This window comes from Falco biarmicus, chromosome 1, assembly GCF_023638135.1.
Source record: "Falco biarmicus isolate bFalBia1 chromosome 1, bFalBia1.pri, whole genome shotgun sequence".
NCBI lineage: Eukaryota > Metazoa > Chordata > Aves > Falconiformes > Falconidae > Falco > Falco biarmicus.
Window position 1 is genome coordinate 38863148 of NC_079288.1, and position 65916 is coordinate 38929063.

At 58.8% G+C, this 65916-nt stretch overlaps 6 protein-coding genes, 1 pseudogene and 4 gene segments (V, D, J or C); all 11 read left to right on the plus strand.

Moving 5' to 3' along the window:
- The first annotated feature begins 4114 nt into the window (after positions 1–4114).
- Positions 4115–5502, plus strand: CHCHD10 (coiled-coil-helix-coiled-coil-helix domain containing 10). The gene is made up of 4 exons (XM_056326611.1): positions 4115–4260; positions 4341–4521; positions 4676–4826; positions 5255–5502. Exons 1-4 carry the CDS (start codon positions 4205–4207, stop codon positions 5272–5274), a joined length of 408 nt encoding a protein of 135 aa, XP_056182586.1. The 5' UTR covers positions 4115–4204; the 3' UTR covers positions 5275–5502.
- A 6698-nt stretch (positions 5503–12200) lies between these two features.
- On the plus strand, positions 12201–13327 carry VPREB3 (V-set pre-B cell surrogate light chain 3). The gene is made up of 2 exons (XM_056344158.1): positions 12201–12355; positions 12601–13327. The coding sequence occupies exons 1-2, from the start codon at positions 12307–12309 to the stop codon at positions 12927–12929; spliced, it is 378 nt and encodes a 125-aa protein (XP_056200133.1). The 5' UTR covers positions 12201–12306; the 3' UTR covers positions 12930–13327.
- A 664-nt stretch (positions 13328–13991) lies between these two features.
- LOC130143698 (vacuolar protein sorting-associated protein 29-like) lies at positions 13992–16315 on the plus strand. Its single transcript, XM_056326546.1, has 4 exons — positions 13992–14055; positions 14285–14473; positions 15035–15270; positions 15852–16315. The coding sequence occupies exons 1-4, from the start codon at positions 14053–14055 to the stop codon at positions 15967–15969; spliced, it is 546 nt and encodes a 181-aa protein (XP_056182521.1). The 5' UTR covers positions 13992–14052; the 3' UTR covers positions 15970–16315.
- Positions 16316–20608: 4293 nt separating this feature from the next.
- LOC130142801 (Ig lambda chain V-1 region-like) lies at positions 20609–21942 on the plus strand. The segment is given in 2 exon segments: positions 20609–20693; positions 21599–21942. Coding segments are annotated over 2 exon segments (390 nt in total).
- A 2072-nt stretch (positions 21943–24014) lies between these two features.
- Positions 24015–32828, plus strand: LOC130143696 (Ig lambda chain V-1 region-like). The segment is given in 2 exon segments: positions 24015–24077; positions 32094–32828. Coding segments are annotated over 2 exon segments (357 nt in total).
- A 2404-nt stretch (positions 32829–35232) lies between these two features.
- LOC130143697 (uncharacterized) lies at positions 35233–36883 on the plus strand. Of its 2 annotated transcripts, none has more exons than XM_056326544.1 (2): positions 35233–35346; positions 35481–36212. In XM_056326544.1, the coding sequence occupies exons 1-2, from the start codon at positions 35301–35303 to the stop codon at positions 36161–36163; spliced, it is 729 nt and encodes a 242-aa protein (XP_056182519.1). In that variant the 5' UTR covers positions 35233–35300; the 3' UTR covers positions 36164–36212. The 2 variants fall into 2 exon arrangements, with proteins under 2 accessions (XP_056182519.1, XP_056182520.1); XM_056326545.1 differs by lacking the exon at positions 35481–36212 and adding an exon at positions 36252–36883 and having other exon boundaries at positions 35284–35346.
- Positions 36884–37739: 856 nt separating this feature from the next.
- LOC130142803 (immunoglobulin lambda-1 light chain-like) lies at positions 37740–39979 on the plus strand. Its single transcript, XM_056325201.1, has 4 exons — positions 37740–38033; positions 38691–39003; positions 39451–39717; positions 39846–39979. The coding sequence occupies exons 1-4, from the start codon at positions 37740–37742 to the stop codon at positions 39977–39979; spliced, it is 1008 nt and encodes a 335-aa protein (XP_056181176.1).
- A 2032-nt stretch (positions 39980–42011) lies between these two features.
- Positions 42012–58174, plus strand: LOC130143700 (immunoglobulin lambda-1 light chain-like). Its single transcript, XM_056326547.1, has 5 exons — positions 42012–42072; positions 42207–42322; positions 47884–48052; positions 56116–56157; positions 57669–58174. Exons 1-5 carry the CDS (start codon positions 42027–42029, stop codon positions 57986–57988), a joined length of 693 nt encoding a protein of 230 aa, XP_056182522.1. The 5' UTR covers positions 42012–42026; the 3' UTR covers positions 57989–58174.
- Positions 43481–45245, plus strand: LOC130143694 (uncharacterized; annotated as a pseudogene).
- LOC130143699 (Ig lambda chain V-1 region-like) lies at positions 46796–47297 on the plus strand. The segment is given in 2 exon segments: positions 46796–46861; positions 46996–47297. Coding segments are annotated over 2 exon segments (348 nt in total).
- LOC130143693 (Ig lambda chain V-1 region-like) lies at positions 52337–53385 on the plus strand. The segment is given in 2 exon segments: positions 52337–52459; positions 52594–53385. Coding segments are annotated over 2 exon segments (657 nt in total).
- Positions 58175–65916: the final 7742 nt, after the last annotated feature.

Here is a 65916-nt window from a genome sequence, read left to right on the forward strand (position 1 = left end):
GCAGCTCCTCCAGTTAGACACCGCATTTTTTCTTCCTCCTTTTTCTCATCTCTGACTCTTGCAATAGTCACATCATTTCAGTCATTGTATTTTGGCTGAAAAGGGCAGACAGCAAGAGGTCTGTGCTCAAAGCCTGTGGCATCCAGCATGAGACAGGGCTGTGTGACATGCTGCTGTGGCGATGCCATCGAATATCACCTACCTGTGATGCTACCGCTTTGTTATCCCTTGGGGGAACAGCGGTGAGGCAGGACTGCAGGAAATAACACTCCTTTGCTCATGAAAAATCTGTGAATTCCATTTAGTGGTAGCAACTTGCCTGACTTTTTTTTTATTATTATTTGTCAGCTACATCTTCTGCTTGCAAAAAACTTTATAGGATAAAAAAAGTAGTGCTTGCATATTTACATCTGACCTGAAAGCTCTGTATAGACCTGGGAGACTGAAATCAGCCACCCGGCACAAACAAAATTAGGACTAACCAGAGCTCAAAGATGAAAATGAAAGTGGGACACAAGAAACCCACTGACTGCAATACATTCAGCCATAAATGATTCATGGAGTAATTTTGAGTAGCAAACAATTGGTAAGAACTGGAGGGGTTTTTTCTCTTCTGGGGGGGGATTGTCCACAAACAAAAATATTGGCTAATTCATCAGACGCTTTCTTCTGCTTTGAATAGTTTGCCCAGATCCCCAAGCAACCATCCCGTGCAATTTGCTGTTAACCTAAATAACTTAAATTCAGGTACACCCAGAGCACTGCCCAGATCTGCCCCTGCATGCAATAATTAGGGTTCTCCAAGCGCAAACCTGCAGCTCGGGAGGCAGGAGGCTCCATCAGCATCTGCAGATGGCTACCTGCTGGTGGTGGCCTGTGGCAGGGACTGGGCAGGGATGTGCTGCAGCATTGGCACAGCTGCGTGGAGAAGGTGTCTGTGGAAACATGCCACTTGTGGGTGGCACCATTGCCCTAAGCAAATGTCCTGTGAAACTGCAGCCTGATAGAAACAGACCCGTGCTCCATCGCCCCCGATGGAGGGCCAGAGACAGGTAGGAGACCCAGGGAGGCAAGGTATCGCATTCCTTACCTGTGAAATAACCCCTTGTGATCCAAATGCTTGGGGAATTCCTAGATCTCTTTGTAGCCACATTTCAGCTGTGACAGTGTGAGGATTTGAGGCAAACTGAAGGGGGAGATTATTATCTGCTTTTAGAGCAACGGGGAGAAAGCAGCTGGAAAAAACAACCTGCTTTTTACAGACCTTGTCTTACCTGATCCTGCTGCTAGCAGGAGGGAACGTAAAGGCTGGCCAGTGCGCTGAGTTGTTCAGAAATTACTGGTTTTGAGTAAATCTTTCCAGGACTGTTCAGAAATTAGTTACTGTCTTTCAGATTTATATGTCCCTTAATCCAGAGTTAACCTTCAAGTGTAGGCAAGTCCTAACACTTGAACTATGTAAGGAGGGATCTTCTGGAGCATGAGAAGAGAGAGAGGCAGAAACGAAGCTACTTGATTGAATCAAAGATCAAATTTAGACTGAAAAATATGGGAATTAGGAAGTTTGGCCAGGGAAGCAGTGAAAACTGTTGCAGGGATATTTAGGTGCAAACGGGGCCCTGCTGCACAAGCCCCCAGAGGAGGATGGCTCCTCTGCGGGGAGACCTAACACAGCACTCCCACCTCCGGGGCTGAGGGCTCTCCAGCTGGGAGCAGAGGGCTTGGAGTGGGTGGTGTGTGTGTGCGGGTGGAGTTGTGTACACTCAGCCTCTCAGACAGCCACAATAAATTATCTCATTAGTAAACCCAGGGTAGCTGTGCTCCTCAGCACATACCCGGCCTCCCACAGCACAGAAAAACTTCGTGTCTAATTAACCAAATCAAAGGGTCCCCCAGATGCAGCTTAAAGGGACGCTCTCAGCTTGAAACCCCGGCTCCTTCAGCAAGTTGCTCTGTGCATAGTGGAACTAATGAACCTCGATTTCTTATGGCTGGAGGTCTGGCATTCCCTGCGCCCCCTGAGAGTCTGTCCTCTCCTCCCCCCAGCACCTGCCCAGCTTCTCCCTGTGACCAGGGACAGCCAGGGAGGGAAGAGGAGCCGTCTGTGTGGCAGCGCCAGCCTCACACGCTGATGGGCTGCCCTGAGCTCACCTGCCATGGCAGAGAGCTGGGCTCTTGCCCCGGGGGGTTCCTCGCAGTGAGGTGCTCCCGACATCACCCTTTTCTTCCCTCCTGCCTTTTTTTCTCATGTCCTTACGACCGCTGTTTCTTCACAAGTGCTCCTGGCTCGGCAGGACAGGGCTGCACGGGGAAAGGCACCCCGCTCTCCCAGGATGCGTGGCTGGGAAAAGGGGAAAATGCAGGTGCTGCTGATGCAGGGGCTTTCCGGTTACATTCTTCTGGTTTTCCAGCTGCTTGGCCCCCCCCCTCCTGTTAGTGGGCAAAAGACAGGCAAACACCACGTGTAAAATGCTGCTATTTCAGCTAAAAGCAGAACTGCACAGCACAGCCCCTGGGGAAGGCAAGTTCCCTGGCACTGCGGGAGGAAGGGTTGGGGGTGTTACCCCTTAGGAGACCAAATTTGTGTGTGTTTGAGGCAGAATCACCTTTCTCAGAAGCGTAGAAACTGCAGCCATCCCTCTGCCCACCCAGCCCAAGCACCAAGGGGATGGCTTGCTTTACAAATGCTTTTCTCTTCCCCTCGTGCTGGAAATTTGATTCTACAAAAACACTTACACAGCAGCTAATTGCCAACTCTGCAGTGACTTAGCTCTCTAATTCCTGCCAGTCAATGAACCAGCCCAAAGAGCTGGTTTTCATAACTCGCTGAATGTATGAACACAGCCCTGGAGACATAACAGCTGGGATTTTTTTTAATTTTTCCTGGACAACGTCTGGATCCTTCTCAATTTTGGAAACTTCTTTCACTCCACAGGACATAAGGAACACCCAATGATGGAGCAGGCAACCAGGCCCATCCCAGGGAGACACTGAGCAGACACTGACCCAGAGGCTCCGGAGACCAACTGGGGTGCCAGGGAAGAGATGATTGTCAGGAGACTGGTTTGAAGGTAAAACTGGCGTCGTCCTGCCTGTCTGTTCGTGATTTGAGGGCTCATCATCATCATGCTCTCCATGGATTCCTACTTCCCAACAATGTCCACGCCTTGCAAAAGGTTCCTTGATCTGCTGGTTTGTATATCCAGAGGGCTGCTGCAAAAATTGTTGTGCTGGCCGATGGCTTAGACCACATAATTCCTCCCCACGCTCCTCCCTGGCACCTTCTTTTTTCTGCCCCAGTTGCGGACTGTTCACCTGCCATCTCCCAGCCCTTCATTATCCACCTCCTCCGCCCATCGGCTCCCGCGCCACAGAGGCCGCCTCCACCTCCGTCGCCCATTCCCAACGAGCCCCTTCACGCTCTGTCCCGCTCGGCGCCACACGCGGGAGAGGCGCCCCCTGAGCACCCGCAAAGCCACCGCGCCGCCCCCCCGCAGCTCACGGCATCTGCAGAGATCCTCACGGCCCCCGCGGGCTCCCGGCTCCCGCCGCTGCCCGGAGCCCCGGCCGGGCCGCTGGACTGCGCCAGCAGGACGCGGCCGTCACCTGGCGGTGGGAGCCGGGCCGGTGGCTGCGGGAACGCGCCGGTGCCGGTGCCGGGCCGGGCGCCGCCAGCCCTCGGGAGCGCGCGTTGCCCGGCCGGACCCGACGGCGACACCCGGGCGGTGGGAGCGGGCGGGGCCGGTGGGGCAGAGTCCCCCGCGCGTGCACATCACCGGCCCGGGGGCAGCGGGGCCGTCAGACACCGGCGGGGCTCGGCCCGGGCGGGCGGGGCCAGGCGGATCGGACCCCGCCGCCCCGCCCGGGGCACCTGGTCGGCGCCTCCACGAACCGGAGCAGAGCCCCCGCCCGCCGCGGGGGACTACCGCCTGCCGGGGCGGGTCCCGGCCCCGGGCCCCTTCCCTTCCCTCGCCCGGGGCACAGGCCGGGGCGTGCTGGCAGCCCCGTCCCCCAGAGCGGAGGCGGCGGGTGGGACCCCGGGGGGCGCGGGGCCGGGCCGGGGGCGCCCCCTGGCGGGGGCGGGCGGTGCAGGGCCGGGGCGGCCCCGCCGCTCTCTGCGCACGTGCCGGGGCGGGGCGTCACGTGGTGACGGCGGCGCCTCTTAAGGCGTCGCGCGGGGCGGGGCCGGGAGAGCGGCGGGGCAATGGCGCGCGGCAGCAGGAGCGTGGGGCGGCCCGCGGCGGCACCGGCACCGGCCAGGTACGGGGGGCGGCGGGCCCGGGGCCCGGGGAGGGGCTCTGCCCGCCCGCCGCCCCGCTCTGACTCGCTCCTCTCCGCAGCCCTGCCCCCGCGGCCCCGGTGCCGGCGGCGCAGCCGGCGCAGCCCGGGCTGATGGCGCAGATGGCGAGCACGGCGGCTGGTGTGGCCGTGGGCTCCGCCGTGGGACACGTCGTGGGCAGCGCGCTCACCGGCGCCTTCAGCGGCGGCGGCTCCGAGCCGGCCAAGGCGGCTCCGGCCCAGGTATGAGCGGGGCTGGGCCGGCGCCCTTGGCCTGCCCTTGCGGAGCCGGGCCCGGGGGCGGGGGGCAGCGGGGTAGGGCCGGCGCTGGGAGGCCCGGGGTGCCGGGGCCGACCCCGCCGAGGAGGCGCCTTCCCTAGCGGCGTCCTTCCCGCAGGAGCCGCGACAGCAGCCCGTGTACCAGCAGCCGGCCTACGGTCCCTGCCACTACGAGATGAAGCAGTTCCTGGAGTGCGCCACCAACCAGCGAGACCTGACCTTGTGCGAGGGCTTCAACGAGGCCCTGAAGCAGTGCAAGTACAGCAACGGTGAGCCCGTGCCCTGTCCTGCTGCCGGGGCCTACCCAGAGGGTTCAGAGGTTGCGGAAGCAGTCTGCGGAGGTTATAGTGCCCTTCAGGGCTTACAGTAGGAAACGGTTCTGCCGTTCCTGTGTCCTAGAACACGGAAGGGAACCGGAAAGGGCAGGAGAACAATCCTGACCGTGTCTCTGTGAAGGCAAGGGAGCTGTAGGCACCCTCTTAGAGGTTCCTCTCTTGCTGCTATAAGAAGCCTGCTGCTTTCTTTACTTCATTCTCTAACTTAACTCCTCCTGCTGCATCTGTTAAAAGCAGATGTCAGTAGCTAGTCTTAACCTGGCTGCCCTCGGTAAGAGCACCGTTACCAATTCCAACACCAATACCAATTACCAATACTGGAACATGTACCTAATGCTGAACTTGTACTTTCTCCCCTCTAGGTGTTTCTTCTCTCCTGTGAAGAATCTGTCCCCGTGTAGGGAAGAGGAGCCTGATGTAGAGCCCGGCTGCCCGCAGGGAGCAGAATGGTCAGGGGATGAGCTGGAGGGAACAGACTGACCCGATGGGAGTCTGCTAGTGGTAATCCACTTCTGGGCTGGTAGGGAAGGAGAGGAATGTTTGGACCTGTGGGAGCTTGGAATTCAGATAGTGCTGTATTATAGAGAAATAAAGGAGTCTGGATCCATCACTTGTGCATGTTCTTTCATTCTCAAACTAAAATTAAGCTACCAAGATGTTACGTGTCAGCTGCTTAAAGGGCAAGGCACGGCTGTGTATTTTCTGCAAACAGGAGGTGCAGCCTCACAGGGACTGTGCCTGCATGATTTGACAAAAGTAGATCCACAGCTGAGCAGAGACTTGGCTGCCCTCCAGGCAGAGAGGCTGGAGGGAGGTAATCTGAGACCTGTCCTACAGTATTCTCAGTAACAAATTATTTTTCCATTGATGCCCTCTTCCTGAAGAACTGTTCTGACCCTGGAGCTAAGAAAGTATGACCTGTCTGGTTGTGTGACTCGCATACAGTTGGCTGATCTTGCTTAAAAGCTTTAGCAGGTTATGCAATGTTCTCAAGGTCGCCAGGGTCAGGTTAAGTTACAAGCCACTCTCCTACAGTTGCCATAGCAGGACAGGCTCACGAGTGCTGCCTGCAGGCTGCCCTCCAGCAGGAGACCTCATGTTGGTGCAAAAGAGGATTCTGAGGCTTCAGCTGGAGTTCTGGTGACACAGCAGTGAAACCATGGTGCTTTCGGATGCTGAACCACTGAATTTTCATGGCAGAATTAAGCTGTTAACTGCTGAATACTGGGCAAGTTCTCAACCCCTTGCCTGGATCTGTGAGGAAATACAGGTCTGGATGGTGAAAGCTGGCAGCAGATACTGGAGGCTGGTATTGGAAGTCCTGTGCCTTCTAAATGTCAAGACCTAAATTCTTGGTGGTAGATGATGTCCTGAGCTGTGCCTGGCCTTTCCTGGGGTGCCATGTGATCTCCTGAGAGATGGGCAAGAGAAAGAGGTGCCAGAGAGTCAAAGCCCAAGTGCTGCGTGTGCTGAGCTGCCCCAGTGTTTGCAGGGAGGAACCGCTGCCATGCAGTTTTAACTTTTTCCAAGAAATAACTACTAGTCTGGTGTTGGTGTGTGCTGGTCAGAGTGCAGAAGCTGTTAAGAACCATCAGCAGCACCTGCAGCAGGTGTGTGCATTTCTTCTGACCCTCCTTGGCTAAGTGCTGGCAATGCTGCTTCTGGAGTTGGGGAGACTTGGGGTGTCTCGACCAGTTTTTCCTGGTGACTGCAGCAGACAGTCTCTAGAAGACCATAGCTGCCAGCATGGTGATGGGGTTAAGGCAGATTCATCTGGTGATACGAGTGTGTGTTCCTCTGGCTGCCAGTGCAGGTGGGCTGGTCAGAGGTGCAGTTCACTGTCACTTGGGAGTGCAGGCCACACCGTGGGGACACGAGTGACCCATTGAAGCAGGAGGCTGCTGCTTGTGCCTGGCTGTGTTTGCCTGGCTTGTCAGGGTGTGACTTTGGATATGGTAGCGTGAACCTCCACAGAGGAGCCAGGGGTGCAGGCGTGACTCCTCTCCCTGCCACAGCCCTTGTACACCACCCATGGGTGAGGTGGGTGCCTGGCCTTTACCTGCTGGGTCCAGGGTAGTGTCTCCCCAGGTTCTCTAGCAAGAATTCACAGCAGGTGGCTTCAGAGCTTTCTTCCTGCCAGCAGCATGGGAGAAATGGATTAATCTCTCTCCTGCCTGAAAACTCAAGACTTGTAACCAGGGCAGGTGGTTCTGCCCAGGAAAGGTTCTTCCCCCCACAGCAGCCACCTTGGACAAACAAGGTTCAGCTCCAGCTTTTCAGCTGAGCTGGTTTCTACCTCCTTGGAGTTACTGTGCTACAGGTTCAAGTGACTGCTGAATAGGGCCCCTCTCCAAAGCTGCATCTTTGTTTTCAGGAGGCGACGGTTTTCCTGGTGTAGGACAGTTACTGGAAATGATTAAACACCAGCCCACCAAAGCAGTCCCTTCTTGGCGCAGAGGCTGTGCTGTGCTGTCTCGCCAAGGAACTGAGTTGACCCTGACGACGTAGTGCTCGCTTTCCCGTAGTTACTGGTGAGTTCAAGTGCAGGATTTTCCGCTTTGCTGTGGTTCATGAGGGTGCCTGTTTCATCCAGAAGATCAATGCAGTCTGGAGGGAGAGAGGTGTGCAGGAAGCGCAACGTGCCCCTGTGTGGCCGGCATAAGCCTGTGGGGTTTAGAGGTATTTTTTTTGGCAAGTTGTGCTTTGGAGAGAATCTGTTGAGATCTAGAGGGAAGGTTTGCTGCCCCCTTCCCTGTGTTTTGGGATGATCCTGGGAGCTCCATTTGGGATTTCCATGTGAGCTGTTTGTTACCCTCTGCTGCTTCCCAGTGGGTGACTGCTGCTCAGGGGTGCTCGTACCTTCAGGCCTGTGCTGACGCTTCCTCTTCAGGTGAGCCGTGAGGTCAGGATGCAGCGCTGCAGGTTCACAGTCTCTTGGCTGCAGACAGGGAGCAAGACCTGAGATATGAGTGTGGTGACCTGAATGTGGGGGCCCCACAGACGTGGCAGGTGGCACAGCAGGTAGCTGAGGAGTGCCTGCTGTCAAGGCCAGCAAAGGTAGGATCCCCACGTGGCCATCAGCAGGGCTTTGAGCTGCCATATTACAGCCATGTCTGCTGGTGTTTGGCGCTGGGAATGCTACAGGTTAGGAGCAGGGATGAACATTTGTGACTTCAGGAAAATGGTTCTGATTCATCAAGTGTCTCTGTCCTTTGTTTCATCAAACAGGAGCAGGAAAAAGCAGCGAGCCCTGGCCTTTGCCAGTTCCCTTCCACAAACTTGTGCCTGTCACAAGGGGAAGGAGCTGGAGATCATGGCTCAGTCAGCTGGGGACATTTTGGTCATGAACTCTCACCAAGTTTGTTACGATTGAGAAATCCCCAGAGCTGACACACGTCAGTAGTCGTGGCTGGGGATCCAGTTCAAATAGTGGAGGGAGCAAAGGCTTAGGACCATGTGTGACTGGCGGCTTCAGCCACAAGTGTCTGGGGTCAGGCAAAGGCTCCCTGCCAACTGGGCAAGGTCAGGACAGGGTCTGCTCGTTCCCTCCCACCAGCTGCAAATACCTGCTCTGTGAAGCTGAGGGCCAGGATTTGAGCCAGGGAGCCTTTCCCACACAGCTGGCAGCAGAGGAGCTCTGCTGGCAGCTGTCACTTCTGCCCTGTGGCTCTCCTGGCTGTGTCTAGATAAGCAGAGCCCTGTCCAGTGATTCCCCAGAGCTGCAAGGCTGGGAACTCGCCCTTGCCTCTGGCCTCCCTCCCTGCAATTAACTTACCTGTACTGGGGTGGCTTTCCTCCACAATTCACTGTGTAAGGCTTAAAGATCTCCCGTCGCCTTTTTATTTTTATTTTTAGCAGATGAGGCAAAGGATGCTGATGTACCCTGGCAGATCTCTCCTGCCCTGTTCCCTAGCCGCTGGGCATTGCTGTGCACCAGGGTGCAATGTCCCTCCCCACCCCTCTTGCGGCCACCACCTGGTGGTGATGAAGGTGGTCCAGGTGACCAGCTGCCCCCCAGAGCTGAGGCAAAGCTGGTGCTTTCCCCATGTTACCTCCACATCTCACTGTAATGAACATGGTGCTTACCATGCCTCTTCCCAGAGCTGCTCTCCTCCAGCAGGGGCCCAGGCCTGCAGTGTGGGGGCTGCTCATACCGCGTGCCATCCTGCGGGCAGTGGGGATGACAAAATGCGTGATGATAACAGTGTTGGCTGCTGGAGAGCGTGGGGGAGAGGCTGCGTTTCCAGCTGATGCTGTTGGGATTTCAGTAGCCAGGCTCCCCAGCAATGGGGAATGGCTGCACAGATTGCCAAGCCTCCTGCAGCTGGGGAGTGGGAGAGGCAGGGTGGAGCAGGGGCTGGGCTAAACAACAGCCTGTTGGGAAGGCTACCTGCTCTGTGTCATCCCAGCTGCTCTGAATTTCAGAATTTTTGCAGTCTTGCGGTGTTTCAGGCCCTACCTTTGCCCTGCAGCTTGTCTGGGCTGTGATGGTGCCAGATCTGATCACCCTGCTTCTAGCTGAGCCCAGTGCTGCTGCAGGGTCAGCCATGGCCTCCTGCAAGATGGTTGGATGCCACTGGAAAAATCTTCCTCAGGATCCTGCCTGCTCCAGTCTTGCTCTGCAGCATGAGGTAGTGGGGTTTTGCAGCCTGGGAGGAGCTGTGGGCAGTTGTCAGGACAGCAGCTGTACCTGTGCTGCAGAGCAGGAGGAAGCCCCAGGGCTTAGCAGCAAATGTGGGGTGATGCAGCAGTAAGTCTTGGTCCATGTTTTGCCCTGTCCTGCCAAGGGTAGCTGTGCTTGGTCAGTCACGTGTCAATCCAGGATAAAACCTGCTTCTTTTGGGGGAGTTCCTTCTGTTTGCTGAGCGCCTCTCATACCCCATGCAGGAGGGAATAAAGTTGGCAGAACAGGGGGAGCATGGGGCTGGGCTCGTACCTGCTTTTGCACTTTGCACAGCCAGGTACTTTCCTGCACCCCTGGGCTGTCAGAGCAATATATGTGGCTTATGCCACATATCAGCTGCATCTTCCATTTGGTGTCCAAGAGCTGCTGTACAAGTGAACTTACTGCAGGGCTTAGGGGGCCCGGTAGCATCATCCCCTTTTCCTGCAGAGATGCAGAGACATACGAATGAAATTGTGTCTCTGGGATGGTCGGCAGATGTGGAGGACCTGAATGGTGGAATCCAGCAACGATGCTGATGTACTGCATATCCAGGGCTCGCTGCTTTGTGGACAAATCCCCTTTCTCTAAAATACCACTCCATGCCTGAGGAGGTGATTTCCTTTTGCCTTGGTTCTTTGTTTCACAGTCTGTCTAATCCATGGACTTGGGTCTTGCTGACAGGGGGTATGTATGACTCTCCTCAGGACACATGTACAGGGTGATTCACGTTCACCTTGCCACCACCCTGCAGAGTTTGGGGGAGTGCTGGTGGGCAACAGCTGGAGCTGTGTCTGCAGCATACTTCTACCTGCATGGGCTCAGGGGCCTGGCTGCATGGAACACAAGCTGCTGATATGCTGCCGTGGCAGAAGACATCCAGGCAAAGCCCCAGCCATGAATGGGCTTTGGGGCTGCTCTCGTGTAGCTGCTGCTGCCTGCTGTAGGCTGTAGTAAGTCTGATACATCGGGTTTGCCCGGATGGGTGTAGGTGGGATGCAGCCAGGCTTTACTGCATGTGCAGGGACTGCTGTGCGGCACCTACATGCTCCACATGCCTCTGGCAGGTGGACAGCAGCCCTTGCCGCACTCCTGTACTGCGGCAGCCCCTCCAGCCCAGCTGCGCAAGGTGCTGTATGGTCCCATCAGGTCTAACTGGCATCTCGCTACTTCATGGCACTGCAAGTGTGGACCGTGCTCCTTGGCATCTGTGTTACAGCTGTTCTGATTGCCCCAGTCACCACCTTTCATTTTCCCCTCACTGCTCCCAAGGGAGGCTGTCACCATAAATTGGGCACGGTTGTGTGGGTAATTGCTTTTGTTAGACCAGCTGATAGAGAATGCAGAAAAAAATGTATGAGCCGTTGGGCACGCCAGCCCTTGTTCAGAGCACTGCAGCGTATCAAAGCAAGTGTCCATCTTCCTGTGTTGCACCTTGAATGATGGTGGTACTTCCTCTTCAGGATCCACCTGTGCTGCAGACACAGCGCTAGGGTGTTCTAAGGAGGCAGGCTTCTGTCTCAGAGCTCCATTTTCCCTCAAACCCAGAATACATACGGCTAGTCATGTCAGGAACCACTTGCAAACATCTTTGGCCTGGGGACACTGCGGGAGCAGGACTGGGTGCTGCAGAGCGGAGGGAAAAGGACACCCCTGGATGGTGATATGGTGGCACTTGGGGGGGGGCTGACCCTGCTTGTGGAGGGCAGGAGGTACCCAGTGACTATGGGACACTGCGAAGTGCCTGCTGACCAGCCTGCTGCGAAGGACTGCCACGGGCTGGTGGCTGGAGGGTGCAGAGATGTGCTGGGGGGAGGCCAGCCCTTGGCTGTGGCTGGTTGCCTAACATGGCACCTCTGGGCCCTGTGTGATGGGTGTTACAGACAGGAGGGGATTTACACCCGGTGAGTCTGGCAGCCCTTTGCTGTAATGGTCTGCTGTCTTTCCGTGCGAGACATCAGCTATGCTACAGCCATGTCTCGCTGCACCAGCTCCCTTGGGAAATGACTTCTGGCAGGTGACTTCAGCAGCCACCCCTGCATGTTTGTCCACGGCTGCTGTTTCTGAGGCAGCCCTGGCAAACAGGCAGCACTTTCAACATCACCAGCAGCTCCTGGCCCATGCCTTGGGGCAGTCATTCTTGTCTCAGCATTGCAGTTGCGTGGAGAAGGGAGCAGCAATTTTTCCTGTATTGCTTCTGCAATGAGACAGCTACTGGGGGGTTCTGGCATGTCCTGTCTTTCATTCTCCCTGGTGGCAGCAGAGCCAGCTGGACCCCAGCCTGCTGCTACCACAGGGCACCCTCTGGCACGATGGCGCTCAAGCTCCTGGCCTCCTGCACACCTGGTGGCAAAAGGCCTGAGGCAAGAGGTCTGAGTGTAAGGCCACAGGGAAACCTCTCTGTTCTCCCCATCAAAGAGGAGAGATGGTCAGTGACACCTCCCCACCGTACCACAGTGCCTGGGGCAGAGGGTGGTGGGGTGGGCTGTGCGCATTCGTCGGGCGCAGCTGCAGGTGCCCTAGCCTGGGGTGAAGGTGGGTAGTGGGTTCCAATGCTCAGCTCTCACCCCACTGCTTTGATCCCCCTCCCTGAAGCCCAGCTGCAGCAAAGTGAGCAATGTGGGGAACTGGAGTCCCCAAGCCCCCTGTGTCATTTACATACGCCTCACTGGTGCCAGCAGCACAGCAACCTGGGTTCGCGTAGCACCACAGACTCTTTCTGAAACAGCCTCCCTTCCTCTGCTTCCTGCAATGGCCCTGGGCTTCATGGTCCTGCTCCTGGTGGAGCTGGCGGGGACAGGTAAGGGTGGCGTGGCTGAGCTAGCTGCTGTCTGGGGGGGCACTGTGGGATGGTGGCCAGGACTGGGCTGTACAAGGTGGATGTTAGTCTGAGTACAGCATCTTGCTCCAGGGCTGCATGGTATGATAAGCAGGACAGAGGCTGAGTAATTGGGTTGCTTCGAGGGAGCAGGGGGACATTTGGGGGCTGAGGGCAACAGGGGACATGGCTCAGCTCATCAGTAACTGCATCCTTGGTGCATGCAGCTTCCAGGGCTCAGCCTGTGCTGACCCAGCCATCCTCTGTGTTGGTGCTGCCCGGGCAGACTGCTCGGCTGTCCTGCATCCTGAGCCCCCAGTACAATATCAGTGAGTTCGGCATCTCCTGGTACCAGCAGCGCCCAGGGCACTCCCTGAGGTATCTGCTCTATTACAACTCCGAGCGAGACAAGCACAAGCCTGCCAAGATTCCTGACCGCTTCTCTGCTACCAAAGACCTCGCCAGCAATGCCTGCATCCTCATCATTGCATCTGCTCACTATGAAGACAATGGCAACTATTACTGCGCCCTGTCACATGCCTTCAACTGGTTTTAGAAACAGGGAACAAAAGCTTTCTGCCTTTTCCCTTGCAACCCTGATGCAAAGCCCTCAACTGGGAGAGCAGCAGCCCTAGGAGGAATGGAAGAAGACCTTCTTGCATCCTTAAGCAAGCCCAGCAGCGCTGTGCTGTTCCATGAGGTGCAGCAACCTCCTCTTTGTCCCCAGACATCCCACATGGAGCATCACACAGCCTGACACAGTGCAAGCCCTGGCAGGGCTCAGCCCAGGGACACACGGGCGTGGGGACATCCTGCTGCGGTGGAAGGATGGGTGCTCTGCCATGGCCTGTCTTTCCTGGGCTATTCCAGCACTTGGCACAACCCGGAGTGACCCTGGCTTAGGCTTCTGCACAGTTTAGCTCACCTGATAATAAAGGTTAACCCTTAACCTCATGGCTCGTGTCATGTGTGTGGAGCACAGAGGAGCCCCTCGGGGGTCTCTGCGGGGAGCAGCCATGCCCTGGGTTAGGAGGGTGAGGCGAGGTGTTAGGAGGGTGAGGCGAGGGCGCTATGCTGGACTTCGGTGGGATCCCTTGGGCCTGGCTGGGGCTGTCACCCATCCCGGGCAGAGCCTACCTTCCCTAGAAAGCCGGAGACCCCCCTTCCCCACCCTCCCCGCCCACGGGAAGGTCTGTCCCGACGCCGTAGGGGCCTGTCCCCTTCCAGAGCACCCCCAGCGCCCCCTCACGGCCCCCAGCGCCCGCGCCCGCCTCCTCAGGCGGCCATGTCCTCACAGCCCCAGCGCCCCCCGCAGCTTCTGAGGGGAAAAGTTCACGTTTAACCGCATGGGCACCTGCGGGTACCTCGTACGAACGTTTTCACACAAAAAGATAGCACGTTTTTCCACAAAATTCCCACAGACTTAATAAAAAACGCTGAGGGCGGGACAGACATTCCCCAGCGCTCGGCACCGCCACCCGCCGCGCCACCGCACTGCGCGGACTCGGCACCGCGCGCGCACAGGGCGGGCTTTAGCACCTCCCCAGGCGCCCGCGTCACGTGGGAGGCTGCCTGCGCTGCTATTGGCTCGGGAGAGGGGAAAAGGACGCGCGTTACTTCCTGGTTACCGCAGCGCGCGTCGGGGTAACGGCCCGAGCGGAGCAGCGTGGCGGAGCGGGATGGTGAGCGGCGGCCGAGGGGGCTGGGGCCGCCTCCCCGCACCCGGGAATGGGGGCTCCTGGCGTGGGAGCAGGTGGGGTGGCGCGGGCGTGCTGCTGAGGGCTCGGCTGCTTAGAGCTGAACCTGACAATCCTTGCCGGGCCTGTAATGGTTCGCTGGAGTTTGCGAATGCCCTGTGCTGGTCTGTTAAGTAACCTGGGTTAAAACTCTTTCCTCCTGCTGTGTGCAAAGTTGGTGTTAGTATTGGGGGACCTTCACATCCCATACCGGTGCAGTAGTCTACCGGTGAAGTTCAAGAATCTGCTGGTTCCAGGAAAGATTCAGCATATCCTGTGTACAGGAAACCTCTGCACCAAGGAGAGCTATGACTACCTCAGGACTCTGGCTGGGGATGTCCACGTTGTTAGGGGGGACTCTGAGGTAACGTTCTTGCTGCTGTTAATTCTGCAGCCCACCTTCCTGCATGCTGTGGTTGTCCCAATGAAACCTGGGGAGTCCTTCAGCATTAGTAGTTCCTGAACTGTAGTTCACCAGGCTAGGAAGTGGGAGTGAGTGAGACTGAGGAAACAAAATTACTCTCTAGATCCTTCTTGTTGCACTTGCAACAGGGGGGACTGTGTGTGTGTGGGTAATACATGCACCTGATTCACATGAACACTAGCACTAATCTGTCTGTGATTGCTGTGAGGCCATTGTAGTCCCCCAGCTGCCTGTGTAGTTGTAGGAACTGAGGGCTTATGTGTGTGTGTTTATTTACTGTTGGGTAGCCTTGAGGCTCCTGCTGTCTGTGCAAATTCCCTGCTCTTTGCTTTGCAGTCGCTCTTGCTGGGCGGTGGTATAAGCATCCAGTGGGTCTGCATGTTGAAAGAGGCCCTGTGTCCTCAAATAGCAAAAGGCGGGTTCCTGTCTTGAAATGCAGGAGCCTGCATTATGTAGGTGAGGCGTCTTTGGCTGATTTATAGGCTGTGCTTTCCTCCTCAGAGCCTAAATTATCCTGAAGAGAAGGTTGTAACTGTTGGGCAGTTCAGAATTGGGCTGATTCACGGCCATCAAGTTATTCCCTGGGGTGATGTGGCCAGCCTGGCATTGCTACAGAGGCAGCTGGATGTGGACATTCTTATATCAGGACACACGCACAGATTTGAAGCATTTGAATATGAAAACAAATTCTACGTCAACCCGGGATCAGCTACAGGAGCCTACAGTGCTTTGGAAATGTGAGTGAGGGCCCCCTGAGCTGCCCAGTGCTGCAGAGCCCATAGCTGTTACCTGGAATGTGTGTGTTCACCTGTGAGTGTCTGGCCACTGTGCTGAAGAATGCTGGTGAGGCACCATGAGGAGCAGGAGGCCAATGCTCTCCCTTCCCAGGGAATGGAGCGGGGCTCCCCTCTTACCAGGCTTTTATATAGCCCACATGTTGGGTATGGCAGTCCGTCACTGGTGTGTCTGGGGCTGCTTGCTGGGCCTGGAAATGGGTGACTTGCAGCAGCTTCTTGTAGTTGTTTTGCTTTCTAGTCTCTTCACAGAAGCTGCATGCTAATATTTGGTAGGAAGTTAGACTTCTGCAGGCACTGTCAGTGTAAGGGTCTGAGCCTGACATGACTTAGGCTGTTTAGTTGCCTCATGAGCTGTTCCATGCTAAGTGAGACACTGTTGTTGGTGCCTGCAGATTGGGGTGCTTCCCAGATGCCTGCAGCCCCAGGCAGCCAAGCATGTTAGAATACATAAGCACAAGGTATGTTAGTAGCAAGAAGTGTAAGCTAATCGGGAGGATTGACCAAGTATGTTTTCTTTCCAGGAATATCATCCCTTCATTTGTACTGCTGGATATCCAGGCTTCCACAGTTGTGACTTATGTATACCGGCTAATTGAGGATGATGTCAAAGTAGAAAGAATTGAGTTCAAGAAGTACTGAGTCATGTTCAAACGTGCTTGTTGAATTCTCGCTGCCTTTCCAGTTAAGTCTACGGGGAGGCAGGCCACGCGGGGGTGCTGCTGCTGCAGCGTGGTGGACTGCAAAGCAGCCACAATGCTTTATTGCTTGTGAGCTGGTAAATAAAAAAGGTTAGTCTTGGTTCCCAAGCAGAACTTGGAGTAGAAGAAACTGCCGATTAAGAAGCCTATGGAAAATATCCTGTGTCTATTGAGGAGCAGCTATGTTCCTGGCCTAAGGAAGTCACAGAGGGTGGTAGTACCTTGGCATTGAACCTGTTCTGTAAAATTAATGTGGAATAATAAATCTCTAGTTTTTTGTCACTATGCTTCTGAAAGGTGAAGTGTGGCTGGAATTTGGTGTGAGGGGATGTTGGGGGCAGAAGGGAAGCTGCTGTTTGCTTCCTGAGATACAGCCCTGAAACACTTTGGGATCTGTTAGGGATGCCCAAACATACTGACTGCTTTGGTTTGAGTGGCAGAGAAAGGCGAGGGCAGCTCTGGGAAGGTGGCTGTGGAGAGCTCTGCCTGCGGCTGTACAGCTGGCCAGGCCTTTTCCCTCCTGCTGCAGAGGCCTGAGCACTTCTCCTCATCCCTGCAGTGCTGCTGGCAGCGGGTGCCTGGGGGTGCAGGAGCAGCAGGTGCAGGGGAGGTGCCCCGGGGGTGCGGGTGCAGGGGGGGAGCAGCGGGTGCTGGGGGGTGCTGTGGGTGGGGGTCGCCCCGGGGGTGCTGGGGGTGGGGGTCGCTGGCGCGTAGCCGCGGGCTGGTGCTGGGGGCAGGCGGGGAACCTCCGGGGGCAGAGGGGAGCTGGAGCGAGGTGGGAGCAGCTGTGCTGCAGCAGAGGGGGGCTCCGGGGTGGGGGTGATGCTGGGGGCCGCTTCAGCAGGGCAGTGCGGAAGAGCATTCTGGCTGCCCCTTGGTACGGGCCTGGGCTCAGGGTGCGTTCTGCGGCAGTGGAGGAGCATTTGCCCGGACACCTTAATAGGGCTGGTGGTGGCCCTGTGGCTCCTGAGAGAAGCCTGGCTGTGGTGCCCTGCTGTGGAGCAGACCCTGGGTTTTCCAGCCGAGTGGCCCAGGGAGCAGACAGCCCGGAGTGATCCTGAAGCCTTTGGTGGGCATGGATGTGCCTGCAGTGGGCATGGCGAGAGCGGGGACAGGAGCTGGCAGTGAATGCTGGGGTCCACGTTTGCACGGAGGGGCTGTGCCCAGGTGGGTGGGGGTTTAAGAGAAAGTCGGGGTCCATGGCAGAGCTCCATGAATTTGGAGATACAGAGCTGGTGGGATCACACCATGGCCATGGCCCTTCTCCTCCTCATAGTGCTCGCTTATGGCACAGGTGCCCTGGCCAGATGTGCTGCACCTGGCCAGGGCCTTCTAGCACAGGGGAACTGTGCTGCTGCCTGGGCAGGGCAGGGCTGTGCTTGTGGGGCCCTGGCTGACTTTTGTCTTCTCTCCTCTCCCTCTGCATGTTCCCTGGTCCAGGCAGCGCTGACTCAGCCGCCCTCCGTGTCAGCCAACCCGGGACAAACCGTCCAGATCACCTGCTCTGGGAGTAGCAGTGGCTATGGCTACGGAAGACTGGTACCAGCAGAAGGTCCCTGTCACTGTGATCCATGCTGACTTATACAGACCCTCGGGCATCCCTTCATGATTCTCCGGATCCTTGTCTGGCTCCATGGGCACGTTAACTATCACTGGGGTCCAAGCCAAGGACGAGGCCGTCTATTTCTGTGGTGGCTACGACAGCAGCAGCGGTGGCTATGGTGTCTGGTGGCAAGGAGTAATAGGAAGTGAGACACAGATTCCAAAGTCAGAGGAAGGTTTTCTGCCCTTCACCCTCCTGGCTGAGCAGAGCTGTGGCTGTGGGACTGAGGCAGGTTCCTGTCCCTTCTGCATGGCCATGGCTGTGAATGTTGTTCCTTTCACATCCCTGAAAACTGGAGGTGACTTTGTGGCTGGGCACCATTGTCCTGGTCCCTACAAAGTTCTCACAGTGTGGCCTTGTGTGCCATGCCAGTGCCTCTTGCTACTGCTGACCGTGTCCTGCTGCTGCTGCCAGAGCTGCCTCTGTGCTGGGATGCGCTGGGCTGGGCTCCGCTCCCCAGATTTGCATGTGACTGCAGCCAGGTCCAGTCTTCTCTGCCTTTGACATTCCCTGTCCCGGTGCCCGGGCAGGGCTGTGCTCGTGGGGCCCTGGCTGACCCTTGTCTTCTCCCCTCTCTCCTCTCCCTCTGCAGGTTCCCTGGTCCAGGCAGCGCTGACTCAGCCACCCTCCGTGTCAGCCAACCTGGGACAAACCGTCCAGATCACGTGCTTCGGGGGTGGCAGCAACTGGTATGGCTGGTTCCAGCAGAAGGTCCCTGGCACTGGCCCTGTCTCTGTGATCTACCGGAATGACAAGAGACCCTCGGGCATCCCTTCTCGATTTTCCGGATCCTACTCTGGCGGTACGGGCACGTTAACCATCACTGGGGTCCAAGCCGAGGACGAGGCCGTCTATTACTGTGGTGGCTGGGACAGCAGCTATGCTGATATCATGGTGACGATGTGCCACAGGCAAGTGAGACCTTGAGTTTCAAAGAGGCTGGTTTTATCTTCTCCTTCCTCTCAGCCTGGCAGGGACTTCCCTCCAGATTTGGGGTTTCCCCTTCTCATTCCCAATCCCCTTCTCTTTGTGCCCTTTGTGTCAGGGCTGTGACTATGTCCCCAGTGGTGGGGCCCTGGTGCCAGAGGTGCCCTTTCTGGGCTCATCCCGGCTACCCAATATCAACATGGTGGGCAGCAGAGCCTCGGCCACCGTTAGGAGCTGGAACCTGTAGAGCTGCCCAAGAAAAGCTTTGCTACATTTCTGGTCCTCCAGGCTGAGTCTTGCCCAGGGCTGTGTGGCATTGCAGCTGCCCTGGGTGCATGGGATTTGCCACCCTTGGGAGCCTTGGGCTCTGCAGCTGGGCAGGGAGAGCTTCTGCCTCAGCTCCTTGCTCTCACATGGCTCTGGTTTAGCTGCTCCCAGTGTCCATGTCCCTGGGACAAACCACCAGGACCTGCTCCAGCGGTAGCAACAATCCTTATGGGTGGTACGAGCAAAAGGTGCCTGGCACTGGCCCTGTCACTGTAATCTACTGGAACAGCAACAGACCCTCGGGCATCCCTTCACGATTCTCCGGATCCAAGTCTGGCTCCACGGGCACGTTAACCATCACTGGGGTCCAAGCTGAGGACGAGGCCGTCTATTACTGTGCTAACTGGGACAGCAGCATCAGTGCTGACATGGTGAAATGGAGCAATGTGGAAGTGATACAAAATCCTCCTGGCACAGCCGGAGCCAGCTGGGCCTCTCTGCTGTCCCCATTTCATGTTGGGCAGGTCCCCGCCATGGCCCTGCCTTGTGCTGCAGATGGCTGTGCCTGGTGTCCCAGCTCAGCTGTCCCAGAGAGCCCCACATCTTTGACTGTCCCCTATCATTTGGGGAGGGTATGTGTGGCACTTGGGAATGTTCCACTCCCCATGGCCACAGTACCCATTGATGGGGTCCAAGCCAAGGCAGATGCTGCCTCTTATTGTGCTGGGTGGGAGACCAGTGCAGACCAGGGTCATGGTGACTCCCTGAGATACAAACCCGCTGTTACCCCAGCGCCCCTCAGGTGCCACCTGCTGCTGCTGCAGCTGCAGGTTGGACGCACTGTTGGAGCAGCACATGTGCCTGTGAGGCAGCTCCTGCCATGGGGCACATGCTGTGCTCCAGCAGGTGCCCTCCGTGCCGCCCGCAGGGAGACAGCCCACTGCAGCCCTGCCCCATCTGCGCCTGCTGGGCTCTCTGTGCCCCAGGCCCCCCGGGGCAGGCGGCGTTGGGGACAGGGAGGGGTCATGCCAAGCGGTCATTTCCCTTGGATGCAGCTACACTTGGGCTGGGCGCCGTGCCACTGAGGGTGGGGACGACCCTGTGCCCTGGGTTGGAGAAGGGCTGGCCAGGGGCTGTCCCGACAGCTGTGAGCAGAGCCCCTGCGCTGTCCCGGCTCTGGCTGTGTCTGCCCAGTGCCAGCCCGTTGGGCTTGTGACCAGCTCATGAGGAGGCACTGCTGGAGCCCTGGGGCTGGTGCCGGATGGCTCCCATTGTGCTGGGGAGCAGGTGCCAAGGAAGAGAAGAGCAAAGGTTTGGAATGGTGGGCCTGGGCTGGCAGAGGAAGAGGCAGGGCAGAGAAGCAGCAGAACGAGAGGGTGTCTTAGGTGCCTGGGACACCCGTAGGAGGGAAAGATGCTGAGAGTGGGGTGGGGAGTGCTGGCGGCTGGCATAGTCCCAGCCCCATGCCTGAGAGCTGTGAGTGCCTCCTGCCCCCAGCAGCCCAGCTCTCCCGCACCCCTCGGCCCTGCAGCTGCTCTATCAGGGCAGGAATGGGGGTGTCCGTGCTGGTGATGTTTTGGGCTCTGCGCTGGGACGTGTCTCCGCTCTGTGCCGGGGACAATCCCCGCTGCTTGAGGGGTGGTGGGGCTGGTCGTGGAGCGGGCAGGGCGGTGGGGGGAGGCGCGGGCAGGACCCAGGCGAGAGCGCGGGGTCAGATTTGCATGGAGGGGCCGTGCCCTGGGTGGGCGGGGGCTTAAAAGGGAGCTGGGGTCCATGTCACAGCCCCATCGTGGTGGGGACACGGAGCTGCTGGGATCGCACCATGGCCTGGCTCCCTCTCCTGCTCGCGGTGCTCGCCCACGGCACAGGTGCCATGGCCAGAGTCGCTGTGCCCGGCCGGGCCCTTTGGGCACAGGGCCCCCGCGCTGCTGCCCGGGCAGGGCTGTGCTCGTGGGGCCCTGGCTGACCCTTGTCTTCTCCCCTCTGCCCTCTCCCTCTGCAGGTTCCCTGGTCCAGGCAGCGCTGACTCAGCCGCCCTCCGTGTCAGCCAGCCCAGGAGAAACTGTCCGGATCACCTGCTCTGGCGGTAGCAGCAGCAGCAGCAATGAGTATGTTGGTTTGCATGACCGAAAACCTGGCACTGCTCCTGTCACTCTGATCTATGAGAGCATCAAGAGACCCTCGGGCATCCCTTCGCGATTCTCTGGATCCAAGTCTGGCTCCACGGGCACGTTAACCATCACTGGGGTCCAAGCCGAGGACGAGGCCGTCTATTTCTGTGGTGGCTACGACAGCAGCATTGATGCTGGTGTAATCACACAGAGAGATGTGGGAGTGAGCTACAGAGCAATCCAAATTGGAAATGTTCTGCCCTTCTCCTTCAAGGCCGAGCAAGGCTTTGGAGCTGGTGCAGGTTCCTGTCCCTTCTGCATGGCCATGGCTGTGAATGTTGTTCCTTTCACATCCCTGAAAACTGGAGGTGACTTTGTGGCTGGGCACCATTGTCCTGGTCCCTACAAAGTTCTCACAGTGTGGCCTTGTGTGCCATGCCAGTGCCTCTTGCTACTGCTGACCGTGTCCTGCTGCTGCTGCCAGAGCTGCCTCTGTGCTGGGATGCGCTGGGCTGGGCTCCGCTCCCCAGATTTGCGTGTGACTGCAGCCAGGTCCAGTCTTCTCTGCCTTTGACATTCCCTGTCCCGGTGCCCGGGCAGGGCTGTGCTCGTGGGGCCCTGGCTGACCCTTGTCTTCTCCCCTCTCTCCTCTCCCTCTGCAGGTTCCCTGGTCCAGGCAGCGCTGACTCAGCCGCCCTCCGTGTCAGCCAACCTGGGACAAACCGTCCAGATCACCTGCTCTGGGAGCAGCAATAGCTATGGCTGGTTCCAGCAGAAGGTCCCTGGCACTGGCCCTGTCACTGTGATCTATGCTAATGACAAGAGACCCTCGGAAAACCTTCTCGAAAAAGGATCTCGATTTTCCGGATCCTACTCTGGCGGTACGGGCACGTTAACCATCACTGGGGTCCAAGCCGAGGACGAGGCCGTCTATTACTGTGGTGGCTGGGACAGCAGCTATGCTGATATCATGGTGACGATGTGCCACAGGCAAGTGAGACCTTGAGTTTCAAAGAGGCTGGTTTTATCTTCTCCTTCCTCTCAGCCTGGCAGGGACTTCCCTCCAGATTTGGGGTTTCCCCTTCTCATTCCCAATCCCCTTCTCTTTGTGCCCTTTGTGTCAAGGCTGTGACTATGTCCCCAGTGGTGGGGCCCTGGTGCCAGAGGTGCCCTTTCTGGGCTCATCCCGGCTACCCAATATCAACATGGTGGGCAGCAGAGCCTCGGCCACCGTTAGGAGCTGGAACCTGTAGAGCTGCCCAAGAAAAGCTTTGCTACATTTCTGGTCCTCCAGGCTGAGTCTTGCCCAGGGCTGTGTGGCATTGCAGCTGCCCTGGGTGCATGGGATTTGCCACCCTTGGGAGCCTTGGGCTCTGCAGCTGGGCAGGGAGAGCTTCTGCCTCAGCTCCTTGCTCTCACATGGCTCTGGTTTAGCTGCTCCCAGTGTCCATGTCCCTGGGACAAACCACCAGGACCTGCTCCAGCGGTAGCAACAATCCTTATGGGTGGTACGAGCAAAAGGTGCCTGGCACTGGCCCTGTCACTGTAATCTACTGGAACAGCAACAGACCCTCGGGCATCCCTTCACGATTCTCCGGATCCAAGTCTGGCTCCACGGGCACGTTAACCATCACTGGGGTCCAAGCTGAGGACGAGGCCGTCTATTACTGTGCTAACTGGGACAGCAGCATCAGTGCTGACATGGTGAAATGGAGCAATGTGGAAGTGATACAAAATCCTCCTGGCACAGCCGGAGCCAGCTGGGCCTCTCTGCTGTCCCCATTTCATGTTGGGCAGGTCCCCGCCATGGCCCTGCCTTGTGCTGCAGATGGCTGTGCCTGGTGTCCCAGCTCAGCTGTCCCAGAGAGCCCCACATCTTTGACTGTCCCCTATCATTTGGGGAGGGTATGTGTGGCACTTGGGAATGTTCCACTCCCCATGGCCACAGTACCCATTGATGGGGTCCAAGCCAAGGCAGATGCTGCCTCTTATTGTGCTGGGTGGGAGACCAGTGCAGACCAGGGTCATGGTGACTCCCTGAGATACAAACCCGCTGTTACCCCAGCGCCCCTCAGGTGCCACCTGCTGCTGCTGCAGCTGCAGGTTGGACGCACTGTTGGAGCAGCACATGTGCCTGTGAGGCAGCTCCTGCCATGGGGCACATGCTGTGCTCCAGCAGGTGCCCTCCGTGCCGCCCGCAGGGAGACAGCCCACTGCAGCCCTGCCCCATCTGCGCCTGCTGGGCTCTCTGTGCCCCAGGCCCCCCGGGGCAGGCGGCGTTGGGGACAGGGAGGGGTCATGCCAAGCGGTCATTTCCCTTGGATGCAGCTACACTTGGGCTGGGCGCCGTGCCACTGAGGGTGGGGACGACCCTGTGCCCTGGGTTGGAGAAGGGCTGGCCAGGGGCTGTCCCGACAGCTGTGAGCAGAGCCCCTGCGCTGTCCCGGCTCTGGCTGTGTCTGCCCAGTGCCAGCCCGTTGGGCTTGTGACCAGCTCATGAGGAGGCACTGCTGGAGCCCTGGGGCTGGTGCCGGATGGCTCCCATTGTGCTGGGGAGCAGGTGCCAAGGAAGAGAAGAGCAAAGGTTTGGAATGGTGGGCCTGGGCTGGCAGAGGAAGAGGCAGGGCAGAGAAGCAGCAGAACGAGAGGGTGTCTTAGGTGCCTGGGACACCCGTAGGAGGGAAAGATGCTGAGAGTGGGGTGGGGAGTGCTGGCGGCTGGCATAGTCCCAGCCCCATGCCTGAGAGCTGTGAGTGCCTCCTGCCCCCAGCAGCCCAGCTCTCCCGCACCCCTCGGCCCTGCAGCTGCTCTATCAGGGCAGGAATGGGGGTGTCCGTGCTGGTGATGTTTTGGGCTCTGCGCTGGGACGTGTCTCCGCTCTGTGCCGGGGACAATCCCCGCTGCTTGAGGGGTGGTGGGGCTGGTCGTGGAGCGGGCAGGGCGGTGGGGGGAGGCGCGGGCAGGACCCAGGCGAGAGCGCGGGGTCAGATTTGCATGGAGGGGCCGTGCCCTGGGTGGGCGGGGGCTTAAAAGGGAGCTGGGGTCCATGTCACAGCCCCATCGTGGTGGGGACACGGAGCTGCTGGGATCGCACCATGGCCTGGCTCCCTCTCCTGCTCGCGGTGCTCGCCCACGGCACAGGTGCCATGGCCAGAGTCGCTGTGCCCGGCCGGGCCCTTTGGGCACAGGGCCCCCGCGCTGCTGCCCGGGCAGGGCTGTGCTCGTGGGGCCCTGGCTGACCCTTGTCTTCTCCCCTCTGCCCTCTCCCTCTGCAGGTTCCCTGGTCCAGGCAGCGCTGACTCAGCCGCCCTCCGTGTCAGCCAGCCCAGGAGAAACTGTCCGGATCACCTGCTCTGGCGGTAGCAGCAGCAGCAGCAATGAGTATGTTGGTTTGCATGACCGAAAACCTGGCACTGCTCCTGTCACTCTGATCTATGAGAGCATCAAGAGACCCTCGGGCATCCCTTCGCGATTCTCTGGATCCAAGTCTGGCTCCACGGGCACGTTAACCATCACTGGGGTCCAAGCCGAGGACGAGGCCGTCTATTTCTGTGGTGGCTACGACAGCAGCATTGATGCTGGTGTAATCACACAGAGAGATGTGGGAGTGAGCTACAGAGCAATCCAAATTGGAAATGTTCTGCCCTTCTCCTTCAAGGCCGAGCAAGGCTTTGGAGCTGGTGCAGGTTCCTGTCCCTTCTGCATGGCCATGGCTGTGAATGTTGTTCCTTTCACATCCCTGAAAACTGGAGGTGACTTTGTGGCTGGGCACCATTGTCCTGGTCCCTACAAAGTTCTCACAGTGTGGCCTTGTGTGCCATGCCAGTGCCTCTTGCTACTGCTGACCGTGTCCTGCTGCTGCTGCCAGAGCTGCCTCTGTGCTGGGATGCGCTGGGCTGGGCTCCGCTCCCCAGATTTGCGTGTGACTGCAGCCAGGTCCAGTCTTCTCTGCCTTTGACATTCCCTGTCCCGGTGCCCGGGCAGGGCTGTGCTCGTGGGGCCCTGGCTGACCCTTGTCTTCTCCCCTCTCTCCTCTCCCTCTGCAGGTTCCCTGGTCCAGGCAGCGCTGACTCAGCCGCCCTCGTTGTCCGCAAACCCGGGACAAACCATCCAGATCACGTGCTCCGGGGAGGACAGCAACTACTATGGCTGGTACCAGCAGAAGGCACCTGGCACTGGCCCTGTCACTGTGATCTATGGCAGCAAGGGACCCTCGGGCATCCCTTTGCGATTCTCTGGATCCTTGCCCAGTAGCACAGGCACGTTAACCATCGCTGGCGTCCAAGCTGAGGACGAGGCCATCTATTACTGTGGTGCCCCACATGGCAGTGCTGATGAGCATGCAGGTGCTCTGCAGGGTGGCCGTGCTTGGGTGCTCTGGGTTCACTGTTGCTGTCTGTGGTGCACGGGTGGCAGCAATGCTGATGGTGCTGCTGAGGATGCCAGTGGCAGAGCTCCTGGCACTGCAGAGCTGTGGTGTAGCTTGTTGCTGCTGCCTGCAAACTATCTTGTGTTATGGTCCTGTGGCCTAGAGAAGCTGGGACAAACATTGTTGCTGTCTCTGGGCATCCCACTCTGGTCCTTGGCTCCATGCCAGTTCAGGGGTGATGCCCACCCTCCTCTAATGACTAACGGTGCCTCAGGGCCCTGTGTCTATGGGAGAGGCCCTCCCCTGTGAGCACCACGTGCATTGGCCAGGGTGCTGTGCAGAAGCCATGGAGGTTGTGGCAGGGGCTGGGGATGTCTCTGAACTTGGTGGAAGCTGTGGTAGGGGTGTGGGACAGCATGGGCAGAGTCCTGTGCCAGGCTCTGCTCTCAGTTCCTCTGTTGCTATCCCCGTGGGCCTTCTCATCCCCACATGGTGTCAGTGTGGCCCTGCACCACAGTGCCGAGGTTCACAGGGCAGCCAGGAGGCAAAGGGGCTGGGACAAGCAAGTGCCATTATGTCTCACCCATGTGCAGGGCAGTCCCAGCAGACCCTTTTGGAAACTGCGGTGGCCAGCGCTGTCAGCAGGTAGCACAGGGGCTGCGCCTGGCCACAAGATGCGGGAGGATGCTCTGTGCACTTGACTGGTACGAACTCCGTGATTGCTGTGAAGCTGCTGGAGACCCCCAGCTCACTTTGCATTTGGAGGAGCTGGGGGCTTGTGTTTCCTTCCTGTTGGGTAACCTTGAAGCTGCTGGTGTCTGTGTTGGTCTAGTCCCCTTCAAGATCCCAGTTCCCTGCTCTGCAGTTCTCACGTGGCACTTAACAGAGGCCCAGCTGTTGCACCCGCCGTTGAAGCAGAACGTGCCTTCCCAGCTCCTCTGTCACGGTGCGGAGCAGCACGTGGGTAGCAGGCTGCCCAGGGGCCAGCAAGCGCCGAGCAGAGCTAGGTGCTCCAGAGCTGGTGGAATGTGTCGATGTGTCCCCACCAGCCAAGGTGGGGCTGTCCCTTGCCCTGGGCATGGGTTCCTGGTACAGTGAAGCCATAGTTCCCCTGGGGGGGACCAGGCGCTGGGCGGTTCCTGGCTGAGCTCAGGGCTCAGCACCCATGTTGGGGCAGGTACCCAGGGAGCCAGCCGCTCAGAGTGATCTTGGTGCCATTGGTGGGCCAGAGATGTGCCTGCGGCAGGCAGGGGGAGCATGGGGAACGGAGCTGCCACTGAATACTGAGGGACACATATCCATGGAGGGGCTGTGCCTGAGCAGGTGGGAGCTTAAGACAGAGCTGGGTCCATATCACAGCCCCATCGTGGTGGGGACACGGAGCTGCTGGGATCACACCATGGCCTGGCTCCCTCTCCTGCTCGTGGTGCTCGCCCACAGCACAGGTGCCATGGCCAGAGTCGCTGTGCCCGGCCGGGCCCTTTGGGCACAGGGGCCATTCGCTGCTGCCCTGTGCTCGTGGGGCCCTGGCTGACCCTTGTCTTCTGCCCTCTCCCCTCTCCCTCTGCAGGTTCCCTGGTCCAGGCAGCGCTGACTCAGCCGCCCTCCGTGTCAGCCAACCTGGGACAAACCGTCCAGATCACCTGCTCCGGGGGTGGCAGCAGCTATGCTTATGCTTCTGTCCCTGGCACCAGCAGAAGGTCCCTGGCACTGGCCCTGTCACTGTGATCTACTGGGATGACAAGAGACCCTCGGGCATCCCTTCTCGATTCTCTGGATCCAAGTCTGGCTCCACGGCCACGTTAACCATCACTGGGGTCCAAGCCGAGGATGAGGCCGTCTATTACTGTGGTAGCTCTGACGGTAGCAGTGGTGGTCAGCGTGACGGAGACACTGACCCTGTCATTCACCCTCCCCTTGCTGCTGCCCGTTTTCCTTTCAGGATCTTCATGCTCTGGCCTTGGGCTCTGTGCGAAGGGTTCTAGGTCCCTCCGTGGTATCATGACCTTTGAGCACAGGGTCTCTGTTCCTGTCCGACTACCTGGAGAAGGCTGTGCTCCTGGGGCACAGGCTGACTCTGGTTCTCCCCACTCCCTCTGTGGGTTCCCTGGTCCAGGCAGCGCTGACTCAGCCACCCTCCGTGTCAGCCAACCCGGGACAAACCGTCCAGATCACCTGCTCTGGGAGCAGCAATAACTATGGCTGGTACCAGCAGAAGGTCCCTGGCACTGGCCCTGTCACTGTGATCTACGATAACAACAACAGACCCTCGGGCATCCCTTCTCGGTTCTCTGGATCCTTGTCTGGCTCCACAGGCACATTAACCATCACTGGGGTCCAAGCCGAGGACGAGGCCGTCTATTACTGTGGTGGCTATGACAGCAGCAGCGGTGGCTATGGTGTCTGGTGACAAGGAGTAATAGGAAGTGAGACACAGATTCCAAAGTCAGAGGAAGGTTTTCTGCCCTTCACCCTCCTGGCTGAGCAGAGCTGTGGCCGTGGGGCTGAAGCAGGTTCCTGTCCCTTCTGCATGGCCATGGCTGTGAATGTTGTTCCTTTCACATCCCAGAGAACTGGAGGTGACTCTGTGGCTGGGGACCATTGTCCTGGTCCCTACAAAGTTCTCACAGTGTGGCCTTGTGTGCCATGCCAGTGCCTCTTGCTACTGCTGACCGTGTCCTGCTGCTGCTGCCAGAGCTGCCCCTGTGCTGGGATGCGCTGGGCTGGGCTCCGCTCCCCAGATTTGCGTGTGACTGCAGCCAGGTCCAGTCTTCTCTGCCTTTGACATTCCCTGTCCCGGTGCCCGGGCAGGGCTGTGCTCGTGGGGCCCTGGCTGACCCTTGTCTTCTCCCCTCTCTCCTCTCCCTCTGCAGGTTCCCTGGTCCAGGCAGCACTGACTCAGCCACCCTCCGTGTCAGCCAACCTGGGACAAACCGTCCAGATCACCTGCTCCAGGGGTAGTGGTAGCTATGGCTGGTACCAGCAGAAGGTCCCTGGCACTGGCCCTGTCACTGTGATCTATGCTAATGACAAGAGACCCTCGGGCATCCCTTCTCGATTTTCCGGATCCTACTCTGGCGGTACGGGCACGTTAACCATCACTGGGGTCCAAGCCGAGGACGAGGCCGTCTATTACTGTGGTGGCTGGGACAGCAGCTATGCTGATATCATGGTGATGATGTGCCACAGGCAAGTGAGACCTTGAGTTTCAAAGAGGCTGGTTTTATCTTCTCCTTCCTCTCAGCCTGGCAGGGACTTCCCTCCAGATTTGGGGTTTCCCCTTCTCATTCCCAATCCCCTTCTCTTTGTGCCCTTTGTGTCAGGGCTGTGACTATGTCCCCAGTGGTGGGGCCCTGGTGCCAGAGGTGCCCTTTCTGGGCTCATCCCGGCTACCCAATATCAACATGGTGGGCAGCAGAGCCTCGGCCACCGTTAGGAGCTGGAACCTGTAGAGCTGCCCAAGAAAAGCTTTGCTACATTTCTGGTCCTCCAGGCTGAGTCTTGCCCAGGGCTGTGTGGCATTGCAGCTGCCCTGGGTGCATGGGATTTGCCACCCTTGGGAGCCTTGGGCTCTGCAGCTGGGCAGGGAGAGCTTCTGCCTCAGCTCCTTGCTCTCACATGGCTCTGGTTTAGCTGCTCCCAGTGTCCATGTCCCTGGGACAAACCACCAGGACCTGCTCCAGCGGTAGCAACAATCCTTATGGGTGGTACGAGCAAAAGGTGCCTGGCACTGGCCCTGTCACTGTAATCTACTGGAACAGCAACAGACCCTCGGGCATCCCTTCGCGATTCTCCGGATCCAAGTCTGGCTCCACGGGCACGTTAACCATCACTGGGGTCCAAGCCGAGGACGAGGCCGTCTATTTCTGTGGTGGCTACGACAGCAGCATTGATGCTGGTGTAATCACACAGAGAGATGTGGGAGTGAGCTACAGAGCAATCCAAATTGGAAATGTTCTGCCCTTCTCCTTCAAGGCCGAGCAAGGCTTTGGAGCTGGTGCAGGTTCCTGTCCCTTCTGCATGGCCATGGCTGTGAATGTTGTTCCTTTCACATCCCTGAAAACTGGAGGTGACTTTGTGGCTGGGCACCATTGTCCTGGTCCCTACAAAGTTCTCACAGTGTGGCCTTGTGTGCCATGCCAGTGCCTCTTGCTACTGCTGACCGTGTCCTGCTGCTGCTGCCAGAGCTGCCTCTGTGCTGGGATGCGCTGGGCTGGGCTCCGCTCCCCAGATTTGCGTGTGACTGCAGCCAGGTCCAGTCTTCTCTGCCTTTGACATTCCCTGTCCCGGTGCCCGGGCAGGGCTGTGCTCGTGGGGCCCTGGCTGACCCTTGTCTTCTCCCCTCTCTCCTCTCCCTCTGCAGGTTCCCTGGTCCAGGCAGCGCTGACTCAGCCGCCCTCGTTGTCCGCAAACCCGGGACAAACCATCCAGATCACGTGCTCCGGGGAGGACAGCAACTACTATGGCTGGTACCAGCAGAAGGCACCTGGCACTGGCCCTGTCACTGTGATCTATGGCAGCAAGGGACCCTCGGGCATCCCTTTGCGATTCTCTGGATCCTTGCCCAGTAGCACAGGCACGTTAACCATCGCTGGCGTCCAAGCTGAGGACGAGGCCATCTATTACTGTGGTGCCCCACATGGCAGTGCTGATGAGCATGCAGGTGCTCTGCAGGGTGGCCGTGCTTGGGTGCTCTGGGTTCACTGTTGCTGTCTGTGGTGCACGGGTGGCAGCAATGCTGATGGTGCTGCTGAGGATGCCAGTGGCAGAGCTCCTGGCACTGCAGAGCTGTGGTGTAGCTTGTTGCTGCTGCCTGCAAACTATCTTGTGTTATGGTCCTGTGGCCTAGAGAAGCTGGGACAAACATTGTTGCTGTCTCTGGGCATCCCACTCTGGTCCTTGGCTCCATGCCAGTTCAGGGGTGATGCCCACCCTCCTCTAATGACTAACGGTGCCTCAGGGCCCTGTGTCTATGGGAGAGGCCCTCCCCTGTGAGCACCACGTGCATTGGCCAGGGTGCTGTGCAGAAGCCATGGAGGTTGTGGCAGGGGCTGGGGATGTCTCTGAACTTGGTGGAAGCTGTGGTAGGGGTGTGGGACAGCATGGGCAGAGTCCTGTGCCAGGCTCTGCTCTCAGTTCCTCTGTTGCTATCCCCGTGGGCCTTCTCATCCCCACATGGTGTCAGTGTGGCCCTGCACCACAGTGCCGAGGTTCACAGGGCAGCCAGGAGGCAAAGGGGCTGGGACAAGCAAGTGCCATTATGTCTCACCCATGTGCAGGGCAGTCCCAGCAGACCCTTTTGGAAACTGCGGTGGCCAGCGCTGTCAGCAGGTAGCACAGGGGCTGCGCCTGGCCACAAGATGCGGGAGGATGCTCTGTGCACTTGACTGGTACGAACTCTGTGATTGCTGTGAAGCTGCTGGAGACCCCCAGCTCACCTTGCATTTGGAGGAGCTGGGGGCTTGTGTTTCCTTCCTGTTGGGTAACCTTGAAGCTGCTGGTGTCTGTGTTGGTCTAGTCCCCTTCAAGATCCCAGTTCCCTGCTCTGCAGTTCTCACGTGGCACTTAACAGAGGCCCAGCTGTTGCACCCGCCGTTGAAGCAGAACGTGCCTTCCCAGCTCCTCTGTCACGGTGCGGAGCAGCACGTGGGTAGCAGGCTGCCCAGGGGCCAGCAAGCGCCGAGCAGAGCTAGGTGCTCCAGAGCTGGTGGAATGTGTCGATGTGTCCCCACCAGCCAAGGTGGGGCTGTCCCTTGCCCTGGGCATGGGTTCCTGGTACAGTGAAGCCATAGTTCCCCTGGGGGGGACCAGGCGCTGGGCGGTTCCTGGCTGAGCTCAGGGCTCAGCACCCATGTTGGGGCAGGTACCCAGGGAGCCAGCCGCTCAGAGTGATCTTGGTGCCATTGGTGGGCCAGAGATGTGCCTGCGGCAGGCAGGGGGAGCATGGGGAACGGAGCTGCCACTGAATACTGAGGGACACATATCCATGGAGGGGCTGTGCCTGAGCAGGTGGGAGCTTAAGACAGAGCTGGGTCCATATCACAGCCCCATCGTGGTGGGGACACGGAGCTGCTGGGATCACACCATGGCCTGGCTCCCTCTCCTGCTCGTGGTGCTCACCCACAGCACAGGTGCCATGGCCAGAGTCGCTGTGCCCGGCCGGGCCCTTTGGGCACAGGGGCCATTCGCTGGTGCCCTGTGCTCGTGGGGCCCTGGCTGACCCTTGTCTTCTCCCCTCTCCCCTCTCCCTCTGCAGGTTCCCTGGTCCAGGCAGCGCTGACTCAGCCGCCCTCCGTGTCAGCCAACCTGGGACAAACCGTCCAGATCACCTGCTCCGGGGGTGGCAGCAGCTATGCTTATGCTTCTGTCCCTGGCACCAGCAGAAGGTCCCTGGCACTGGCCCTGTCACTGTGATCTACTGGGATGACAAGAGACCCTCGGGCATCCCTTCTCGATTCTCTGGATCCAAGTCTGGCTCCACGGCCACGTTAACCATCACTGGGGTCCAAGCCGAGGACGAGGCCGTCTATTACTGTGGTAGCTCTGACGGTAGCAGTGGTGGTCAGCGTGACGGAGACACTGACCCTGTCATTCACCCTCCCCTTGCTGCTGCCCGTTTTCCTTTCAGGATCTTCATGCTCTGGCCTTGGGCTCTGTGCGAAGGGTTCTAGGTCCCTCCGTGGTATCATGACCTTTGAGCACAGGGTCTCTGTTCCTGTCCGACTACCTGGAGAAGGCTGTGCTCCTGGGGCACAGGCTGACTCTGGTTCTCCCCACTCCCTCTGCAGGTTCCCTGGTCCAGGCAGCGCTGACTCAGCCACCCTCCGTGTCAGCCAACCCGGGACAAACCGTCCAGATCACCTGCTCCGGGGGGGACAGCAACTACTATGGCTGGTACCAGCAGAAGGTCCCTGGCACTGGCCCTGTCACTGTGATCTACGATAACAACAACAGACCCTCGGGCATCCCTTCACGATTCTCTGGATCCTTGTCTGGCTCCACGGCCACGCTAACCATCACTGGGGTCCAAGCCGAGGACGAGGCCGTCTATTACTGTGGTGGCTACGACAGCAGCAGCGGTGGCTATGGTGTCTGGTGACAAGGAGTAATAGGAAGTGAGACACAGATTCCAAAGTCAGAGGAAGGTTTTCTGCCCTTCACCCTCCTGGCTGAGCAGAGCTGTGGCCGTGGGGCTGAAGCAGGTTCCTGTCCCTTCTGCATGGCCATGGCTGTGAATGTTGTTCCTTTCACATCCCAGAGAACTGGAGGTGACTTTGTGGCTGGGGACCATTGTCCTGGTCCCTACAAAGTTCTCACAGTGTGGCCTTGTGTGCCATGCCAGTGCCTCTTGCTACTGCTGACCGTGTCCTGCTGCTGCTGCCAGAGCTGCCCCTGTGCTGGGATGTGCTGGGCTGGGCTCCGCTCCCCAGATTTGCATGTGACTGCAGCCAGGTCCAGTCTTCTCTGCCTTTGACATTCCCTGTCCCGGTGCCCGGGCAGGGCTGTGCTCGTGGGGCCCTGGCTGACCCTTGTCTTCTCCCCTCTCTCCTCTCCCTCTGCAGGTTCCCTGGTCCAGGCAGCGCTGACTCAGCCGCCCTCCGTGTCAGCCAACCTGGGACAAACCGTCCAGATCACCTGCTCTGGGAGCAGCAATAGCTATGGCTGGTTCCAGCAGAAGGTCCCTGGCACTGGCCCTGTCACTGTGATCTATGCTAATGACAAGAGACCCTCGGAAAACCTTCTCGAAAAAGGATCTCGATTTTCCGGATCCTACTCTGGCGGTACGGGCACGTTAACCATCACTGGGGTCCAAGCCGAGGACGAGGCCGTCTATTACTGTGGTGGCTGGGACAGCAGCTATGCTGATATCATGGTGACGATGTGCCACAGGCAAGTGAGACCTTGAGTTTCAAAGAGGCTGGTTTTATCTTCTCCTTCCTCTCAGCCTGGCAGGGACTTCCCTCCAGATTTGGGGTTTCCCCTTCTCATTCCCAATCCCCTTCTCTTTGTGCCCTTTGTGTCAAGGCTGTGACTATGTCCCCAGTGGTGGGGCCCTGGTGCCAGAGGTGCCCTTTCTGGGCTCATCCCGGCTACCCAATATCAACATGGTGGGCAGCAGAGCCTCGGCCACCGTTAGGAGCTGGAACCTGTAGAGCTGCCCAAGAAAAGCTTTGCTACATTTCTGGTCCTCCAGGCTGAGTCTTGCCCAGGGCTGTGTGGCATTGCAGCTGCCCTGGGTGCATGGGATTTGCCACCCTTGGGAGCCTTGGGCTCTGCAGCTGGGCAGGGAGAGCTTCTGCCTCAGCTCCTTGCTCTCACATGGCTCTGGTTTAGCTGCTCCCAGTGTCCATGTCCCTGGGACAAACCACCAGGACCTGCTCCAGCGGTAGCAACAATCCTTATGGGTGGTACGAGCAAAAGGTGCCTGGCACTGGCCCTGTCACTGTAATCTACTGGAACAGCAACAGACCCTCGGGCATCCCTTCACGATTCTCCGGATCCAAGTCTGGCTCCACGGGCACGTTAACCATCACTGGGGTCCAAGCTGAGGACGAGGCCGTCTATTACTGTGCTAACTGGGACAGCAGCATCAGTGCTGACATGGTGAAATGGAGCAATGTGGAAGTGATACAAAATCCTCCTGGCACAGCCGGAGCCAGCTGGGCCTCTCTGCTGTCCCCATTTCATGTTGGGCAGGTCCCCGCCATGGCCCTGCCTTGTGCTGCAGATGGCTGTGCCTGGTGTCCCAGCTCAGCTGTCCCAGAGAGCCCCACATCTTTGACTGTCCCCTATCATTTGGGGAGGGTATGTGTGGCACTTGGGAATGTTCCACTCCCCATGGCCACAGTACCCATTGATGGGGTCCAAGCCAAGGCAGATGCTGCCTCTTATTGTGCTGGGTGGGAGACCAGTGCAGACCAGGGTCATGGTGACTCCCTGAGATACAAACCCGCTGTTACCCCAGCGCCCCTCAGGTGCCACCTGCTGCTGCTGCAGCTGCAGGTTGGACGCACTGTTGGAGCAGCACATGTGCCTGTGAGGCAGCTCCTGCCATGGGGCACATGCTGTGCTCCAGCAGGTGCCCTCCGTGCCGCCCGCAGGGAGACAGCCCACTGCAGCCCTGCCCCATCTGCGCCTGCTGGGCTCTCTGTGCCCCAGGCCCCCCGGGGCAGGCGGCGTTGGGGACAGGGAGGGGTCATGCCAAGCGGTCATTTCCCTTGGATGCAGCTACACTTGGGCTGGGCGCCGTGCCACTGAGGGTGGGGACGACCCTGTGCCCTGGGTTGGAGAAGGGCTGGCCAGGGGCTGTCCCGACAGCTGTGAGCAGAGCCCCTGCGCTGTCCCGGCTCTGGCTGTGTCTGCCCAGTGCCAGCCCGTTGGGCTTGTGACCAGCTCATGAGGAGGCACTGCTGGAGCCCTGGGGCTGGTGCCGGATGGCTCCCATTGTGCTGGGGAGCAGGTGCCAAGGAAGAGAAGAGCAAAGGTTTGGAATGGTGGGCCTGGGCTGGCAGAGGAAGAGGCAGGGCAGAGAAGCAGCAGAACGAGAGGGTGTCTTAGGTGCCTGGGACACCCGTAGGAGGGAAAGATGCTGAGAGTGGGGTGGGGAGTGCTGGCGGCTGGCATAGTCCCAGCCCCATGCCTGAGAGCTGTGAGTGCCTCCTGCCCCCAGCAGCCCAGCTCTCCCGCACCCCTCGGCCCTGCAGCTGCTCTATCAGGGCAGGAATGGGGGTGTCCGTGCTGGTGATGTTTTGGGCTCTGCGCTGGGACGTGTCTCCGCTCTGTGCCGGGGACAATCCCCGCTGCTTGAGGGGTGGTGGGGCTGGTCGTGGAGCGGGCAGGGCGGTGGGGGGAGGCGCGGGCAGGACCCAGGCGAGAGCGCGGGGTCAGATTTGCATGGAGGGGCCGTGCCCTGGGTGGGCGGGGGCTTAAAAGGGAGCTGGGGTCCATGTCACAGCCCCATCGTGGTGGGGACACGGAGCTGCTGGGATCGCACCATGGCCTGGCTCCCTCTCCTGCTCGCGGTGCTCGCCCACGGCACAGGTGCCATGGCCAGAGTCGCTGTGCCCGGCCGGGCCCTTTGGGCACAGGGCCCCCGCGCTGCTGCCCGGGCAGGGCTGTGCTCGTGGGGCCCTGGCTGACCCTTGTCTTCTCCCCTCTGCCCTCTCCCTCTGCAGGTTCCCTGGTCCAGGCAGCGCTGACTCAGCCGCCCTCCGTGTCAGCCAGCCCAGGAGAAACTGTCCGGATCACCTGCTCTGGCGGTAGCAGCAGCAGCAGCAATGAGTATGTTGGTTTGCATGACCGAAAACCTGGCACTGCTCCTGTCACTCTGATCTATGAGAGCATCAAGAGACCCTCGGGCATCCCTTCGCGATTCTCTGGATCCAAGTCTGGCTCCACGGGCACGTTAACCATCACTGGGGTCCAAGCCGAGGACGAGGCCGTCTATTTCTGTGGTGGCTACGACAGCAGCATTGATGCTGGTGTAATCACACAGAGAGATGTGGGAGTGAGCTACAGAGCAATCCAAATTGGAAATGTTCTGCCCTTCTCCTTCAAGGCCGAGCAAGGCTTTGGAGCTGGTGCAGGTTCCTGTCCCTTCTGCATGGCCATGGCTGTGAATGTTGTTCCTTTCACATCCCTGAAAACTGGAGGTGACTTTGTGGCTGGGCACCATTGTCCTGGTCCCTACAAAGTTCTCACAGTGTGGCCTTGTGTGCCATGCCAGTGCCTCTTGCTACTGCTGACCGTGTCCTGCTGCTGCTGCCAGAGCTGCCTCTGTGCTGGGATGCGCTGGGCTGGGCTCCGCTCCCCAGATTTGCGTGTGACTGCAGCCAGGTCCAGTCTTCTCTGCCTTTGACATTCCCTGTCCCGGTGCCCGGGCAGGGCTGTGCTCGTGGGGCCCTGGCTGACCCTTGTCTTCTCCCCTCTCTCCTCTCCCTCTGCAGGTTCCCTGGTCCAGGCAGCGCTGACTCAGCCGCCCTCGTTGTCCGCAAACCCGGGACAAACCATCCAGATCACGTGCTCCGGGGAGGACAGCAACTACTATGGCTGGTACCAGCAGAAGGCACCTGGCACTGGCCCTGTCACTGTGATCTATGGCAGCAAGGGACCCTCGGGCATCCCTTTGCGATTCTCTGGATCCTTGCCCAGTAGCACAGGCACGTTAACCATCGCTGGCGTCCAAGCTGAGGACGAGGCCATCTATTACTGTGGTGCCCCACATGGCAGTGCTGATGAGCATGCAGGTGCTCTGCAGGGTGGCCGTGCTTGGGTGCTCTGGGTTCACTGTTGCTGTCTGTGGTGCACGGGTGGCAGCAATGCTGATGGTGCTGCTGAGGATGCCAGTGGCAGAGCTCCTGGCACTGCAGAGCTGTGGTGTAGCTTGTTGCTGCTGCCTGCAAACTATCTTGTGTTATGGTCCTGTGGCCTAGAGAAGCTGGGACAAACATTGTTGCTGTCTCTGGGCATCCCACTCTGGTCCTTGGCTCCATGCCAGTTCAGGGGTGATGCCCACCCTCCTCTAATGACTAACGGTGCCTCAGGGCCCTGTGTCTATGGGAGAGGCCCTCCCCTGTGAGCACCACGTGCATTGGCCAGGGTGCTGTGCAGAAGCCATGGAGGTTGTGGCAGGGGCTGGGGATGTCTCTGAACTTGGTGGAAGCTGTGGTAGGGGTGTGGGACAGCATGGGCAGAGTCCTGTGCCAGGCTCTGCTCTCAGTTCCTCTGTTGCTATCCCCGTGGGCCTTCTCATCCCCACATGGTGTCAGTGTGGCCCTGCACCACAGTGCCGAGGTTCACAGGGCAGCCAGGAGGCAAAGGGGCTGGGACAAGCAAGTGCCATTATGTCTCACCCATGTGCAGGGCAGTCCCAGCAGACCCTTTTGGAAACTGCGGTGGCCAGCGCTGTCAGCAGGTAGCACAGGGGCTGCGCCTGGCCACAAGATGCGGGAGGATGCTCTGTGCACTTGACTGGTACGAACTCCGTGATTGCTGTGAAGCTGCTGGAGACCCCCAGCTCACTTTGCATTTGGAGGAGCTGGGGGCTTGTGTTTCCTTCCTGTTGGGTAACCTTGAAGCTGCTGGTGTCTGTGTTGGTCTAGTCCCCTTCAAGATCCCAGTTCCCTGCTCTGCAGTTCTCACGTGGCACTTAACAGAGGCCCAGCTGTTGCACCCGCCGTTGAAGCAGAACGTGCCTTCCCAGCTCCTCTGTCACGGTGCGGAGCAGCACGTGGGTAGCAGGCTGCCCAGGGGCCAGCAAGCGCCGAGCAGAGCTAGGTGCTCCAGAGCTGGTGGAATGTGTCGATGTGTCCCCACCAGCCAAGGTGGGGCTGTCCCTTGCCCTGGGCATGGGTTCCTGGTACAGTGAAGCCATAGTTCCCCTGGGGGGGACCAGGCGCTGGGCGGTTCCTGGCTGAGCTCAGGGCTCAGCACCCATGTTGGGGCAGGTACCCAGGGAGCCAGCCGCTCAGAGTGATCTTGGTGCCATTGGTGGGCCAGAGATGTGCCTGCGGCAGGCAGGGGGAGCATGGGGAACGGAGCTGCCACTGAATACTGAGGGACACATATCCATGGAGGGGCTGTGCCTGAGCAGGTGGGAGCTTAAGACAGAGCTGGGTCCATATCACAGCCCCATCGTGGTGGGGACACGGAGCTGCTGGGATCACACCATGGCCTGGCTCCCTCTCCTGCTCGTGGTGCTCGCCCACAGCACAGGTGCCATGGCCAGAGTCGCTGTGCCCGGCCGGGCCCTTTGGGCACAGGGGCCATTCGCTGGTGCCCTGTGCTCGTGGGGCCCTGGCTGACCCTTGTCTTCTCCCCTCTCCCCTCTCCCTCTGCAGGTTCCCTGGTCCAGGCAGCGCTGACTCAGCCGCCCTCCGTGTCAGCCAACCTGGGACAAACCGTCCAGATCACCTGCTCCGGGGGTGGCAGCAGCTATGCTTATGCTTCTGTCCCTGGCACCAGCAGAAGGTCCCTGGCACTGGCCCTGTCACTGTGATCTACTGGGATGACAAGAGACCCTCGGGCATCCCTTCTCGATTCTCTGGATCCAAGTCTGGCTCCACGGCCACGTTAACCATCACTGGGGTCCAAGCCGAGGACGAGGCCGTCTATTACTGTGGTAGCTCTGACGGTAGCAGTGGTGGTCAGCGTGACGGAGACACTGACCCTGTCATTCACCCTCCCCTTGCTGCTGCCCATTTTCCTTTCAGAATCTTCATGCTCTGGCCTTGGGCTCTGTGCGAAGGGTTCTAGGTCCCTCCGTGGTATCATGACCTTTGAGCACAGGGTCTCTGTTCCTGTCCGACTACCTGGAGAAGGCTGTGCTCCTGGGGCACAGGCTGACTCTGGTTCTCCCCACTCCCTCTGTGGGTTCCCTGGTCCAGGCAGCGCTGACTCAGCCACCCTCCGTGTCAGCCAACCCGGGACAAACCGTCCAGATCACCTGCTCCGGGGGGGACAGCAACTACTATGGCTGGTACCAGCAGAAGGTCCCTGGCACTGGCCCTGTCACTGTGATCTACAATAACAACAACAGACCCTCGGGCATCCCTTCGCGATTTTCCGGATCCTTGTCTGGCTCCACGGCCACGTTAACCATCACTGGGGTCCAAGCCGAGGACGAGGCCGTCTATTACTGTGGTGGCTACGACAGCAGCAGCGGTGGCTATGGTGTCTGGTGGCAAGGAGTAATAGGAAGTGAGACACAGATTCCAAAGTCAGAGGAAGGTTTTCTGCCCTTCACCCTCCTGGCTGAGCAGAGCTGTGGCCGTGGGACTGAGGCAGGTTCCTGTCCCTTCTGCATGGCCATGGCTGTGAATGTTGTTCCTTTCACATCCCTGAAAACTGGAGGTGACTTTGTGGCTGGGCACCATTGTCCTGGTCCCTACAAAATTCTCACAGTGTGGCCTTGTGTGCCATGCCAGTGCCTCTTGCTACTGCTGACCGTGTCCTGCTGCTGCTGCCAGAGCTGCCCCTGTGCTGGGATGCGCTGGGCTGGGCTCCGCTCCCCAGATTTGCGTGTGACTGCAGCCAGGTCCAGTCTTCTCTGCCTTTGACATTCCCTGTCCCGGTGCCCGGGCAGGGCTGTGCTCGTGGGGCCCTGGCTGACCCTTGTCTTCTCCCCTCTCTCCTCTCCCTCTGCAGGTTCCCTGGTCCAGGCAGCGCTGACTCAGCCGCCCTCCGTGTCAGCCAACCTGGGACAAACCGTCCAGATCACCTGCTCCGGGGGTAGTGGTAGCTATGCCTGGTACCAGCAGAAGGTCCCTGGCACTGCCCCTGTCACCGTGATCTATGCTAATGACAAGAGACCCTCGGGCATCCCTTCACGATTCTCCGGATCCAAGTCTGGCTCCACGGGCACATTAACCATCACTGGGGTCCAAGCCGAGGACGAGGCCGTCTATTACTGTGGTAGCTGGGACAGCAGCTATGCTGCTGCCACCTGCCACGGGAAACAGCATTGGGGAAGTGATACTAAATACTCCCGCCAACACAGGGGCCACTCAGAAGTCTCTGCTGTCCTGTTTCATGTTGGGCAGGTCCCCGCCATGGCCCTGCCCTGTGCTGCACGTGGCTGTGCCTGGTGTCCCAGCTCAGCTGTCCTAGAGAGCCCCACATCTTTGACTGTCCCCTGTCATTTGGGGAGGGCATGTGTGGCAGTGTTGTGGTTTAACCCCAGCTGATAATTAAGTACCGCACAGCTGCTTGCTCACTCTGCCCTCCCCAGGGAGATGGGGAGGAGAATTGGGAAGGAATCTAAAAGCCTAGGGTTGAGATAAGAACAATTTAATAACTGAAATAATAAAAAATATAATAACATAATACTACTACTACTACTAACAGTAATAATAGTAACAACAGTAATTATAATGAAAAGGAGGGAGAAGGAGAGGGTAACAAAATCTAAACGGAAAGGAAAATAAGCACAGGTGAGGCACGTTACAGCTGCTCACCACCCACTGACAGATGCCCAGCCATTTCCCCAGCAGCAATGGTCAGGCCCTGGCCAACTCCCCCCAGTTTATATACTGAGCATGACGTCCCATGGTATGGGATACTCCTTTGGCTAGTTCCGGTCAGCTGTCCTGGCTGTGTCCCCTCCCAGCTTCATGTGCCCTTCCAGCCTTCTCACATGGCATGGCCTGAGAAACCAAAAATTCCTTGACTTAGTATAAACATTACTTGACAACACCTAAACCCATCTGTTATCAACACTATTCTCACACCAAATACAAAACACAGCACTGCACCAGCTACTAAGAAGAAAATATAACTCTATCCCAGCCAAAACCAGGACAAGCACTTGGGCACATTTCACTCTCCATGGCCACGTTACCCAGTGCTGGAGTCCAAGCTGCGGAGGAGAAGGCTGTGTCTTACAGAGCCAGCTGGGGCACCAGTGCTGAGGAAGGTCGCTGCACGCCCAGCACTGGGGTAGGGCAGCACAAACCCACTGTTGCCCCAGGGTCCCTCGGGTGCCGCCTGCTGCCCTTGCTGGGGAGACCCCCAGCATTGCTGAGGCTGGAGGTGTCTCTGGAGATCATCTCATCCCACCGCCTGCTTGAAGCTGGGTTGGCTACTGCAGGTTGTCCACAGCCTGTCCAGGTGAGTTTTGAATATCTCCAAGGATGGAGACTTCACAGCGCTGTGGGCAAGCCGTTCCAGGGTCTGACTGTCCTTGCAAAAGAAAAAAGGGTTTGCTACATTTAAGCAGATTTTGCTGTGTTTCAACCTGTGCCTGTTGCTCCTTGTGCTGTAAGCAGACACCTCTGAGAGGAGCCTAGCTCCATCTCCTTACCTGCCCCCCGGAGATATTTATAATGTTGATAAGATGCCCCTGAGACTCCTCACCTCTGGCTCAGCCACCCCAGCTCATGCTGTCTCTCTCCACACAATGATGCTCTGAGCCCCTCATCATCCTCAGAGCCCTTCATGGGTCTTGTGCCCATCCCTCCCCATACCTGGCTGGGGAGCCCAGAGCTGACACAGCGCTGGGCTGTGTGTCTCAGGGTGCTGAGGCAAGGGGAAGGATCCTCTCCCTGGCTTCTGGCAATGCTCCTGCTAACGCAGCCCACAGGTGCTTTTCTGGCTCCTGTGCAACTTTGTGTCCTCACAGCCCATGGGCCCTTTGTGCCATGGGGCGGTTGGCCACTTGGCCCCAGAAGCCCCAGGCAGGGTTGGTGCAAGGGGCAGCGCTACATGGCTGTTGCAAGAGAAGGTGGAAGAGCAGCGATGACGGGGCCCAGGTACACTGGGGAAGGGAGGAACGAACAAGATCGGTGTGGGGCCTGGGACTCCTGTAGGAGGGAAAGATGCTGAGAGTGGGGTGGGGAATGCTGGTGGCTGGCATCGTCCCAGCCCCATCCCTGGAAGCTGTGAGTGCCACCTGCCCCCAGCAGCCCAGCTGTCCCGCACCCCTCGGCCCTGTGGCCACTTGGCCAGGGCGGGAATGGGGGTGTCCGTGCTGGTGACGTTTGGGCTCTGGGCTGGGACGTGTCTCCGCTCTGTGCCGGGGACAATCCCCGCTGCTTGAGGGGTGGTGGGGCTGGTCGTGGAGCGGGCAGGGCGGTGGGGGGAGGCGCGGGCAGGACCCAGGCGAGAGCGCGGGGTCAGATTTGCATGGAGGGGCCGTGCCCTGGGCGGGCGGGGGCTTAAAAGGGAGCTGGGGTCCATGTCACAGCCCCATCGTGGTGGGGACACGGAGCTGCTGGGATCGCACCATGGCCTGGCTCCCTCTCCTGCTCACGGTGCTCGCCCACGGCACAGGTGCCATGGCCAGAGTCGCTGTGCCCGGCCGGGGCCTTTGGGCACAGGGGCCCCGCGCTGCTGCCCAGGCAGGGCTGTGCTCGTGGGGCCCTGGCTGACCCTTGTCTTCTCCCCTCTCTCCTCTCCCTCTGCAGGTTCCCTGGTCCAGGCAGCGCTGACTCAGCCGCCCTCCGTGTCAGCCAACCCAGGAGAAACTGTCCAGATCACCTGCTCTGGGAGTAGCAGTAGCTATGGCTGGTTCCAGCAGAAGGTCCCTGGCACTGGCCCTGTCACTGTGATCTACTACAATGACAAGAGACCCTCGGGCATCCCTTCTCGGTTCTCTGGATCCACATCTGGCGGTACGGGCACGTTAACCATCACTGGGGTCCAAGCCGAGGACGAGGCCGTCTATTACTGTAGTGCTGGCACGGTGAAACAGAGCAATGGGGAAGTGATACAAAAACCTCCTGGCACAGCCGGAGCCAGCCGGGCATCTCTGCTGTCCCCGTTTTATGTTGGGGCAGGTCCCCGCCATGGCCCTGCCCTGTGCTGCAGACGGCTGTGCCTGGTGTCCCAGCTGAGCTGTCCCAGAGCCCCAGGTCTGTGCCCGGCCCCTGCCACGTGGGGAGGAGATGACCCCCAGCAGCCCTGTCCCTGCCCCATGCTGCAGGGCCGAGTTGCCCCTGGGCTCCCCGGTTGGCACGCGGGGCGCTGCCAGCTGCCTCCCTGCCCTGCCCTGCGCCCAGCGCAGCCGTGCCAGGATTCCCCGGGCATCGCCCCAGGGGCTTCAGCGCTGCTGGAGCGGTGGGCTCAGCACCGACAAGTGGGAACATGCCAAGGGCCGGGCAGCTGGTCCAAAGCTTCGCCTGCCAACGCTGGCAAGGGCCGTTTCCCACGGGCGCAGCAGCTCCAGGGCCACGCGTGAGGCTGCCGGGGCAGAGCAAGGCTGCCTGGGGGCTGTTCTGCCGCGCCGCAGGAGGAGCCCACAGGCTCTGCACCGCTGGCTCTTTGTACCTCTGGCCCCTGGGAAGCCCCTGGCCCTGGGCAATGTCCCATGGCAGCCCTGTGACAGCAGAGGGCTGCCCCGCACCCTGGCCCCGTCCCCATCCTGCTGCGGGACCCCGGGACCGGGACTAGCGCTGGGGACAAAGGTGTTGGCCCCTCTGTGTCTGTCGGTGTCGCTTGTCTTGAGCAGTGACTTTTCCTATGTCGCCCTGAGGGAGCCGGGGCAGGGGACGAGGGCTGGGCATGAAGGTGTGTGCCAGGGCCAGGCTTTGGGCAGGGACGACTGTGCGGTGGGGTGGGGGGCCACGTGCCATGGGCTGGGGCCAGGGAGGCACCGCTGGGCTGCACCAACCACCCTGCAGCCCTCAGGGACCAGGACTCCTGTGCGCTCCCTGATGCGCCCCGCTCCCCCTGCCCACGCCAGGTCAAGGTCCCAGGTGCTCATCGGTCACCAAGAACGTTCAGCTGAGGATCTCAGAGGGATGTAAATGGGGCTTTGCTCCTGCCTTTTCCCAGCCCACTCCCCATGGGAGAGCTTAGGTGGGCCCAGCTGGACCCCAGAAATGCACAGCAGTGCCAAGAGCCTGGACAAGGGCTTCTCCTTCCATCCCCAGCACAGGCAGCAGCTCATCTGCTCCCCACGGCAGGGGATGTTGGTGCTGGGGACACTGCCTGATGCCCCCGCCCCCAGCAGCCCAGCTCTCCCGCACCCCTCGGCCCTGTGGCCACTTGGCCAGGGCGGGAATGGGGGTGTCCGTGCTGGTGATGTTTTGGGCTCTGGGCTGGGACGTGTCTCCGCTCTGTGCCGGGGACAATCCCCGCTGCTTGTGGGGTGGTGGGGCTGGGCGTGGAGCGGGCAGGGCGGTGGGGGGAGGCGCGGGCAGGACCCAGGCGAGAGCGCGGGGTCAGATTTGCATGGAGGGGCCGTGCCCTGGGCGGGCGGGGGCTTAAAAGGGAGCTGGGGTCCATGTCACAGCCCCATCGTGGTGGGGACACGGAGCTGCTGGGATCGCACCATGGCCTGGCTCCCTCTCCTGCTCGCGGTGCTCGCCCACGGCACAGGTACCATGGCCAGAGTCGCTGTGCCCGGCCAGGGCCTTTGGGCACAGGGGCCATTCGCTGGTGCCCTGTGCTCGTGGGGCCCTGGCTGACCCTTGTCTTCTCCCCTCTCCCCTCTCCCTCTGCAGGTTCCCTGGTCCAGGCAGCGCTGACTCAGCCACCCTCCGTGTCAGCCAACCCGTGACAAACCGTCCAGATCACCTGCTCTGGGAGTAGCAGTGGCTATGGCTACGGAAGACTGGTTCCAGCAGAAGGTCCCTGTCACTGTGATCCATGCTAACTTATACAGACCCTCGGGCATCCCTTCATGATTCTCTGGATCCTTGTCCGGCTCCACGGGCACGTTAACCATCACTGGGGTCCAGGCCAAGGACGAGGCTGTCTATTACTGTGGTAGCTGGGACAGCAGCAGCAGTGCTGGTCATTGTCTTGGTGGTGCTGAGTTTAATTTTTTCTTACTGTTCTTTGGTGCACCTTCCCCTGAGTGGCAAAGAGGTGTGGAGTGTAGGTAGTTTGGACCCTTGGGATTTGTGGCTGTCAAGGCTGTTACTTTGTGGGGTTTTGACTGCAACTCTGCCCTGATGCCCCTCCCCTCTGTGCCTATGCTGTGCTGGTGATTCCCCTTTCCCTGTGTCACACACGGTCTCCCTACAGAATCTCACCTACTGGGGACTCCCTGCCCTGTAACCCCTGGCTGCTGGCCTGGCCATGGTCCCACCTGGAGCATGGGCAGGGGTGTATCCAGGCTTCCGCCAATGCTGGGTGCCCACAGCGGGCCATTCCCCTGGGCTGCCCTGTCTCAGTGACAGGGATGAGAGGTGTGCCTCAAGGGGCAACAGGCAGGGACAGGGTCTAGACTGTGGCTACAGCCACCCCTCGGGGGGAGCCTGGGCTCGGGGCTGCACCCAGGCTGTCCCATCCATGGGCTTGTGGGCAGGGAAGCCCCGTCAGGACTGTGCTCCTGGGGCCCTGGGTAACCCTCATCTTTTTCCCTTTCTCCTCTCCCCTCTCTGGCCTTTGGGCAGCACTGACTCAGCTGCCCTCGATGTATGTGTCTCCAAGAGTAAACAACCGGTTCTCCTGACCCAGGATTGACAATAACTATGGCTGGTTCCAGCAGAAAGTCCCTGGCACTGGCCCTGTCACTGTGATCTACTGGAATGACAAGAGACCCTCGGGCATCCCTTCACGATTCTCCGGATCCAAGTCTGGCTCCACGGGCACGTTAACCATCACTGGGGTCCAAGCTGAGGACGAGGCCGTCTATTACAGTGCTAACTGGGACAGCAGCATCAGTGCTGACATGGTGAAATGGAGCAATGTGGAAGTGATACAAAATCCTCCTGGCACAGCCGGAGCCAGCTGGGCCTCTCTGCTGTCCCCATTTCATGTTGGGCAGGTCCCCGCCATGGCCCTGCCTTGTGCTGCAGATGGCTGTGCCTGGTGTCCCAGCTCAGCTGTCCCAGAGAGCCCCACATCTTTGACTGTCCCCTATCATTTGGGGAGGGTATGTGTGGCACTTGGGAATGTTCCACTCCCCATGGCCACAGTACCCATTGATGGGGTCCAAGCCAAGGCAGATGCTGCCTCTTATTGTGCTGGGTGGGAGACCAGTGCAGACCAGGGTCATGGTGACTCCCTGAGATACAAACCCGCTGTTACCCCAGCGCCCCTCAGGTGCCACCTGCTGCTGCTGCAGCTGCAGGTTGGACGCACTGTTGGAGCAGCACATGTGCCTGTGAGGCAGCTCCTGCCATGGGGCACATGCTGTGCTCCAGCAGGTGCCCTCCGTGCCGCCCGCAGGGAGACAGCCCACTGCAGCCCTGCCCCATCTGCGCCTGCTGGGCTCTCTGTGCCCCAGGCCCCCCGGGGCAGGCGGCGTTGGGGACAGGGAGGGGTCATGCCAAGCGGTCATTTCCCTTGGATGCAGCTACACTTGGGCTGGGCGCCGTGCCACTGAGGGTGGGGACGACCCTGTGCCCTGGGTTGGAGAAGGGCTGGCCAGGGGCTGTCCCGACAGCTGTGAGCAGAGCCCCTGCGCTGTCCCGGCTCTGGCTGTGTCTGCCCAGTGCCAGCCCGTTGGGCTTGTGACCAGCTCATGAGGAGGCACTGCTGGAGCCCTGGGGCTGGTGCCGGATGGCTCCCATTGTGCTGGGGAGCAGGTGCCAAGGAAGAGAAGAGCAAAGGTTTGGAATGGTGGGCCTGGGCTGGCAGAGGAAGAGGCAGGGCAGAGAAGCAGCAGAACGAGAGGGTGTCTTAGGTGCCTGGGACACCCGTAGGAGGGAAAGATGCTGAGAGTGGGGTGGGGAGTGCTGGCGGCTGGCATAGTCCCAGCCCCATGCCTGAGAGCTGTGAGTGCCTCCTGCCCCCAGCAGCCCAGCTCTCCCGCACCCCTCAGCCCTGCAGCTACTCTACCAGGGCAGGAATGGGGGTGTCCGTGCTGGTGATGTTTTGGGCTCTGCGCTGGGACGTGTCTCCGCTCTGTGCCGGGGACAATCCCCGCTGCTTGAGGGGTGGTGGGGCTGGTCGTGGAGCGGGCAGGGCGGTGGGGGGAGGCGCGGGCAGGACCCAGGCGAGAGCGCGGGGTCAGATTTGCATGGAGGGGCCGTGCCCTGGGTGGGCGGGGGCTTAAAAGGGAGCTGGGGTCCATGTCACAGCCCCATCGTGGTGGGGACACGGAGCTGCTGGGATCGCACCATGGCCTGGCTCCCTCTCCTGCTCACGGTGCTCGCCCACGGCACAGGTGCCATGGCCAGAGTCGCTGTGCCCGGCCGGGCCCTTTGGGCACAGGGCCCCCGCGCTGCTGCCCGGGCAGGGCTGTGCTCGTGGGGCCCTGGCTGACCCTTGTCTTCTCCCCTCTCCCCTCTCCCTCTGCAGGTTCCCTGGTCCAGGCAGCGCTGACTCAGCCGCCCTCCGTGTCAGCCAACCCAGGAGAAACTGTCCGGATCACCTGCTCTGGCGGTAGCAGCAGCAGCAGCAATGAGTATGTTGGTTTGCATGACCGAAAACCTGGCACTGCTCCTGTCACTCTGATCTATGAGAGCAACAAGAGACCCTCGGGCATCCCTTCGCGATTCTCCGGATCCAAGTCTGGCTCCACGGGCACGTTAACCATCACTGGGGTCCAAGCCGAGGACGAGGCCGTCTATTTCTGTGGTGGCTACGACAAGCAGCATTGATGCTGGTGTAATCACACAGAGAGATGTGGGAGTGAGCTACAGAGCAATCCAAATTGGAAATGTTCTGCCCTTCTCCTTCAAGGCCGAGCAAGGCTTTGGAGCTGGTGCAGGTTCCTGTCCCTTCTGCATGGCCATGGCTGTGAATGTTGTTCCTTTCACATCCCTGAAAACTGGAGGTGACTTTGTGGCTGGGCACCATTGTCCTGGTCCCTACAAAGTTCTCACAGTGTGGCCTTGTGTGCCATGCCAGTGCCTCTTGCTACTGCTGACCGTGTCCTGCTGCTGCTGCCAGAGCTGCCCCTGTGCTGGGATGTGCTGGGCTGGGCTCCGCTCCCCAGATTTGCGTGTGACTGCAGCCAGGTCCAGTCTTCTCTGCCTTTGACATTCCCTGTCCCGGTGCCCGGGCAGGGCTGTGCTCGTGGGGCCCTGGCTGACCCTTGTCTTCTCCCCTCTCTCCTCTCCCTCTGCAGGTTCCCTGGTCCAGGCAGCGCTGACTCAGCCGCCCTCCGTGTCAGCCAACCTGGGACAAACCGTCCAGATCACCTGCTCCGGGGGTAGTGGTAGCTATGCCTGGTACCAGCAGAAGGTCCCTGGCACTGCCCCTGTCACCGTGATCTATGCTAATGACAAGAGACCCTCGGGCATCCCTTCACGATTCTCTGGATCCAAGTCTGGCTCCACGGGCACATTAACCATCACTGGGGTCCAAGCCGAGGACGAGGCCGTCTATTACTGTGGTAGCTGGGACAGCAGCTATGCTGCTGCCACCTGCCACGGGAAACAGCATTGGGGAAGTGATACTAAATACTCCCGCCAACACAGGGGCCACTCAGAAGTCTCTGCTGTCCTGTTTCATGTTGGGCAGGTCCCCGCCATGGCCCTGCCCTGTGCTGCACGTGGCTGTGCCTGGTGTCCCAGCTCAGCTGTCCTAGAGAGCCCCACATCTTTGACTGTCCCCTGTCATTTGGGGAGGGCATGTGTGGCAGTGTTGTGGTTTAACCCCAGCTGATAATTAAGTACCGCACAGCTGCTTGCTCACTCTGCCCTCCCCAGGGAGATGGGGAGGAGAATTGGGAAGGAATCTAAAAGCCTAGGGTTGAGATAAGAACAATTTAATAACTGAAATAATAAAAAATATAATAACATAATACTACTACTACTACTAACAGTAATAATAGTAACAACAGTAATTATAATGAAAAGGAGGGAGAAGGAGAGGGTAACAAAATCTAAACGGAAAGGAAAATAAGCACAGGTGAGGCACGTTACAGCTGCTCACCACCCACTGACAGATGCCCAGCCATTTCCCCAGCAGCAATGGTCAGGCCCTGGCCAACTCCCCCCAGTTTATATACTGAGCATGACGTCCCATGGTATGGGATACTCCTTTGGCTAGTTCCGGTCAGCTGTCCTGGCTGTGTCCCCTCCCAGCTTCATGTGCCCTTCCAGCCTTCTCACATGGCATGGCCTGAGAAACCAAAAATTCCTTGACTTAGTATAAACATTACTTGACAACACCTAAACCCATCTGTTATCAACACTATTCTCACACCAAATACAAAACACAGCACTGCACCAGCTACTAAGAAGAAAATATAACTCTATCCCAGCCAAAACCAGGACAAGCACTTGGGCACATTTCACTCTCCATGGCCACGTTACCCAGTGCTGGAGTCCAAGCTGCGGAGGAGAAGGCTGTGTCTTACAGAGCCAGCTGGGGCACCAGTGCTGAGGAAGGTCGCTGCACGCCCAGCACTGGGGTAGGGCAGCACAAACCCACTGTTGCCCCAGGGTCCCTCGGGTGCCGCCTGCTGCCCTTGCTGGGGAGACCCCCAGCATTGCTGAGGCTGGAGGTGTCTCTGGAGATCATCTCATCCCACCGCCTGCTTGAAGCTGGGTTGGCTACTGCAGGTTGTCCACAGCCTGTCCAGGTGAGTTTTGAATATCTCCAAGGATGGAGACTTCACAGCGCTGTGGGCAAGCCGTTCCAGGGTCTGACTGTCCTTGCAAAAGAAAAAAGGGTTTGCTACATTTAAGCAGATTTTGCTGTGTTTCAACCTGTGCCTGTTGCTCCTTGTGCTGTAAGCAGACACCTCTGAGAGGAGCCTAGCTCCATCTCCTTACCTGCCCCCCGGAGATATTTATAATGTTGATAAGATGCCCCTGAGACTCCTCACCTCTGGCTCAGCCACCCCAGCTCATGCTGTCTCTCTCCACACAATGATGCTCTGAGCCCCTCATCATCCTCAGAGCCCTTCATGGGTCTTGTGCCCATCCCTCCCCATACCTGGCTGGGGAGCCCAGAGCTGACACAGCGCTGGGCTGTGTGTCTCAGGGTGCTGAGGCAAGGGGAAGGATCCTCTCCCTGGCTTCTGGCAACGCTCCTGCTAACGCAGCCCACAGGTGCTTTTCTGGCTCCTGTGCAACTTTGTGTCCTCACAGCCCATGGGCCCTTTGTGCCATGGGGCGGCTGGCCACTTGGCCCCAGAAGCCCCAGGCAGGGTTGGTGCAAGGGGCAGCGCTACATGGCTGTTGCAAGAGAAGGTGGAAGAGCAGCGATGACGGGGCCCAGGTACACTGGGGAAGGGAGGAACGAACAAGATCGGTGTGGGGCCTGGGACTCCTGTAGGAGGGAAAGATGCTGAGAGTGGGGTGGGGAATGCTGGTGGCTGGCATCGTCCCAGCCCCGTCCCTGGAAGCTGTGAGTGCCACCTGCCCCCAGCAGCCCAGCTGTCCCGCACCCCTCGGCCCTGTGGCCACTTGGCCAGGGCGGGAATGGGGGTGTCCGTGCTGGTGACGTTTGGGCTCTGCGCTGGGACGTGTCTCCGCTCTGTGCCGGGGACAATCCCCGCTGCTTGTGGGGTGGTGGGGCTGGGCGTGGAGCGGGCAGGGCGGTGGGGGGAGGCGCGGGCAGGACCCAGGCGAGAGCGCGGGGTCAGATTTGCATGGAGGGGCCGTGCCCTGGGCGGGCGGGGGCTTAAAAGGGAGCTGGGGTCCATGTCACAGCCCCATCGTGGTGGGGACACGGAGCTGCTGGGATCGCACCATGGCCTGGCTCCCTCTCCTGCTCACGGTGCTCGCCCACGGCACAGGTGCCATGGCCAGAGTCGCTGTGCCCGGCCGGGGCCTTTGGGCACAGGGCCCCCGCGCTGCTGCCCGGGCAGGGCTTTGCTCGTGGGGCCCTGGCTGACCCTTGTCTTCTCCCCTCTCCCCTCTCCCTCTGCAGGTTCCCTGGTCCAGGCAGCGCTGACTCAGCCGCCCTCCGTGTCAGCCAGCCCAGGAGAAACTGTCCGGATCACCTGCTCCGGGAGTAGCAGTAGCTATGGCTGGTTCCAGCAGAAAGTCCCTGGCACTGGCCCTGTCACTGTGATCTACTGGAATGACAAGAGACCCTCGGGCATCCCTTCTCGATTCTCTGGATCCACATCTGGCGGTACGGGCACGTTAACCATCACTGGGGTCCAAGCCGAGGACGAGGCCGTCTATTTCTGTGGTAGCTACGACAGCAGCATCAGTGCTGGCACGGTGAAACAGAGCAATGGGGAAGTTATACAAAAACCTCCTGGCACAGCTGGAGCCAGCCGGGCATCTCTGCTGTCCCCGTTTTATGTTGGGGCAGGTCCCCGCCATGGCCCTGCCCTGTGCTGCAGATGGCTGTGCCTGGTGTCCCAGCTGAGCTGTCCCAGAGCCCCAGGTCTGTGCCCGGCCCCTGCCACGTGGGGAGGAGATGACCCCCAGCAGCCCTGTCCCTGCCCCATGCTGCAGGGCCGAGTTGCCCCTGGGCTCCCCGGTTGGCACGCGGGGCGCTGCCAGCTGCCTCCCTGCCCTGCCCTGCGCCCAGCGCAGCCATGCCAGGATTCCCCGGGCATCGCCCCAGGGGCTTCAGCGCTGCTGGAGCGGTGGGCTCAGCACCGACAAGTGGGAACATGCCAAGGGCCGGGCAGCTGGTCCAAAGCTTCGCCTGCCAACGCTGGCAAGGGCCGTTTCCCACGGGCGCAGCAGCTCCAGGGCCACGCGTGAGGCTGCCGGGGCAGAGCAGGGCTGCCTGGGGGCTGTTCTGCCGCGCCACAGGAGGAGCCCACAGGCTCTGCACCGCTGGCTCTTTGTACCTCTGGCCCCTGGGAAGCCCCTGGCCCTGGGCAATGTCCCATGGCAGCCCTGTGACAGCAGAGGGCTGCCCCGCACCCTGGCCCCGTCCCCATCCTGCTGCGGGACCCCGGGACCGGGACTAGCGCTGGGGACAAAGGTGTTGGCCCCTCTGTGTCTGTCGGTGTCACTTGTCTTGAGCGGTGACTTTTCCTATGTCGCCCTGAGGGAGCCGGGGCAGGGGACGAGGGCTGGGCATGAAGGTGTGTGCCAGGGCCAGGCTTTGGGCAGGGACGACCGTGCGGTGGGGTGGGGGGCCACGTGCCATGGGCTGGGGCCAGGGAGGCACCGCTGGGCTGCACCAACCACCCTGCAGCCCTCAGGGACCAGGGCTCCTGTGCGCTCCCTGATGCGCCCCGCTCCCCCTGCCCACGCCAGGTCAAGGTCCCAGGTGCTCATCGGTCACCAAGAACGTTCAGCTGAGGATCTCAGAGGGATGTAAATGGGGCTTTGCTCCTGTCTTTTCCCAGCCCACTCCCCATGGGAGAGCTTAGGTGGGCCCAGCTGGACCCCAGAAATGCACAGCAGTGCCAAGAGCCTGGACAAGGGCTTCTCCTTCCATCCCCAGCACAGGCAGCAGCTCATCTGCTCCCCACGGCAGGGGATGTTGGTGCTGGGGACACTGCCTGATGCCCCCGCCCCCAGCAGCCCAGCTCTCCCGCACCCCTCGGCCCTGTGGCCACTTGGCCAGGGCGGGAATGGGGGTGTCCGTGCTGGTGATGTTTTGGGCTCTGGGCTGGGACGTGTCTCCGCTCTGTGCCGGGGACAATCCCCGCTGCTTGTGGGGTGGTGGGGCTGGGCGTGGAGCGGGCAGGGCGGTGGGGGGAGGCGCGGGCAGGACCCAGGCGAGAGCGCGGGGTCAGATTTGCATGGAGGGGCCGTGCCCTGGGCGGGCGGGGGCTTAAAAGGGAGCTGGGGTCCATGTCACAGCCCCATCGTGGTGGGGACACGGAGCTGCTGGGATCGCACCATGGCCTGGCTCCCTCTCCTGCTCGCAGTGCTCGCCCACGGCACAGGTGCCATGGCCAGAGTCGCTGTGCCCGGCCGGGCCCTTTGGGCACAGGGCCCCCGCGCTGCTGCCCGGGCAGGGCTGTGCTCGTGGGGCCCTGGCTGACCCTTGTCTTCTCCCCTCTCTCCTCTCCCTCTGCAGGTTCCTTGGTCCAGGCAGCGCTGACTCAGCCGCCCTCCGTGTCAGCCAACCCGGGACAAACTGTCCAGATCACCTGCTCCGGGGGTGGGGGTAGTACCTACTGGTATGGCTGGTACCAGCAGAAGGCCCCTGGCACTGCCCCTGTCACTGTGATCTACTACAATGACAAGAGACCTTCAGGCATCCCTTCACAATTCTCTGGATCCTTGTCTGGCTCTACGGGCACGTTAACCATCACTGGGGTCCAGGCTGAGGACGAGGCCGTCTATTACTGTGGTAGTTATGAAAGCAACCCCTACACTGGTTCCACAGTGACACGGTGCAATGGGGAAGTGATACAAAAACCTCCTGCCATGGCCGGAGCCATTTGGGCATTTCTGCTGTCCCCGTTTGATGCTGGGGCAGTTCCCTGCCCTGTCCCAGCCCCACACTGCAGGGCCGAGTTCCCTCTCTGCTCCCTGGCTGGTACCCAGGGCACCGCCAGCTGCCTCCTTGCCTTGCGCCCAGCCCAGCCGTGCCAGGAGCCCCTGTGTACTAGGCAGCTACTTCTCCCCAGTCAGGGCTCATTTTTGTCCATAGGGGATCCAGTTTATTTGGGAAGATGTTTTTAAAAGCCATGTCAGGCAGTTTTTGGATGGTTTATACTCTGTATGGCACATCCTATCCTTTTTCATTCTCATTCACTTCCAGGAATGTCTGGATGAGCCATGTGGCAACAGTGGAGGGTGCCTGGCACGGCATCTGCTGCTTGGCCCCAGCAGCTAAGGCAGAGCAGTGGTACAGCAGTGGTATGTAGCCTCCCCGGTGTTCCTTTGGGACCAGCACTGCCTCACCTGCCCCCACTCCTGCCAAAGCCGCATGCTGTGCAGGTGCTGAAGGGCCAACCCCCCTGGCACATCCAGCACAGCATCTCTACTTCTCCATGTCTCTTTCCAAACTGAAAAGCTGGACTTTTGAGCTGAACATTGTCCCCCTTTAATGTCCTCCCTGAAACGGAACTGAAAATACATCGAAGTCTGAGAAATGCTCAGCAACTGGTCATCCACAATAGATGGTATTGGCCTCAAGTAAATGCTTTGCATAGACCATTTCAGTGCTTTTTTTGGCTAGTTTCAGACTGCACCAATGCATAAGCCTTCCCAGAGGCAAAGCAGACTTCTGAAACAGAAAGTGTTCCAAACCACAAAATCTTCGAAGCAACGTTTATTTCCTAGTGACTCAGGAGGTTCACTGATTCTGCGTCTTTCTATAACCACATGCACAAACCACAGCATCTGAATATTCTTGAGTTCAATTTAAGTCAGTGCTATGGAAATTCAGCACTCCAAGAGCTTGTTTGCTCCGAGCTGAGCACCCTGTGCCCTGTGAGATTGGCACCACTCTGGGAAAACACTTTACAAGGCAGCAGCCAAGCCTTCCCTGGGGAATTTGAAGTTAATTGGTTTTAGCTGAAACCCATCCTGGCTCATCCCTGCCTTGTCTGTTGCAGCTGTATGTAAGCATCTGCATCCCTTATATGCTTTTTTCTGTAAGTCACGGCTCTTCCTCTCTACCAACAGCCTCTGATGCCTCTTCTCCAGCCCACTTGGCATGGCATGGCCCTTGGCGGATGCTTCCAGGAGCGCTTACTTAAAAGCTGCTGCTCCAAGGGGCTGTGAAGGCAAGGGCTTATAGGGCACTACCTGGGGGATGCAGAATGGGCAGGTGCAGCTCTGTGGGAAACAGTTCCTGCAGGGGTAGGGGATGCTGCTGGCAGGGTTTCTTGGAGCAAACCTGCATGTCTCTGCAGTCTGCCTGTCTCTTGTGCAAGGAAAATGTAACTGCCACACTTTTCTGTCTGTGCTGCTCCAGAGTGGGCTTAGCTGGTGGGGCAGAACCATCCTCCACCCCCGGTGCCTTGGGAAGCAGCCATCACCTCAGCAGAACCAGTTGAGATGGGTTTAAGTGCTCTGCTTGGTGTTAGAGACTGTGCCGGCACTGTCTGGCTCGGCTCCCGAAGGCAGGAGGATGCGCAGGGCAGGACCGGCAGCACCTGGGCTACCTGCCCTCCACCGCACTCATCCTGGCAGTAAAGTGTGTTCTTCCTCAGCACATGCATGCACTGGGACCTGCTGCTCTCACTCACCCTTTACCTCATGCTCTTTGCAGTGCCTGGCCCCCAGCTTGCCCATAGCCCAGGCCATGCCACCCACTCCGTGCTGCCTGTGCTCGCAGCATCTCTGGCATCTCAGCGTGGCCCAGGGAGGAGGGCTGCGGTGCTCAGATGGGGTGAAGCTGGACCCGGCAAGCTACCACCCCCTGCCCCAGAGACTGGGTGGAACTGATTATAAAGCCATCAGAGGCAGACTGGTCCAAACCGGGGGGGACACCTTCACTAAAACTTGTGAGCCAGCGAGCTTTTCATATGGGGGGTATTAAGAAGGGGACTGACATGTGTTTTCAGCCAAGACCTTGGCCAACAGTGGCACAGCTGCTGGATATCCCTTGGGAGAGATGGGTTGGGGGAAGAATGCAAAATACCATCCCTGCTCTGCCATCCACAGCAAGCAGCCGCACACGAGCAGCCTCAGTGACTGGGAGCCTGGCTGCCTCCCCACCATGCTCATGGGACACCAGGGCCACTGGCTGGGCACAAGCAGCTGCTTGGGCTCTTTCTGTGCAGCAGGGCACCCCGACACAGTTGCTGCAAGGAGGTTCACCCACCCACCAGGAACCAAAAATCCTGCCCAGGTAAGGACATGGGGAGCAAGGCCAAGCTGCAGGGTGGCACAGGTGCTAGGAGGTGGGGTCCCCTGTGAAACCATGACACCTAACCCAACACTGGTGTTTCTGGGCAGTGGGAAGGATGGACAGGTGGATGGTTTCTTCATGAGGTTTATCCACACACATACTCTCCGATAGCTGATTGTCACAATTTGCCCCAGCTGCAGCCACGGTGTGGCTCAAGAGGTGGCAGGATGGTGCCCCCCCAGGCTAGCCAACAGCCATCTGCATGGCAGCAGTGCAGTCTGAGGCAAGGTGCTTCCTGTCATGCCTCAGGGGCACCCAAAGCCTCCACCAGCCCTTCCTCACCTGGGGTTAATATGCCCACACCACAGGCAGGGACATGGGCTTGTAACAAGCACAAGGTGCTCAGCTCTGGGTAGCAGTGGGACAATGCAGCTCTGGAGAGCCCAGTCAACACAGTCCATGCAGGATGGCAGGGCCAAGGCCACCTGTTTTCCCATGGCCCCTCCAGCAAGGACACACATTCATCCCCATATGACTGTTCCGCTGCTCCTACCCTGCCAAATCCACCGGGGCATGTCCAGCACTGTGCGTCCAGCCTGCTGTGTCCACTGGGACACCTTCATCTCATCACCCTCATCCTGCTGCATTCATCGGAGCATCTTCATCGCATCACCTTCATCCTGCTGCATCCATCAGAGCATCTCCACCCCATCACCTCCACCCTGCCACGTCCACAGGGGCCAGGACTGCTCCTGCCATGAGGCAGGAGGTTTTTGCATGGCCCTGTATCACTGTGTGGTACATTCGGGGCCGGGACCCTGCTGACCGTCCTAGGTGAGTCGCCGTTTTCTTCTCGGTCTTTCCTTCCCCACTGTGAAATCGTGACTTTTTGTTGATTTTTGGTTATTTGGGGTTTTTTTCTTGGACTTGGCGCTGGGCTGGGCTCTGCCGCCAGTTTGGGGACAGGCACTAAGCGCGGTGTTTTGGGCTGTGTCTTGTCCCTCTGGACTTGGAGGGCTCTGGTGCGTGCCACGGAGGATTAGAGGGTATTTTCTCAATTGAAAGATCTTAAAATTTGGCCAGGAAATGTGTCTCAGGTCTCAGGGAGTCCATTTCAGAAATTGAAATAGATCTCTATTTCTAGATTTCTTAGATCTCTAAGAATGTCAATTTTTGTCTTTGTTAAAGAGATTAGTGTTAGTTTAAGGTCTAAGTCCTTAACTCTTAGTCCTGGGGACCGAGCCTGTCGCCCTCGGTGAGGAGCAGGGACTTCTCCACGGGGTCCCGTGGCTGAGGGTGCAGGCACTGCGAGGTGGCAGCCCGATCTCAGCCACCATCAGGCTGAAGTGCCAGCTGACTTGGTGTTAAAATGGCACGTCCCTGGGGTCTTAACTGAAGGGCTTCAAGGGTATCTTCAAGATCCTTTTGTCCAAGTGAACTATGTCAAAAACAGAGATTATTGTGTTGAAAAGGCTTCCAGGAACATTGTCTGTCTGTCTTTATAATTTTTAAAAGAATTTCTCCAAAAATCTGAAACAATTTACTGGGGGTATAAGACTGAGAAAAATTTAGTTTGACAATTTCTTCAGCAGAAAGCTGTTCATGGCAGAGTTCTCCTCATTCTCAAATAGAGACAGAGACATTGTACATCTGAGGAGGCAGCAGAACCACCTCAGAAAGACAAAATAGCTTTCCTCCATCTTCCTCTGGGTGATTCTTAGTTGTAGTTTTTCTAAGGCAAGTCTGAAAGCAGAACTGAGCAGAAAACAGGACCGTTTCTCTTTGTAATTTTGATTTTTTTAAAAACAATTGCCTTGCAAAAGGGAAGAGATGGGTTTATGGCAACTAACCCAATATTTTATGTAATATATATGAATGCATATATAAAACATATATACATATTAAAATATATGTATTATATAAATGTTATATAATTCTATATATTTATAGAACCGTATATACTACACACCTATGTAGTATATTGTATACTTTATATATGTAATTTATAATATACTTATATGTATTTGCTGTATATTCCAGTACCTATCATATATGTGTATATGCACATATATATGCATATAGTGTATATATAACATATATACAAGTATATATGTGATGTATGTGTATGTGCATTACACACATATATACACACATATGTATTTTTATATATTAAATGTATATGTTCCAAAACTGAATATGTTAGTTATGAATTCTAAACTGTTAGCTGTGGGGGAAGGGAGGAGTTTCTGGGCAGATGCAGCTGGGGCGGGCAGGGCAGGCGGGCAGGGGGCTGTGGTGGGGTACAGGGTCCCCTCTGACCCCCACACTGCTGTCTCTCCTCACAGGCCAGCCCAAGGTCTCTCCCACCGTCTACCTCTTCCCACCATCTTCGGAGGAGCTGGAGAAGGGCAAAGCCACCGTGGTGTGCCTGATAGGAGACTTCTACCCCGGCGCCGTGCAGGTGACGTGGGTGGCTGATGGCCGCACCATCTCTAGCGGCGTCGAGACCAGCCAGCCCCAGCGGCAGAGCAACAACCAGTACATGGCCAGCAGCTACCTGTCACTGACTTCCTCCGAATGGAAGAGCCACGAGACCTACAGCTGCAAGGTCACGCACGAGGCTGGCAATGTGGAGAAGACCCTGAAGAGATCTGAGTGCTCCTAACCCCGCCGGGACCGCCCTGCGCCCAATGGCCCCTGGCCGCCCCCCTCCTCCTCTTCCGCTGGGGGCAGCGGCTCCCTCCCCCTCCCACAGATGTCTCTCCCCATGTCCCCCTGCCCCGTGCTTATGTCCCCCCTCCCTGAGTGTCACACAAATAAACACTGACACTGAACTAGCGCTGGCTCAACATCACTGTCTCTGTGTCCTTCTGATGCGTCCACTCCCCCTGGCACCAGCTGGCATCACCCCAGTGGCACCAGGATGCAGGAGGGTGGGATGGAAACACACATGCGTGTGCGCGCACACACACACACGTTGTTGGGCTCCTTGCAGCTCTTGTTCACCCCTGGGGACACCAATGAACGCCCCTGGCACTGCCAAGGCCAGGGAATGAGAAGCCTGGGGCAGCAGCCTGGCCTAAGGCCCCATGCCAGCAGAGAGCACATGGCTCCAGTGTGCCACCCCCATCCCTTGCCTGCTGCCCTCTGGGTGCTAGGTCCCTTGCAGACACGTGGCTTGTGGTGGGGCCATGGCCAGCCATGTCCCGTTGCTGGCCTGCCCTGGCTCTGTGCCCCTTTCCTCAGTCACCCCCATGTTCCCCGGGATGGGGGTGCCAGTGTAGCTGCCAGTTGTGCACATGTGCAAGTCTGTCCCTTGCACCCTGTGCCACAGCAGCATGGGCCTCTATGTGCCACACAGCCTGTCCCCATCCCCAGCACAGCCCTGGGGAAGTTCCCCTGTAATCCTGCTCATGGAGCAGCTTATGGCCATGGCTGTGCTGGGAGCACCAGCACTCAGCTGCCATCACCCATCAGAGCTGCCAGGAGCCACTCCAGGGACAGGAGATGGGAGCATCCAGCCATGTTGTGTAAAGTTCTGGAGGAAATGCCCCCTCACCAGTCTCTTGCTAAAAGCGGGGTCCAGCCCCACAGCATCCCCCTCCCAAGGCTGTGTCGGTGCCACTGGGGTGCCTGGCCCCATCAGGCTTTGGGTTGCCATGTGTCCTTGCAGGCACCCTCTGGGCACATAGGATCACAGAGTAGGTTGGGTCAGAAGGGACCTTTAAAGATCATCTAGTCCACCCCCCTGCAGTAAGCAGGGACATGTCCAACTAGAGCAGGTTGCTCAGAGCCCCGTCCTACCTGACCTTGAACATTTCCAGGGATGGAGCATCTACCACCTCTCTGGGCAATCTGTGCCAGTGTTTCACCAGCTTCATGGTAAATTTTTTTTTCCTTATATCTTGTCTAAATCTACCCTCCTTCAGTTTAAAACCATTACTCCTCGTCCTATCACCACAGGCCCTACTAAAAAGTCTGTCTTCTTCTTATAAGCCCCCTTTAAGTGCCGAAAGGCTGCTGTGCTGTAAGGTCTCCCCAGTGCCCTCTCTTCTCCAGGCTGGACAGCCCCACCTCTCTCAGCCTTTCCTCCTAGCCGAGGCATTCCATCCCTCTGACCATTTTCATCACCTCCTCTGGACACACTCCAACAGGTCCTTGTCTTTCCTATGCTGGACACAGCTGGATGCAGCACTGCAGAAGGGTCTCATCAAAGTGGAGCAGAGGGGCAGAACCCCCTTCCTCGCACTGCTGCTGGTGATGCAGTCCAGGAGGTGGCTGGCTTTCTGGGCTGCAAGTGCACATTGCCAGCTCTGTATCCACCAACACCCCCAAGTCCTTCTCCACAGGGCTGCTCTTAATTCCTTCGCCCCCCAGCCCCTATTGATTCCGAGGCACAGGAGGTGTGACCAGACCCCTAGGAGGCACAGGGGTCAGCCCCACTCAGGGCAGCCCCCATGCCCGTCCCAGGGACCTGGACCCTACGACCACCATGGCTCCTCCCTGCCTCTTGCTGGCAACCAGCTGCTGCAGGAAGGCCAGGGGCCAGCCAACACCTTCACTAGGGGATGGGCACACACAGAACCACAGAATCATGGAATAGTCGGGGTTGGAAGGGACCTCTGGAGACCATCCAGTCCAGCCCCCTGCTAAAGCAGGTTCTCCTTGAGCAGGCTGCACTGAGTCGCATCCAGGTGACTCTGAACATCTCCAGAGAAGGAGACCCCACAGCCTCTCTGGGCAGCCTGTGCCAGGGCTCTGTCACCCTCAAGGTAAAGAAGTTCTTCATGTTCAGACAGAACTTCTTGTGTTACAGTTTGCGCCCGTTGCCCCTTGTCCTGTCCCTGGGCACCACTGAAAAGAGCCTGGTCCTGTCCTCTGGACACTCACCCTTAAGGTATTTGTACACAATGATAAGATCCGCTCTCAGCCTTGTCTTCTCCAGGCCGAACAGACCCAGCTCTCTCAGCCTTTCCTCATCAGGGAGATGCTCTGGTCCCCTCATCGCCTTCGTAGCCCTCTGCTGGCCCCTCTCCAGTAGCTCCCTGCCTCCCTTGAACTGGGGAGCCCAGCACTGGACACAGCACGGCAGATGCAGCCTCACCAGGGCAGAGCAGAGGAGGAGGATCCCCTCCCTCGACCTGCCGGCCATGCTCCCCCTAAGGCACCCCATCACATTGGCCTTGCTTGGAGTGAAGCCTCCAGCAGCTAGCAGGGAGAAAGCACTGCTGGCCATGTGTCCTCCCTGCTGCGTCCATCTGCCCTGTCCACCCCAGCAACTCTGTCCTGCCCACCTCAGTGCCTCCATCCACCCTGCCCACCCCAATGCCTCCATCCAACCCAGAAAGCTTGGATGGAGCTGCCCACCCCAGCTCTTTAAAGCTCTTTTTTACCCAGCCGTTCAGCAACCACTGGAGGATTTATCAGGAAATTAAGCCAAAACAAAACCAAAAATCTTCTGCCAAACCCAAATTCTATGAGGCAAGACCTGAGGGATGTGCTCTCTGCATTGTTCTTGTCTGGCAAAACACCTAAGGGAGCAGAACCTCCCCACCCTGCGGCAGCAACCCCAGACCTGCCAGAAAAGCAAATACCAATGAGGAACTTCAGGTGGAATTAAGTTTCTTCCATCCCTCTCTTGCTCACATGGACATGCCAGGGTGGGCAGTGATGGCCTGAGCAAAGCAGTGGTCCTGCTGCTGACAGAAGGAACTCTGTGTCCCCCAGAGCTGCTGGGGACCTCCCAGCAATGGCAACATGGTGTTTTAGCACTGCAGAAGACTTCTATTCTGGTGGGAAGATGCTGCTACTTACTCAGTTAAGGTGCTTTTGCCAGTGTGTATTTCTGCAGGGTGTGCGGCTCTCCAGCCAGCTCCAGGTTTGCAGTCACACCTGCAGCACCAGCCTGAGCTCCGAACTGCAGCAACATCCCTGTCCCTCTCCCTATGGCTGCTGGAGACAGCAGCTCCCAGCTCCATGCTGTCCCCATTCCCAAACCACTCCCCCCTGCCCCTGCTTATGTCCCCTGCACCCAAGTGTCACCTGAACACTGCCACCGAACTCATGCTGGCTCTGTGTGGATGGCCACATCTCCTACATCCCCCACCCCATTCCTGTGCCACCATTATCTCCACACGCACTAAAATCAGCTTTTGCCAAGCAGCGGGGCTGTTTGTGGCTGCTGTTTCTCTCTTGCTGCCCGGTGACCTCACAGCCCCCAAGAACGTGGGGCACTGGGAGGTGCACCAAGTGCCCCAGGTCTCTGCCAGCCTGCCCCCCTGCCTGCATGCTGCTGAAGGGGTCATCCCGGCTGGTGCAGGCAAGGGCTCAGCCCCCACAGCACAGCCCTGCTCTGACCCCCAGCAAAGCCTCACGCCCCACTGTGCCAGGGGCTGCCCCGGGTGATCTGCTCCGGGGCTGCTGGGGTTTCCCCAGCTGTATCAGGCATTTTGTCCTCGATGTGGGACAGCATGAGCCTTCCCCAGGCACGCTGAGCAGCTCCAGAGGCACGTGGCAGGCGTGTGGGGGTGCGCACCAGGGATGTGGGGCCATGGGCACTGTGCAGCCCCGGCAGGGCACGGGTGGGAAGGGCAGAGATGGACATGAGCTTTGGTCTGCCCCAGCCCTCCTTCCCTCCTGCTCTTTGGCAGGGTGCTGGCAGCAGGCCCTAGACCCCACCAGAGGTGCCAAGAGGTACCTCATGCTCCGAAACAACTTTGTTGGCTTTATTCTTGCCTTACCCTGCTCCCCAGCCGGGCAAGAGGAGACCCTGCCATGGCGCAGCCCCGCGCATGGGGAAAACCCCCTGCCGATCACCCTGCACAGGGGACTGGGCTGATGGAGGCAGTCCCAGTGTCCCTGCCCACGTGTGGCATGACAGGCTCAGGGTTTTCCCAGGAAACCCCCTCCCCACAAAGCAAACCTGTGCCCAGGCCGAACTGCAGCACTCCAGGCTGCCACTGGCCCCCAGGAAGGATCCAGCAGCGGGATGTTCCACCTACATCAGAGCCAGGGAAACGAAAGGTGATGGAGGGACCTGTCCTGCTGTGTTTCAAGATGAGCTCCTTTAAGACGCAGTTTCCCAGGCAGAAAGCCCACACTGGCAGAGCTGGTCCTGGGGGGCTGCCGGGCTGCGGTCGGAGGTCCGGGAGGCAAGGGTTCCTGCAGCATGGCCACACAGGCCTGTCCCAGCTCGGTGCTGGGGGTTGCAGACCCAGAGACAGCACCAACTCCTCCATTCGGGCACCGAGCCCCTTACCACACTCAAGCGAGGTTATTTCCTGGCAAACCCCTGCCCACAGCACCCTCATCCCCAGCCTCATGGTGCTGCCGGGGCTTTTGTAGAGGAAAGCAGCTGCCTGGGTTTCTGCCAGCCAAAAACACCCCAAGGACAGAGAGCTGCTGCCAGGAAGGATGCTTGCCTTTTTTCCCACTGAGAAAGCTCAGGCCTCACTAATTATTGATTTCAGTTGTTGGCAAATCACACCCTTAAGCAGTGATTGAGGCTGCAGTGAGTGATGGGTAACAAAGGAGCCCCCACCCCAGCCATGCTGCCAGGTGTTACCCTGCTAAATGCCACATTTTTGCAGGGTGGCTGGAGGGGAGAGGGGTAGCAGAGCAACACTTTCCGCAGGGCTTGAAGTCCGTCTCGATACCCCATGGGTAAAGCCTGTCCCTTGGTCACAGGACAGCGGACTGAACTTTTCACGAGCTCAGTTTGGGGCAGGCGCTGCTGGGCCATGAGCTGGGGTCTGGCTTCGGCTCAGGTCTGGGCAAGCAGAGCCCAGGCACAGCTCTGACTCTGGGGGTAGGAAACCTCACTAATTATTGATTAAAAGATTTTGCTAAATCCTTTCCGTAAGCAACAACTGGCAAGGAAAAACCTGCTGAATTATAGATCAGTGGCCCTGGCCCCCCCCAGGGCCCCCATACTCCCTCACCACCTGCAGCATGGCAAATTTCCAGCCAGTTTTACCCACAACAGACCTTCAGCAGGGCTGGAGAGCCATTGCTGGGAATCACACTAGGATGTGGGGCCCAATCCAGACCCCAGCAGGGAGGGATGTGGTGCCTGGGAAGAAGAGGCCCACCCTGCTCCTGCCACCACCCTTGGTGGGGTTTTCTGGTGAGCAAATGTGCTGAGTGAAACCGAAACCCGTGCCTCTCCCCAGCTGCAGCTCTCGCTCTGCCATCTCCTATGCTGTAATTTCAAACAGTCATTTATCTTTTTTTGTTTTCCCAGCTCACCATTAATTTAAAAATGAGGGGGATCTAATTTAGTAAATGAGATGCTTCAGAAAGGCTTTAATTAGCTGCAGAGAGGCAGCGGGGTCCCACGGTGGGGACAGGGCTTGGCAAGAGCTGTGCTCCCAAGCTGAGGCTTGCAGGGGAGGGCTTAGCAAGGCTTTCAAGAGGGGTTTTAACAAACCCTGGTGGTTCAGATGCTTTGGGCTCAGAGGGGTCCCACAGCCGGGACCAGAGGGAGGGATGTGGGGAGGGAGGCAGAGCTCTTGCAACCCTTGCCCCAAAACAGCACCCCCAGCCCTGGCAGGCAAAGCTCTGCTCTGGTCCCCAGTCCCCATCTTGGGGTGAGGGCAGCTCCCGCACCCGTGGCCTTGCCCTTGGGGGTGGTCGTGCTGAAGCCCCTTCGCAGGGGACATCTCTGGCCAGGTTTGTCCCTGAAAACCAGCCTGGGCTTGCTTTTCTTTCTTTTGCACATCACTCAGTGATTTCCCCAGGCCATAGCAAGCCCCAGCATCTCGTGCCAGGAGGATTTGGGGTCTCCTTTTGTGGGGATGTGGTGGGAGCAGAGCGAGTGCATCTGGGGCTGATGAAACACCTTGTCTGGAGAGACACGGGTGACGTGGCGGAGGGGATGGGGGCGTCCCACCCGCCCTCCCCGCAGCAGCTGCAACCACCCAAACAGCCACTGTTCCTGGAGGCAGCAGGGCTGAAACTCGAAAGCAAGAGCTGGGGCCAAGAATAGCCCAGCTCTGGCTGGGGGGAGCGGGACAGCCAGACCCACCGGGGCAGCTGTGGGAGGGTGGCACCAGTCCTCCTGCTTTGGCTCTGCAGCAGTGCCAAGCTCGGGCGATACCTGATGGCCTCTGCTGTGCCTGAGCTAGGGGGGGTGCAGCCCCCAAGCACCCAGCGGGGTGGCTGGTGGCTTCTGAACCCCATCCTGACATCCACCGCATCACCTTCTCTACAGGGCTGGGGGAAAGGCCGTGCAGAGTCCAGGCTGCGCCACGCCAGCTCTGCCCCCTCCCGCCCCCCCGGCCAGCACCGCCATGCAGCTGTGCGGCCGCGGGGCATCCCCTAGCTAATTTTACTCCTTGCCCGCCACAGTCTCCAATCAGCAACTCGAAAGGGGGCCCAAAAAAAGGAAGTGAAACTGTCTCCAGTGGGTGCTGACGTGTGAAGGCGAGTGAGTGCCACGCAGCTGAGCCAAAGTCAGCTCAGCCTCGAGATGGTTGCCGGCTCTTTGCTGCGGCAAGCTTTGCCCCTGCCCTCACCAGGCTGTCACCTTGTAGGGCCACCAGCCACTGTGGCTGGGGGACAGGTTTTGGGGCAGCCTGAAGCTGCCCAGAGTTGTTGGAGGGGTGGGATGGGTGGAGGGCAGAGACCCACTGCACTGGGGGCTGTTGCCAAGGCTGACAGGGCTGAGTACCACAGCAGGGTGCATGCCCCCAGCCCAGGGTCACCCCTCCTGTCTCCTGGAGGGTCCCTGGCAGGGCCCTCCCCAGCAGGGTCTCGCCTAACAGAGTGGTCCCTGCCCTCTTGTGGGGTGTCCCAGCTGCTGCACACACACATACATGCACACACACATACGTGCACACACACTGGCACATGTGTGCGCACACCCACACACCCCCTGCCCCCCTGCAATGCTCCCAGAGCGTGCCCAGGCCCCCCAGGCTGGGCACTGCTCACCCCACACGTGTGGGATTCAGAACTAGGGCTGACCCTGACACTGCTCAGCTCAGGGCTCTGTCCCTCCTGCTGCCACCCCACTGCCAGGTCACCCTGAATCCTCTCTCATTAACCGAATTAAACTAATCAGTCCCTGCCTCCTGCCAGGCAGCCTCTTAGCTGAGCTTGCCTGTTAGTCTGACCTGCTGCAAGATGCATGAGGCAGCCTCCAGACTCCCACAATATAGGGCAGATTTCCCCAGATCTGGGAAACAAAATCCTGGTTATAAATGAATAAAATACAAGTTATACATTGGAAAATAAAAGTTATGAAATATAAAATACTATCAAACACCCCTGGGTCAAAGCCCCAGCCGTGGACAGCCAGAAAGCCCAAGGCTGAGGTTTATTGACCTGCAATTGAAAGAGAATTAAACAAAATAAATAAATGTTTGAGGCTGACGTGGCTGAAAACACAACCTGAGCAATCAAGCCCGCTTCTGAAGATGAGAATATTTGCATAGCTCTGTCAAAACAGCAACTGCCGCAGCACACAGCTGGCGACCGGCAGGAAGGCACGGGGAGGGGTGGCCGGACCCCTTGCCAGGGGTTTATTCAGACGTGTATTAAACCCTAGCCACAGCCCTGCGAGAGGTAAACAGCCCCAAAGATAAACGCCTG

What these genes read in the sequence shown, in the direction of transcription:
- CHCHD10 (XM_056326611.1), top strand. Translation starts at nt 4,205, where the DNA reads ATGGCGCGCGGCAGCAGGAGCGTGGGGCGGCCCGCGGCGGCACCGGCA. An exon ending in GCGGCACCGGCACCGGCCAG is followed by an intron (nt 4,261 to 4,340) that starts GTACGGGGGGCG and finishes TCCTCTCCGCAG; the next exon opens with CCCTGCCCCCGCGGCCCCGG. An exon ending in GCAGTGCAAGTACAGCAACG is followed by an intron (nt 4,827 to 5,254) that starts GTGAGCCCGTGC and finishes TCTCCCCTCTAG; the next exon opens with GTGTTTCTTCTCTCCTGTGA.
- LOC130142803 (XM_056325201.1), top strand. Translation starts at nt 37,740, where the DNA reads ATGTTGGGGCAGGTACCCAGGGAGCCAGCCGCTCAGAGTGATCTTGGT. An exon ending in GCACAGGTGCCATGGCCAGA is followed by an intron (nt 38,034 to 38,690) that starts GTCGCTGTGCCC and finishes TCCCTGGTCCAG; the next exon opens with GCAGCGCTGACTCAGCCACC. An exon ending in GTGGCAAGGAGTAATAGGAA is followed by an intron (nt 39,004 to 39,450) that starts GTGAGACACAGA and finishes CTCCCTCTGCAG; the next exon opens with GTTCCCTGGTCCAGGCAGCG.
- LOC130143698 (XM_056326546.1), top strand. An exon ending in TTGTTAGGGGGGACTCTGAG is followed by an intron (nt 14,474 to 15,034) that starts GTAACGTTCTTG and finishes TTTCCTCCTCAG; the next exon opens with AGCCTAAATTATCCTGAAGA. An exon ending in GCCTACAGTGCTTTGGAAAT is followed by an intron (nt 15,271 to 15,851) that starts GTGAGTGAGGGC and finishes TTTTCTTTCCAG; the next exon opens with GAATATCATCCCTTCATTTG.
- LOC130143697 (XM_056326544.1), top strand. Translation starts at nt 35,301, where the DNA reads ATGGCCTGGCTCCCTCTCCTGCTCGCGGTGCTCGCCCACGGCACAG. An exon ending in GGTGCTCGCCCACGGCACAG is followed by an intron (nt 35,347 to 35,480) that starts GTGCCATGGCCA and finishes CTCCCTCTGCAG; the next exon opens with GTTCCCTGGTCCAGGCAGCG.
- LOC130143700 (XM_056326547.1), top strand. Translation starts at nt 42,027, where the DNA reads ATGGCCTGGCTCCCTCTCCTGCTCACGGTGCTCGCCCACGGCACAG. An exon ending in GGTGCTCGCCCACGGCACAG is followed by an intron (nt 42,073 to 42,206) that starts GTGCCATGGCCA and finishes CTCCCTCTGCAG; the next exon opens with GTTCCCTGGTCCAGGCAGCG. An exon ending in TGGTAGCTGGGACAGCAGCT is followed by an intron (nt 48,053 to 56,115) that starts ATGCTGCTGCCA and finishes GCCCTGTATCAC; the next exon opens with TGTGTGGTACATTCGGGGCC.
- VPREB3 (XM_056344158.1), top strand. Translation starts at nt 12,307, where the DNA reads ATGGCCCTGGGCTTCATGGTCCTGCTCCTGGTGGAGCTGGCGGGGACA. An exon ending in GGTGGAGCTGGCGGGGACAG is followed by an intron (nt 12,356 to 12,600) that starts GTAAGGGTGGCG and finishes TGGTGCATGCAG; the next exon opens with CTTCCAGGGCTCAGCCTGTG.